The sequence below is a fragment of the Cyprinus carpio genome, chromosome B4 (genome assembly GCF_018340385.1).
Source record: "Cyprinus carpio isolate SPL01 chromosome B4, ASM1834038v1, whole genome shotgun sequence".
Taxonomy (NCBI): domain Eukaryota; kingdom Metazoa; phylum Chordata; class Actinopteri; order Cypriniformes; family Cyprinidae; genus Cyprinus; species Cyprinus carpio.
In genome coordinates this window covers 37,090,604-37,162,692 of record NC_056600.1, presented here as the reverse complement: position 1 = coordinate 37,162,692, position 72,089 = coordinate 37,090,604, and the positions used below count along the sequence as shown (strand labels likewise).

General features: G+C 38.2%; 1 protein-coding gene across 1 annotated transcript; it reads left to right on the top strand.

The window, feature by feature from the left end:
- The first annotated feature begins 30,322 nt into the window (after positions 1 to 30,322).
- On the top strand, positions 30,323 to 59,671 carry LOC109053054 (membrane-spanning 4-domains subfamily A member 4A-like). Its single transcript, XM_042722584.1, has 8 exons — positions 30,323 to 30,390; positions 47,345 to 47,522; positions 49,007 to 49,117; positions 49,231 to 49,299; positions 52,568 to 52,705; positions 53,560 to 53,676; positions 57,498 to 57,554; positions 59,247 to 59,671. The coding sequence occupies exons 2-8, from the start codon at positions 47,370 to 47,372 to the stop codon at positions 59,319 to 59,321; spliced, it is 720 nt and encodes a 239-aa protein (XP_042578518.1). The 5' UTR covers positions 30,323 to 30,390; positions 47,345 to 47,369; the 3' UTR covers positions 59,322 to 59,671.
- The last annotated feature ends 12,418 nt before the right edge of the window (positions 59,672 to 72,089 follow it).

The following is a 72,089-nucleotide window of genomic DNA, read 5'->3' as shown; positions in this document are numbered from 1 at the left end:
GTGAGTGCAGTTTAAACAGTTTATTAGGAAAAATCAAAGCTGTCTTTCAAACTTAATTTTTTGCATCATTACTCCAGTCACACAATCCTTCAGAAATCCTTTTAACAATCTTATTTTCTACAAAAAAACATTTATTGTTATTATTATCATCATCATCATTATTATTATTATTATTATTATTAATGTTGAAAAGAGCTGAGAATATATTTTTTTTTAGGTTTTTTAGGGGGGATAAATTGAAAGAACAGCAATGATTGTTACATTTATATTATTTACATCAAGCTTTTGAATGGTATAGTAGTGTATATTGTTATTGAAACTTCATCATATTTCACTTGATTATACATTTAGTCAGGAATTATAGTTTGGAAAAAGTCTTTGGAAAAAGTCTAACTAGTAAAATGTTTACACGTTATGTGAAAACTAGTACAAGTATATAAATAAATAAAAAGAGACTTACTCATGTTTATGAACTCTGCTGAATAAAGTGCTTTGTTCTTTTTTTCTGAGGAAATCCAAATCTCAAATCCTCAACCACATCACATCTTTTTGGGGTGAATTATGTCTTATTCCTCTCATCGCGAAGCAAACAGTAATAATAATAAAACTTGAAGAACAGTCTCGCTGCGTTGTCTTCTGTTGTGTGGGCGTATTCAAAAGCCGCGCGCTTCAATGAAACATTTGAATCTCAAAAGCGCGCTCGGCGCGGGGGCGTGGTCGCATTAGAAGATAATGAAGGGAGACGTGAAAAACGGACATCGCGTTGTTTTCATATGGATTACTTTATCACAGAATATTTGTTTTCTGCAGCACTTGTTTAGTTTAAAAGAAGACATGTCAGGCTTTCTATAGATATCTCTCTCACGTCTCTGTGTTGAGTATTCACGGAGTTACAGTTCATTTTAATGACGCATTTGTATCTGAAGATCAGCGCAGACAAAGGCTGCAGACAGCACTCCCTTGTTTGTTATCTTTATTTTATAAGTGCACAAAGTTTTGTTGTTATTATGTCTGTATACAAAAAAAAGAAGCCCCTTTACAGATTCGATTGATGTATTGCACTTATCTGTACGATCAAAACTGAAAGTGTAATTTAAGTTCTTTTCGGGGTTATCAGGAGAAAATACCCCAAAACGCGTATACGCGTTAATCGACTCCAGAGGGTTAACATCAATTTCAAGTGACAGTATTGAATCTTGATTATGATTTCGGCAATGAGTAGGTAGTGAGACGTGTTGTCTAACCCCAATAGAGTAAAGGAGGGATGAAGACCATCTATTTTTCAACATGTCAGGTCTGCCCCAATAACGCATCCAATTGTCTATGAAACCTATGTTATTCTGTGGGCACCTATGTATCTCATCACCACGGTAAGCAGGGAGGGGACCAGAGCATATTACAGTTTCTGACATCGTGCATGGAAGTTCACACACCTCTTTAATGTTATTTTTAGTGATCTCCGACTGGCAAAGTCGAACATCATTAGAGCAAGCGTGAATAACAATCTTACTGTATTTACATTTAGCATTAGCCAGCACTTTTAAGTTTGCCAGGCGCTGTCAGGCGCTCTGGCTCCCGGTAAACATTGGACTATGGTGGCTGGTGTCTCTATTTTCACTCTATAATCACCAATAACTAGAGCACTTTCATCAGGTTTCTCAGTGGCTGTGTCACTGAGTGGGGAGAACCCTGTTTAATGTTTTGATCGGAACGTAAGGGCGGTGTTTTGACCCGCGACTATGCTGCCTCACAGTCACCCAGTTGCCCTGCTGCAGTGGCTCTGTTACTCGGAACCGAACAATGTACAGGACTCCCTGAGATAGCCGCATCCAAAGCCGTATCTAGAGCCCTAACTTTCTTACTGTCCTCAATTAAAGTTTGGATTCGTGTCTCTAATTCTAAAATTTTCACTGTCAGCCTAACTATTTCCCTGCATTTATCACATGCGAATCCCTCACTGATGACAGAGAATGAACATGTGGCAAGCAGTGCAGGTGACGATGCAAGAAGCCATTACTCACCGTGATTGTAGAGTAATTCCGACTTACCACAGTTGTTTGATGGACTCGTAAAAAAAGGATGAATGGAGATGCGATAGACAAGCTAGTAGGCTAAAGGAATGCTAACGCACTGCTACACACAGCGCTCACAGTTTAGATAAAGAGATGTTGTCTAATTAGTATTAAATTAGAAACATGGTGAGAATTAAATTATTCTTTAGCAATTTGAACAACAGATAGAGTAAGGTAGAGATTTCTACAGATAAACAAAGCTACACGGATCTACAAACAGCAGCACAGCAGGCAGGAACAGGAAGCGATCTCAACAGGAAGCCAAATAAACAGGAAGTAGTACTTTGTAGTAGTAGTACTTCAAACAGGAACTAGTACTTGAAAATACTGTTTAAAATGTGTACCTAATGCAGCACGAATTCTGGCAAATGCATGAATGTAAATATGGTTTAAAATCAAATGTATTTTGGGTTAACTAATTTCAATAAAATGGGACAGCTGGCAATGTGATGATCTTCCCCTCATAGTCAGCATCCATGTTTTCGTTTGGAGAAATCTCCTGTAACACAACTCTAGTAAAAAAGTAATATAGTTAAAATACATTTATTTCATACTAAGTACAGTTCAAATCTATTAACATATAACATATTAACAGATAACTCGAGACCTACTGTTATAAAAATTTTAATGAAACTTAATTTGGAGTATTACTTGTGCACAATGCACATTTCTTTATAATAAGCCTAAAATTTGTTTTAATGTCACTTTTAATGAGAACTGTATAATATCGCCCTTTAAATGCAAAATACGTGTATAAAGTGTACCCAAAGTATACTTGCAATTGTTCCACTTCAGCACAATCAGATATACTAAGTATGTCTTTAATTGGACTTCAGCAACACTTCTGCACAATTGAAGTACATGAAGTACTAAATTAGTTGTTCCAATTTAGCAGACTTGAAGTATACCAGTTTAGTATACTAAAAGTACAATTGCAGTACATTTTAATAAGTACATAAATATGGAAATATATTAGTAGTATACTTGGCATGAAATAAATGTATTTAAAATACATTTATATATATATTTTTCACTGGTGAAATATCCTGAGGATCTCATAACATCCTGTTAGTGTGATTATACTTTATGGTCAGAAAAAAATACTGTACAATAATAGAACTTAAAATGAACACCATTCATAATATTTGTTAGCCAAACTTACTATACACATGTGGTCAGAATTGTTGGTACCTTTGGTAAATATGATCAAAGAAGGCTCTGAAAATAAATGTGCATTATAAATACTTTAGATCTTTTATTTTTTTTAAAAATCGCAAAAATCTAACCTTTCATTGAATTAAAACAATTGAAAATGGAGGAAAATCTCATTATTAAATAAATATTTTTCTCATATACACATTGGACACAGTTATTGGTATCCCGAGAAGTTCTTTTTGAGGGGGATTATGAACATGAAATTATCCAGCCATGGCTTCCTGTTTCATAAAAAGAAGGGAAAACAAAGTCCAAATTTCCTTAATCATCCATCATAAAAGATAATTGAGTTTCACAAATTAGTGAAGTGGCTGTAAGAAAAGTGCTAGAGCAGTGAAAATTCCCATTTCCACCACAAAGGCAGTAATTAATGGGGTCATATGATGCTGCTAAAAAGAACATTTATTGTATATTGGGTGAAATGCAATGTGTTTATGTGGTTTAAGGTAAAAGAAACAAACATTATTTTCCACATAATTTACATTATTGTTGCTTCTCTATGCTCGACCTTAATGAAATGTGTCAATTTTTACAAAACTCATCGTTCTGAGAAGCGAGATGTGCTCTAATTTGCCAGCTATCCAGTGCGTTGTGATTGGCCGAATGTATCAAGCGTGTAACAGAAAAGTTACGCCCCTTACCGTATTGTGATGCCGTGTCCCAGCATGACGAGACAAAAACAATAAAACCCATTATGCTCAAAAAATCGAATTGCCCAACTTTATTCACCTTATTCCGCCCCGCCCACTTTTAATACTTTGCTTTTCCGCATTTTGTCATCCGACTTCCGCTAAACTGATACGGCACATCCGGTAACTAGTTCAGTAGTTGTAAGATTGTTTATAGCTAGCTTTAACTGTGACGAAATGACAAAGAACGTTAATACCGTAAATGTTATAAACTGGGAGCACAATGAAAACTAATTACGACGATCAGATGGTCTCAAATTGTCCCATCCATCGTCACTGTTAACATGGGTAGACGATATAAAGAAGTGGCTCGAGGTAACCTATGGGGACATATTTAACTACTTCGAACTGTCAGAAGGAGTTGATGGAGCAGCAATGAAAAATTATAAAAGTACAGAGGCCTACCAATTTTTACATAGTGGGAAAGTGGGTCATGTACTTTTACACAGTGAGGGTGATTTCGTCTTTTTAAAAACAAATGTGCACCCAGCAGTCGAGCAGTCCAAACCACTCGGCGTGGGTGCTGGTTAGTAAGCAGGGATCGGTGAAGACTACTGGATGTTCATGCATCGATGGTTTGGAAAGGTCATGTAGCCACGCAGCCTCGATATTATGAACGTAAAGACTATCACACACATCATTATTATTTATTATTCATGATAATATCTTGCAACAATTGTGTTGTTAACATACAGTCAGTTTGTTATAAACGTATAAAAGTATATTAACGTGTTTGTGACATACACAGCTGCTGACCTGATGACCATCACCAGACTAAGTATCTTGTCTAATCTCTTAATTGTACAATGGAGTAAGGTAAGTGAACATTTATAAATTACATATTATAAAAGGAGGAGGCTGTAACTTGGAAGTGAAAAACACCTTATATTCAGGTGTGCATAATTATTAGGCAGATTTTCTTTTACAGATAAAATGAGTCAAAAAAGATTATATATCACTTATAAAGTCGTGGGGGAAGTCGTGGCCTAGTGGTACGAGAGTTTGACTCCTAACCCTAAGCTTGTGGGTTTGAGTCTCGGGCTGGCCATACCATGACTGAGGTGCCTTTGAGCAAGGCACCTAACCCGCAACTGCTCCCCGGGCGCCGCAGCATAAAGGATACCCACTACTCCATGTGTGTGTGTGTAATTTGGATGGGTTAAATGCAGAGCACAATATTCTGAGTATGGGTCACCATACTTGGCTGTATGTCACGTCACTTTCACTAGATACTTGCAGCTTTGTAAAAAAGCAGGAATGAGAATAATTAGGGTTAAGGATAGGACGTTAGGTAACTGGGGTGGGATGTAGAGGGTGTAGGTGAAGACTGGAACTATTTTAAATAAGTTGTTTTAAATCAGTTGTGTTAAACAAGAGAGACTGTGATTTGTGTTTTAGAAGTTGTATAAAATCATTTGTGATTTGTCGATCAGTGTTTGTTGTTTTCAGGAAGCAAGAGACATCTACTGACCATCCTGTAAAATTTCACCATTTAATTTCCATACAAAAAAAAAAAATATAAAAAAAACTCAAAAACTACACAACACCAAAAAACAGATAAAAAATAAAAAAAAAAAAAAACAAATTAAATTAAAAAAAAAAAAAAAAACTTCACGGCAGAATGTCTGATGACATTGTAAAGGTTTATCAAAATAACTATTACAGCAGGTAATGTCTGGTGACTTTCAGGAGGATCATCCTGCAATAAATTAAGACGCAGCTTCATCAGAGTCATCAGGAGCTGATCCCAAGTGTGTAGCTGGAAGCTGTTGGTGTATGTACTGGACCTGGTAAGGTGCTCGGCAACTGAATTAAATGAACCCAGTGTCAACCCTGTGTAGAGCTGACAAAGGTTGTTTTTCTCAGGAGAGTTATGTACAATGGCACCGGCTCAATGCATTGTGTTCCCATATCAGATGTAGGTGGCTTCAGGTCGAGTTGTGATTTTGAACTGTAGTTGTGGTCAAAGACCAATGGATCCTCCCATTGTGTTTCTGCATCACAGTTCAGGGGCATGTGGATGTGATCACCCTCACAGTTGTCCACTGCATCACTGGCGGTCATCGATACATCTTTGGAAATAATTAAACATTTTTACATTAGTACTTAAAATACATCATGAGAATCAATATATGATGGGACCCATACTTTGAACAGTGTGTGTGTGAGAGAGAGAGATGCATTAAAAACAAAACCGTATACACACTCCAACTGTAGTATTAAAACATAGGTCAATATCTGAATGAGAAATGTAGCTAGCTGGCCTGCTATCAACTGCAATCTCTGTAATTTACAGGAATAATGTGAGCTATTGTAATGTACCATAATATCTTGTACTACCCTAAATATGAAATAAATAGGTGGACAATGGTAATCATGCAAAATTCGTTGTACTTTCTTAACTGCTTGTTACTGATCTTAAATGTATTCATAGAATGGACTTCATTAATCTAACGTTAGGCGAACAAGCACATAGCTAGCTAAGTTAAGGTTAGTTTACCCAAATCAGACAACCTTTTCAGCACCCGGCGTGACTTCTTTACTTGAACATCGTAGCTGAGCAATTTCTCGGGGTAAGTGTTCGTCAGTTGGCTTCCCGTCCATGAAATGGTATGAACACACATAAGGGCGCTTTGGTGGGTGCTTGAAATTTAGCCCCTTCAGCCACTGCCTCAGGTGCTCCTCTTCTTTAGGTGATGGGTGTCAATTGCCAAGTGCACCACGACACTGACCACTTCACATTGTGTTCGTAACATCGTTGGTACAATTGTTCTCTTAATACAATTGTTATGCAGCCCCTAACTGAGCATATAATACTTGATATATTTGCATTCTGTTATCTAGCCACTAGCTTAGATACGTCAGGTCCCTCAGCCGGAAGTAAGATGCAAAACGAACGCAATGGTTGCACCATTGTTGCCATGGAAATTAAGGTGACTAGAAACAGTATGTGGACAGCTGGCATTGTAGGATTCTTTCCCAGGTTCATGAAATAGTCCTCTGTAAAATGCGCTGCACACATCTGAATATTTGGGTTGAACTGTTCTGGAACAGTGTTGTAAATACAACTTAACTACTGATTTCTAGATATGTCCTCTTTTGGAAAAACAAATAAAGTAGTTTCGCTTTCACAACGCAACACGCGTCTCCAGGACATGGCGCCGGCAACAGTAACAATACTACAGTGAGAATAAAATCACGCCCTCTTTCTTTGCGTGTACATTTGAGTGGTGTTATACAAATCTTCCCACACAGTGACGTATACGTGTGGCGTGGACAAGTCTTAACTTTTATAAAGAATATCGCTTTGGATTTGAGACTTAAGCCTTTCCAACTTTAAGTATCTTATCTATGCATGAACAGCTTGTAACCCTCCAAAGAGAAAGGAAAACTTGAAATCACATCATGACCCCTTTAAGAATTTCCAATCAACATAAAATGTTACGAAACTGCCTGGAAGAGGATGTGTCTATATCGTCCTAATGCAGGGTGAGAATGAGAGTTTGAGTGGACAAAGACTCTTCAAAGAACCGGTGTTTTTCTTGGTGCCACAAAGAACCCTTTTTAAAGGTTCGTCAAAGAACCACTGATGAATAGGTTCTTTATGGCCCCATTTCTTTCAGATCAATATCCTTACATTTATCATACTATACATTTTCTTTAATAGGATTGCTCATAAAGTAAAAAAAAAAAAAAAATCCAGAAGTAACAAGACGTGACAAGATGTATGATTAAAATGTTTATTGCATTTACAGTATACATCATACCTCAATACTATGTATATGCGTTTAAGATGTTATGAAGAGGAAAGTTGGAGTCTTTAGAGTTTCTCAATTATTTCAATCATCTATTTTTCATATAATTCTACAAATTTAATCTACACTTCAGTTACATATTACATATTGAGTACCAATACATGACATGAATATCAGAATGCATCCTTTCATCTCTCTCTCTCTCCGTGTGTGTGTGTGTGTGTGTGTACAAATTAGAGCATTTTTTTTTTAGTCTCACAAATGTATTCCCGTGTGTGAGCATGATCATTTTGCATTGTGGATGTTTTTTTGGATTGTTGGAAGTGGTACACACAGACAGAGAGAGAGAGAGAGAGATGAAGGGATGCATTCTGATGTTCATGTCGTGTATTGATACTCAATATGTAATATATAACTTCATTTCTGTAAATTTTTCCTCTCTTACAGTTAGTAACTGAAATGTAGATTAAATTTGTATAATTATATGAAAAATAGATTGAAATAAATGCTAAACTCTAAAGACTCCAACTTTTCTCTTCGTAACATCTTGTTCAGGTTTGATTCTATAATCATACTGTAACATTGAATTGTTTTTTTTCAGTACAAAAATTGCTAAACTTTGACAAAAAGTAATTTTTATTGTTAGAATTGTGATTTCAGAATATGTAGATAAGAATCCAACTGAAAAAAAAAAACTTCAGAAAAGACATTTTAGTCAAAAAGCAAATATCTGCAGCCATCTAGTGGTAAAAGTGATCTTTTTTTATTTTCAAAACTCCATTTTCCAAAAGATATGCAAAAATCTTACACTAAACCATGTCAAATTATCCATGTCATCCCCATGAATGAAAGTTAGAAATGTGGGTCTTTTATAAAGTGAATTTTACATAAAAACCTGTTTTTGTACAAAAACCTATTTGAAAATTATTTATATACATTTAAAAATACATCATAAATCCTCCAAAAACTGTTTATTAATGTTTTTGCTCCACATTTGTACAGAGTAAAATGACATTTGTTCTTTAAATAATTATTTTGTCACAAAATTCCATTTTGAGTGTAAAGACCATGAGTATAACGTTACACCTCAAACGAAGACCGCATAAGGGTTACAGAGCTTTCTCAGTTTCCTGCATTTCTGTCAGCAGCTCCCTTCCGAAACTTTGACATTTTGGAGCTTCTCTTTTGTTGTAGAGATTATATTATCACTCCTGAAACCACAGAACAAATTTTATCAATATTTTTTAACCATGAAAGATAAAGACATATTTGACCTAACGTTAGATTCAGTTCATTCAGGCTCCTTGTAGGGGACATCACAGATTAACAGTACAGCGCATATTTTAGGCTAAATAAGTTAGGCAACTTTCAATAAACCATTGACAAACTGACAGCAAACCCTTCACAAAGCTATCAAAAACCTCTCATCTACACAAAGATATATAAGCCCAAACTCTCATTAAAAAGAGCTCAAGCTATCCACCTTATTTTGCAACGCGGAAGTAGGTACGATGACGTATTTCCTTATAATGTGTTAAACTTCCATTTTGCTAGCCGGTAGGTAAGAAGCTTAGGAGCGATATGGTGGGTGCACACACAGAACACTATTAAATGTCGTGATGGTAAATATTTACCACACCTGCGGTGTATGACACAGTGGAAAGATGAAATGAAGAAGTGGCCTGCAATAACTTCTTAACCCTCTGGGGCCTGAAGGTGTTTTGGGGGCCTGGAGAAGTTTTGACATGCCCTGATGTGTTTTTTTTTTTTTTTAAGGTTGCTTATAAAAATATAAATGGCTGAAGTCTAATAACACTGTAATCAGCACAAACTGGGCTTCAATAATATGTGAGCAGCATGTACGTACATTAATGTGTTTTTGAGAAAGCGACGTTTATGCGTGGTTAGTGAAAAACTAAAATTTTGAAGTCACTGAAATAAGACAATAAAACACCTAGAGAACATTTGTTCACAATACTTTTGAGAATAGATTTTGAAGCCTAAGAGTTTTTGCTTCTAAATGATGTGAAAATCATCTTGATTACTCGCTCACAGAAAACAATATTGATTTTCCTTTTTTAAGACACATTTTGTGTAGGAAAGGTATATGCGAGCAGGCGTCAACTATCATGCATAATGCTGTGATTCACACCTGAGAAGACAAAGACCCGCATAATGAGCCTTTCAGTCAGGTGTGTGACAGAGAGAAGAGTTACAAGAAAGACTCTGAGGACAAAATACATACTTTTAAACAACACTAACATTATTGTGATGGTCACTGATACTAGTACTAATTTATAGAAAAAAAAGAACACAATTACCACATAGCACACATATTATCAGTGATATTTACAGCTTACTTGATACATTTACACCTCAGAGGATCCCGGGTATAACACATTCAAAATACTTACACCAGAGTAGATATTTATGAACAGAAGCTTAGTTACATTCATAAACACAAGCATGCTTTGTATGTAGGCCTATACAATATATATAGTTATAAACATTTGCATGGCTCTCAAGTTTTGAAGACAGGCAAGAGTGACATCCCACCCCACCCCCCACCGTCAGGGGGTCAAAGGGAATGGGGGTGTTCCATTAATAATATTATTATTAGTGTTTTTGTTGTTAATATTAATAATTGCTCAGACTTGCAGAAGAAAATATTTGACGACAATTTAACCAAATACAAAGCGTTTACTCAATTTCCATTTATTAAATTTTTAAAAAAATTGTGTATGCGAGTGTGTGAGTGAGAGAGAGAGAGATTATGACTGGTGTTGTTCATTTTAAGTGTTTGTTGCCATTTTGGACTCCTTTATCATTTGTGGTGTTGGCTCCCATTTGAAACAGTTCAGCTCAAGCCCAGCCATTTTCAGGGTCATGATTGAGGACAATGTCCCGTCCAGAGACAAGCTGTTTCGTGTTGAGGTTTTGTTCAAACCAATTATCGAAAATACCCTCTCGGCATCTGCATTAGAATGTGGAAGGACTAAAACCAAGGCTGCGATCTTTGATAGCCAAATTGGTTCAAGCCAGTCACCTTTGAAAAAAGGGACCAGGGGCCTCGGTTTCTCAAATGTTTTCCCTTCATCGTAATTACTAATGAGCAAGTCATGTGTGCAAAATATTTCTTACCTTGTTCTTTTTTGTGGACATTCTTCCCCAAAACTCCTCAACATCAAAGACTGTTGGGTCCTGGGGCAAGGCAGTGTCCATGAGTTGGTACTTCATAATCTCCTCACTTACTTGGTCTTGTTCCTTTGGGTCATGAAAAGGAAGGAGTTCCTGAAATCTTAAAAAGAGCACATGTGTACAAGACTGATTAGAATACAGTGAGAGACAGATTTATTTTGTGATCATGACCATTGAATTTAAGAATATATAATCAGTATGTGAAAACCCTTGCCCGTCTACAAAGTATAGGGCATCTTCAACCCCACACTCAGCTGCACATCAATAAATCTTGCATGCTTCGAGAGCATCTTTCAACAGGAGTTTATCCATGGGATACTCCACAGCGCCGATCAAAAAGGCCAGTGCTGCCTGCTGGAATTGTTGATCCTTCTGTGATGTGACCTCTCCAGCCTCAAGGAGCCTGTTGAGCGTAGCTCAGGTGGTGAAACCCACATTGAGTTTTTCTCCTATCAGTGAGACAGAAGACAGAGAAAGCTAGTCAAATACAGGCATCTTATAGGATATCTCTGGGTTATACAAGTTTAAAAAAGGATTAATTTAAGTTGAAGGATTAATTCTAAAAAGTGACAAGTGTGCCATTTAGGAGAGTGAAGACTGTTGAGTATAGTTCAGCATTCTGATGGCTTGAGGATAGAAGCTGTCTCTGAATCTACTAGTGCTGTTTCTGATGCTCTTATATCTTCTACCAAATGGCAGAGGGGTGAGTATATTGTTACTGGGAAACCATACTTTTTAAAAATTTTGTATCCATATTCCATCATCAGAAAGACCACTCAATCCATAGAAAAGGTGTATTTGCTGTGAATAAGCAGACAGGTTTATCTCCCTATGTGACTTCAAAGCATTACCTGGCAGTTGGTGCAGTGGGTCCTTAAAGGGGATGTCATGGACTTCTCCTCCTCGTAGTGCTGCTGGTGTCATGAACCTCGAACAGAGTTTCTTGATGAATTTTGTCATCTGCAAAATGTAATGTCAAAAAAGATTCAATTGATTATTAATGCAATTGCTACTCAGTTCAATGACTATGAGTAGATTTAAGTTTAGATAATAAAATTATTTTTTCACTCTGTACAAGTAATTTATCAAGGGACACATGTAGTGCGCAGAATCAAAAAATATGTCAGCTGTTTTGAAATTAGATAGCTTAATTGTCTTTCTTGACAAAGTAACACAACCTATATTTCACAGGGGTTTTGCACTTAAGAAAGGAGCCAAAAATAGCCTAACCCTCCCATTTACCTCTTCATACAGCTGGAATATGGATGCCTTTTCTCTCTGGAGAAGGAGGTTCAGTGTAGAAAACACTGGGAATGTGGCCTGAAGGAACAGGAGGTAGACTTCCGTCAGGGGATTGGAAAACGCCTCCACCAGCCTTCTGAACCTTGGTTGTTTCTCATCTGCAAATAGACAGGTTGTTGGTATTGGGTGTCTCACATAACTGTTAGGATTTGACCGGGGAGTAGGAGGCAAAAGTGACACAGAAGCTGCTTGGAGTCAGGTGAAGGGTGCTTTATTGGCACACACACGTGGTAACATACCCCAATACTCAGTGGAAAAGTAACAAAACAATCAAAAAGAAAATAAAACTATACAAAAGAGATATATATATATATATATATATAAAGTATTTACAAGCTAGTTCAGCTAAATCAATTGATCTGAACCCTATACGCAAGGAAACACAATTTACTCTGTATACCAACTACCAACGCAAACTCCTACAACAACCCACACGGACTTCTTCTTTGGGTTTTAAAGGCAGCTTGCATCCTTGACGTTGCATTACTGCCATCTTCTGGTTCTAGTTATTTCCCATATACTTTAGTCATCATACTCTTGTCATTAGTCCTGTTTTAGTCAGAAAACGAATCAAGTATTTCACTCCTTGTTCACTCCTACTGCAGTCCATTATACTCTTTACTCCACGTCCTGTTAGTCCTATTTTTCCCATGTCTTTTATCATATATCTACCCTCTGTAATCCATATTTTTAACAATTAATAAGCACATGTTCTACAGTCTCAGGTATTTGGCACTGATCACAAAACCCAGTAGGATGTTTCCCCATTATATGAAGAGTGCTATTTAATTTATTATGCCCTATTCTTAATCTGGTTACAATAGTCTCTTCTCTTCTGTTTCCTGCCTTATTTTTCACAGTACCAACTCTATTTTTAATTGAGTATAAATGTCTTCCTTTTTGTTCTTGATCCCACCTTTTTTGCCATTCTTTGATAATTTTTTCCCACACTATACCCTTTCCTTCTGATCTTGAAAGGCTGATAACTGCTTCTATACTCTCTTTTTGAAATGCTTTCTTAGCTATTTTGTCTACCTTTTCATTTTCTATAATACCCATATGTGCTGGGACCCACATAAATATAACATCATCTCCCTTATTTTTAATTCTTAAATAGGCAGACATAATATCATAAAAAACCTCCTGATGATTCTTTGCCATACCGGTCTTGAGGCTCTGCAGTACAGAGAGAGAGTCGCTGCAAATTAAAGTTCTGTTTGACTTAGTGTATTCTATCCATTCTAATGCCATCAAAATGGCAAACATCTCAACAGCATATACACTTAAGTGATCTGATGTTCTCTTGCTTATCTCACTCTTCTGGCCGGGAATTACAATTGCAGCACCTGTAACTCCTGTTATCGGGTCTTTAGATCCATCTGTAAAAACTTGCTTAAAATTAACGTATTTTTGGTTCACATGTCTATAAAATTCACTCACCAAATCAACTTGATTATTTACTATTTTGGATTGTAATACCTCCAAATCCACTTTTGGAGTATCATACTTCCACACAGGGATACTGGGCCATACCACAGTTTTACAAAACTCCTTTCCATATACTCCCAGATCACGTGCAGCATCATCTCCTGTCCAACCAAAACTAAATTTGTTCCCCTTTCCCCTTTCCCAATTGTCTTGCAACACTCTTTTGGTTGGGTGGCTATCTATTTGTCCCCTCAAACAAATCCAGTAATTTACAATCAGCTGCTTCCGTCTTAAGCTCAAAGGCATTTCACCTGCATCTACCTGCAATGAGCACACTGGTGACGTTCTCATGGCTCCGAGACATAATCTCAATGCCTGTGCCTGAATATGGTCCAGCCTCGTTAATACTGACTTTGCTGCTGATCCAAATGCCTGACTCCCATAATCCAACCTAGATCTTATTAATGAAATATATATATATATTTTAATGACTTAAAATCTGCTCCCCACTCCACTCCTGTAAGACACCTCATAATGTTTATTACTTTTTTATTACATTTATTACATTACATTTATCTTCTACTTGTTTAATGTGTGATCTCCATGTTATTCGTGAATCAAACCACACCCCCAAAAAACGAAAACTCTCAACTCTTTCCAGATTATTCCTATATAATTTCAGTTCAATATCTTTATTTTTCTTTCCAGAGAAAACCATCACTTTTGATTTTTCAGCAGAAAATTTAAAACCCCATTCCATTCCCCACATTTCAACCTGATGTATTCCTTCCTGTATTTTCTTAACTACATATTCCACATTTTTCCCACGTTTCCAAAGCGCCCCATCATCTGCAAACAATGATCTATTCATGCCATTAGATACATTATTAAATATATCATTTATCATAACAGAAAAAAAGTGTAGGACTTATAACACTCCCTTGTGGTGTTCCAATTTCTACTTTATGCTTATTTGAAATATCTGTTCCTATTTTAACTTGAATTGATCTTCCTTTTAAAAAGTCTAAAATCCAATTAAAAACTTTACCTGCTACCACAGATTCTTTATTTATTTGAGCTTTTCTTACATCGTCCTCTAAACACAACACTGCATCCATTGCGCCCCTTCCTCTCCTAAACCCACTTTGAAATTCCGTTATCAATCCCTTTCTTTCTAAAAAATACATTGATCTCTCATTTACCATTCTTTCCATTAAATTGCAAATATGCGATGTTAATGCTATAGGTCTATAGTTTGATGGCTTACTAGCATCTTTTCCTGGCTTCCTTATTGGGATAATTACTGCTTCTTTCCAACTTTCAGGAATTCTCCCTTCTTCCCATATTTTATTAAATAACATTAGCAATTTTTCTTTACTTTTTGTACTTAAATATTTTAACATGATATAGCTTATTTCATCTTTTCCTGGCGCAGTCCTGACACGCGTGTCCGCCCCGGAAGTCGACCAACCTCCGCCCTCGCCGCCCACTCCATACATCCAGCCACCCAAAACCAACCCACACTGACTGACTGTGTGGGAGCCATTTTATACTCTTAGCTCCACTCCAGGATGGAACCATTCTGAAATTGGTAGGGGGGTTTCTCTTCTGAGTATAGAAAAATATATACAAATCACTGGGCAACAAAATATACATTAATGAAAATAAAATACAAACACACAGTTCAACACACATAGCAAACAACCATTAAGACTTAAACAAGAAACAACACCAGAAACAATACATTTTTAAACAAGCATGAACTGGTGACCCATATGATGTCACAGGAAAATGGCCGCTCAGCATGGTAAGTGTATAAAACTCCCAGGTTGTATATTGCACAGGTTTGGGTTCTACTGTATTTAATATGTACATATTTATATCATAAGTATGCGCATAGGTGAATAATTCCCTCTGACTATTCTCGACGACCACACTCCTGTCTGGTAGATGGCGGTAAATGCACCTTAATTTGGTTTGCCAACCGCCAGTTAAACTCTAAAAGAAGAAGAAGAAGATGCACAGGTTTGGTTCTGGAAAATGGAAACTGGTGAGTGTTTGTAATCTTTGTGTGTTTATTGCCCAATAAATGATGGAAGATAAATGACTTGTGTCTGTGGTTATTTCAGTGTTTTATGGCAGATTATATGAAATGGTGCTTGGATCCGTATGGTTGGAAAGCAACAACAGTGATTACAATATCTTAAACATAAAACATACTCAAACACAGATACACAATACACTGATCCATTTATACATTTATATGCCGGCTATGAGGCTAGTCACAGTGCCTTAACTTAATCTTACACTGTGACGATAACCATCTTGAACTAGTGCCAATATAATGTGTGACTTATTTAAAGATTTGAAGTAGCTTGTGAGTGGGCCATACCGCTGCAGAATGCGGGTGATGCACATCTCCAAACTCAACAACATCACATAAATATAAACAATCATTTCCATATAATCACAAAAAATGAGTTCACAAAATTCTGGTAAAATATGTAAGAAAAACAAACAAAGTTAACCCAATTTTTCCTCAGTTTCAGTGTATAAAACTGGAGCTAATTGAATTACAAACCTTTCAAGTAACCCTTATGGTTTGTGCTGCCCTTAAACCAGTATCCAACATCAACCACAAGGTCCTCAGTGTCAAATCCAGATATCTGCAGAACATGACATGAGCGCAAACATATATTATGTAATTATACAGCAAATTATTTACTTCACCTTAGCTTAACAGATATTTAATGGAAAGCAAACTTGTTGAAACTTACTTCCAAAAACCTCTTCCCAGCGTGTTTGGCAGTGTTATGGATTATATGGCTGGGGCATCCATGAATGTAAATGCTGGGATTTTCCTTAAGCATTTTTGCCGCAATTGAATTTTTGGCTCCAGTATTAACTGGGGCATTGTCAACTGACAGGCCAACACAATTTTTCCATGGTATGTTATGCTCTATCAGGACATCATTGATTTTTTTTATATATGATGTCAGCTGTTCCACAGTTTCTTCCACTTGTGGTGCACATGGCGAGAAATCTGTGCACAGCTTACAGTTAGGGGGTTAGGGGGTTCATTTTCCCTAGTCCTGTAACAATATGGTACATAACTAACTCTGCATGCATGTATTATTTCAGTGTGTGTGACATGAACATGAGGAAATGGAAACAGGCAATTTAGCTGTCAAAGGTATACCTGTGTCATTTGAGCCATCCGTGACCAGTGTAAAGGGATTTTCCCTCATCTTCATCACCAGCTCGTTTCTATAATGTGGTGCAACTGCTTGATTAATGATGCACATAGTTTTTGTGCTGGCACTCTTGAAATTTTGAGCTGTGGGAGAGTCTTTGAAGCATTCCCTGTACAAGGGGCTGAAATGGTCTGCCACAGCAAATGAAACATTGTGTTGAACCATTGCTACGGCAACTTTCACCTCAGCTCTCCTTGTCTGAACAGGAACAAATGAAAACAAATATAGCTATGCTGAATACAAATTTGAATGTTAACTCTGATTTAACCCATGTCTGCATGTCCATTAAAATTATGAATTTCAGTAACAATAAAAATACATTACAGAGCAGTATTCTGTCCATGTCATGGATGAATGTCTCATATATGCCATAAACATAAAATTGGTCGTATTATTTAGGAAAAATGGTATTCATGAACAATCAATGTAATCAACCTTTTAGATTTAATGTGCTATGTACCTTGACCTCTTGCACACTCATTTCTGCAGTCAATGGCAAGTAAAAGTTTTTGACTGTGCTGGTTGACTTTAGTGCCTGCTGTTTGGCCTGATGCCCCTTACTTTCTATGTGCCTTGTCACATCCCGCACACCTTGATGGGCACAGGAGTTCTCCTGGTGGCAGATAGATCACCAGTAATAGGAGCTGGTGCTTCCTACAGTAATAAATGGCCATTTAGCAGTCCATTCATTATTAAAAGAGCTCTTGTAAGTGGCTGCTCCTGGTACTTTTCTCCCTTTTGTTTTGATGGCCTCTTCTGACACCCTAGCCATCTCCTCCACTGTCTCTTCCTCTTCCACCTGCACCGTCTCTTCCTCTTCCACCTGCACCGTCTCTTCCTCTTCCACCTGCACCGTCTCTTCCTCTTCCACCTGCACCGTCTCTTCCTCTTCCACCTACTCCGTCTCTTCCTCTTCCACCTACTCCGTCTCTTCCTCTTCCACCTGCACCGTCTCTTCCTCTTCCACCTACTCCGTCTCTTCCTCTTCCACCTACTCCGTCTCTTCCTCTTCCATCTGCACCGTCTCCTCCTCTTCCACCTACTCCGTCTCTTCCTCTCCTCCTCGCACCGTCTCTTCCTCTTCCACCTACTCCGTCTCTTCCTCTTCCATCTGCACCGTCTCTTCCTCTTCCATCTGCACCGTCTCCTCCTCTTCCACCTACTCCGTCTCTTCCTCTTCCACCTGCACCGTCTCTTCCTCTTCCACCTGCACCGTCTCTTCCTCTTCCACCTACTCCGTCTCTTCCTCTTCCACCTGCACCGTCTCTTCCTCTTCCACCTGCACCGTCTCTTCCTCTTCCACCTACTCCGTCTCTTCCTCTTTCACCTACTCCGTCTCCTCCTCTTCCACCTACTCCGTCTCTTCCTCTTCCACCTTCCTCCTCTCCTCCTCTAATGTGCCTACCATTTTCGCCACCTTCTCTGGGCCAGCACCCTGTAACCTGGCGTTTTTGGCGGGCTTTCCTCTCAGGGTGAATGAAAGGATGCTAAGTTGCCTTTTACCTGACATCTTTGAAAGACAGATGCAATGATTAATGCATCTATGGCCAGGATATAATTATAAAATCTGACATGATTTTAAAAGTGACCTATGCAATACACTTGACTTTAATTTATTTAGTGCTAATAAAATTATCAAGCCTATTGGAGAGAGATATATTTATAATGTGACAATATGTCAGTCATTGTGTGACAACGAAAATATGACTAGGCCTAGACTACTTGTTCTGAGCAGATGTTTCCACAGTTCCATAGTGAGAGTGCCGTGGCCAGAAAAATGTTGGGCGCTGCGGCATATTAAATATATTATAAATAGTTTTTCTGCAGGAGAAATACAATGTGTGGCGGGAGTGCTTGACAAAAGACTGAAATGAGTGACTGTCACGCTCAATGCGTGACACTTGAGAGCCCTGCTTGTGGATAATGTAGTTTAAAACTTTTTATTAATGAAATGAAATAAATAATATCTTTAATGGAAAACTGGATATCTAAATATCTTCATTGGGCAAACGTCTATGATATATTTGAGAGGCAGGCTGAAATTTGGTATTTTACAGTGAGCAATATTTGAAGTGCCTTTATGCCACCTTTCCATTTATTTCTGAAAACTGTGCCCAACATTATTTTATCAACATAGCATAAGTAGTAATCCTGACAATTTTCTCTTTGATATGTTAATTGGACTCTGATTTACAGCCATTTGAAATGTGCAGTTTTTGGCTCTTCCAGGGGGGTGCTACTGGGCCCCTGGGGGTAGAAGGGCTGTAAAACCTAGATATATGTATTCTCTTCATCATGGACAACAAACTGAGTTGAGTCACATTATATCTGACAGTTTTCACAGTCCATCCTTTTCTATTCTTACATTGTGGCTAGTATAGCTTTTGACAGGACATTGTGAGGCCATCTGATGAAACATGGACAAATTAGAAAGAAATGCTTTCATAATACTAATAATAATAGATTATTTCTTTGATTTTTGAAGTAAACGCCAATAAATATAATAGATTAACCTGCAACAACTTGCCATTCCCAACAAACAACAAACTCCCTTTATTTAACCAAAAATTGGCATATTTATCACTAAATATATACAATAATAACTTTTTGGTGTATTGTTGTCCCAGATGTCATTAATTTGATCAAAAATGTTTATGTCTTAAGTAAAAAATAATCATGGCAAGTATAAAATAAGCACATATGCAGCTACCTAGTAAAATTATGTATTTACCAAGAATTTTCAATACACAATATTCACCATATTCATTTTATTGAAGCATAGACTATAAAGTTGAAGTAGCATCAAGACAAATAAGATTCAACAAAAATAATAATGGATCATTAAAAAAAACATTGACATAATATATGAATTAGTACACACAGATGAGTGATGAAATGGTCCTTAAAAGTCACACAATTCCATCCAGTCAACTGTGATACAGATCATGTGATACATATAAGACATTTCATACTGTTTCCAAAAATAATGATTCCTTGTCATCATATCTAAACTGGTTTCATTTCCCCATCATGATCTTCTTCTCTTGTGTCTGTAAACAGTTTGTGGTTGATATCCAGCACCAATGTGGTGTAGCTTTTCCTCAGAAAGAGGATCTCTCAGTCCTAACATACCATTTTCAGACAGTTCCCAGACCTAGTCAAAGTAAAAAACAAACAATTCAGATGAAGTTGTTTAATGGACAGACAGCTCAGCTTATGTTCTGCATGATTTTAATCCATTAGCATGTGTAGTTCTCAGAGACTCTAGAATTCATCTATTGTTGCAGTAAATGTGTCTTTTTCCTCTAGAATCTTTCTCCAAAGTTCATGACTTCTCTCACAAATGTGTTTTAGTCTGTGCAGTGTAAGGCCTTGCTTCAAACTAATCAACTATCAATCCACAATTTATAACACAACATTTACAAAACAATGAAATAATGTAAATTGGTGTTTATATCAATTAAACAACTTTTATAACACTTGTATGCTTTTATTTAAGAAAAACAGGTGGTGTGGTTTTTTAAAACTTAAGATAAAAAATATTCCAGTCACACTTTGCTAACATGCTATAATTGTGTATTAGTTGTATCAAAAAAAAAGAAAAAAAAAACATATTTGAAAGAATAAACATGGCTGACATGAACAGTCCTGTGAGAGATCATCATGAAGTGTTGTAACACATAACACAGCATTGCTTCAATACACACTTACCAGTGGACTTTCTGTCTATGTTTGGGTGCAAGATGGTCGTCTTCATTCCTCATCCTGAGCAAATAATTTCCTTGGTCTTCCTTCTCTTCTGTAAAACAAGATAATCTCTACTTACTCTGTGTGAAATTAATATTGCTCCATAAACATATAATTAAATCCATTTAAAATAAGATTCAGACCAGAAAATTTGATGAGTAAATGTTGATTCAGAAAAATTCTAAACAAATGTACCAGTGAAGGGCTGATCATGGCAAGATTCGCTGAGATTCAGTAATAGCTCCTATTTGAATAATTTATTAAGGAGCCAATGGACAATATAAACTTTCTGACTGTGTGGGGCATCTGACTGCTTTCCATGAAGAGTGCAACTGATTTACCAATATTGTGATAGTGTCAAATGAGACCATCCAGGGGCTTGTACAATATCATACAAGTGTTAAACTGAATTACTGAATTATTCAGACTTTGATGTGAGACTGTGTTTAGGGTTAATTTTTAAGACTTTGACGTTTGCCCTTAACCCACACTAAACCCACACTATCTCCAATACTGCTCCGGAGCGCTATTCAACGCTTAGTGTATCCCATCATGCATCATGTTTTGGAATAAATGGTGGGACTTTTTGCTGAGATCTCGCGAAAGGTCACAGAAACCTTTCCAATGTAAGTTAAATATTAATAATAATAATCAGATAAGAATAATTTGGTAGTAAAACAAAGTGTTGCACGTTTTATTGGTGCACAGAAAAGTATATTTAATTTGTACATCATTTGCAACTGCTTTTTGTCACTTAATTAGAAGCACCACAAATTAAATTGTCATCTGTTATAGGGGCTACTGAACAGATACTTGATTTTAAAATGTAAAGTTGAAACTAAAAATAAAAACTTGTAAACACTTGCATTTTTACAACACTATAAGTGTGTCCCATCAGGTAATGAAAAGTTTGACACACACTTGTGGTCTTCATGCTCACTTGAACACTTGGGCCAAATACAGGAAATATATCAAATAAGTAATCAAGTGGTCAAGTGCAAAGACGTGGGTATTTGGACAGTGCAAATGTTTGAGAAACAACAAATGCTGTGCAAATGATAACAGCAGGAATGTTTGATAAAAGGGTCAAACTAACACAAGACCTACCGCTGCAAATGTCTGCCTCTGCAGCTTTCTGTCTTCTCCATTTCTAAAGGAATACCTCTCCACAAACACGACTGGGCTGTCTTCTTTTCAGCTAAAAAAATAATAATAATAAAAAAGGGGAGAGAAAATAAAATAGAATTATATACAGAATGTTAATAATGATCTGTGAGAAAATATTTCAGATATAAACTGATATGAACTACAAGATGGAATTGTTTTTTTTTTCTTTCATTTTTTGGATTTTACATTGAAAGGTATTACAAGCATGGCACAGTAAATGTGATTGCTGTGATATGTCATATAAAAATACATCAAAACACTATACCATAATACAAAATACATAATAAATAAAAATACATCAAAACACAAAACCATATTTTGGTGATTATTGTGCTATTACTATACCATAGTAAAACTACAGTTACTGTGGTAAAACACATAGTAAATGTCCCGTTTACTGGGTTTTAACTTCAAATGTTCAAACTAGTTACTATTGTAAGTGTTGTGATTACCATGATTTTACTACAAATACAACTAACATCTTTGAACCTGAAATGAATATAAAACTGATCCAAGGTCTATGGCACGTCACGTGACAGAGTTTAATAGTTAGCAGGTGTGTTCATTTAGTTAAACACAATGAAACTCAAAGACAGCCTCGGATGACCAATATAAATACAGTGAGTAAACATACAGCGCTAATCTGATTAATAAAGAAGACAGAATACATTTTATAACAGACATTAAAAGAGCGTATTTATGACTACTCTTCCACCTCGCAAACTGGAAAATATCGCGATGTGTGCTGAATGAGACTTTTTGAACGTCATTTCATAGCGATAAACATCTCATGCCCTTAACGTCTGAGTATTGATGCCAAAAGTTCCCGATGTAGGTCCTAATTCATTGATATAGTGACGCCGAGGGGCACCTTTGATGTCTTCATAGTGACGCTAAAGGTACTTGATCATGCTTCAGTTTTTGACACCTTGGGAGATGGATTGGATGAAAAAGCCCAGAATATTCAAAGTGATAGGCTTCCAAATTAGAAAATGACGTCAATTGAGGCAGCGCTGGTGTTGAACCAGTGGATCCATGTGTAAAAAGAGTGACTCTGATGCAGTTATATTTGAATCTGGTTATCCGTGCATGGACCATGGCTGATTCCTGTCACTGCTTACATTGGTATCACTTTTGTGATCCCATCATGGAATTTTTGGAAATTCCGTGACACCACCACAGATTCAGAGTTAAGGGTCCGTGGTCATTACACAGAATTCTGTGAGACCAGGTTGCTCTAAACACCCGCAAAGGTTCCCTGAGTCTTCAAAATGGTCTCTCAGTTTGGTTCACTAGGCTACACAATCATGGGGAAGACTGCTGATCTGACAGTTTTCCAGAAGACAATCATTGACACCCTTCACAAGGAGTGTAAACCACAAACATTCATTGCCAAAGAAGCTGGCTGTTCACAGAGTGCTGTATCTAAGCATGTTAACAGAAAGTTGAGTGGAAGGAAAAAGTGTGGAAGAAAAAGATGCACAACCAACTGAGAGAATCGCAGCCTTATGAGGATTGTCAAGCAAAATCGATTCAAGAATTTTAGAGAACTTCACAAGGAATGAACTGAGGCTGGGGTCAAGGCATCAAGAGCCACCACACACAGACGTGTCAAGGAATTTGGCTACAGTTGTCGTATTCCTCTTGTTAAGCTACTCCTGAACCACAGACAACGTCAGAGGCGTCTTACCTGAGCTAAGGAGAAGAAGAACTGGACTGTTGCCCAGTGGTCCAAAGTCCTCTCTTCAGATGAGAGCAAGTTTTGTATTTCATTTGGAAACCAAGGTCCTAGAATCTGGAGGAAGGGTGGAGAAGCTCATAGCCCAAGTTGAAGTCCAGTGTTAAGTTTCCACAGTCTGTGATGATTTGGGGTGCAATGTCATCTGCTGGGGTCGGTCCATTGTGTTTTTTGAAAACCTAAGTCACTGCACCCGTTTACCAAGAAATTTTGGAGCACTTCATGCTTCCTTCTGCTGACCAGCTTTTTGAAGATGCTGATTTCATTTTCCAGCAGGATTTGGCACCTGCCCACACTGCCAAAAGCCCCAAAAGTTGGTTAAATGACCATGGTGTTGGTGTGCTTGACTGGCCAGCAAAACTCACCAGACCTGAAGCCCAGAGAGAATCTATGAGTATTGTCAAGAGGAAATGAGAAACAAGTAGACCAAAAAATGCAGATGAGCTGAAGGCCACTGTCAAAGAAACCTGGGCTTCCATACCACCTCAGCAGTGCCACAAACTGATTACCTCCATGCCACGCTGAATTGAGGCAGTATTTAAAGCAAAAGGAGCCCCTACCAAGTATTGAGTACATGTACAGTAAATGACCATACTTTTCCAGAATGCCAACAATTCACAAAAAAATTTTTTTTTTCATTTTTTATTAGTCTTATGAAGTATTCTAATTTGTTGAGATAGTGAATTGGTGTTTTTTGTTAAATGTGAGCCAAAATCATTACAATTAAAAGAACCAAAGAATTAAACTACTTCAGTCAGTGTGCATTGAATTTATTTAATACACAAGTTTCACAATTTGAGTTGAATTACTGAAGTAAATTAACTTTTCTATGACATTCTAATTTATTGAGATGCACCTGTACATAGTGCAGGTGTGTGGACATACAGTGAATCATGCAGTATCATTTACTAAGGAATACAGAATCACCCTGATCTTCTAGCAGTTTTCACTTAAATACCTCAGACCAAGACAGAACTAACAATTGGAATTTGCATTGATCAAGGCCTAGATATGTCAACACCATTTAGGGGTAGATGGTAATTTGCATGAAAAGCTCTGGGAAATGACACAACATCAGCAGTAAGCAAAATATATCTATAAAATCTTATAGGATCTGTATTAACTAGACAATTCAAATGATACCAAACATGACTGTAAATATTACTTGCATTCATGTAGACCATTATTTTATACTATTGACCATTCTGAGTGAAACAAGTGGAGGGAGGATGGGTGAGGGGAAGGAAGGGGATGAAAAAAGGAACTGATGCATGTGACAGAGGCGTTTTCCAGCATTTTCTCTCAGGGGTATGTAGAAACAAATGTCTGTATGTTCATGCACTGTGTGTGTATTGTCCGTCTCAGGAGATCAAAGTGTCTGAAGAACTGTAATAAAACTTTAATTAACTTTCATGCCACATGGTTTTTACATGCATAGATTCAACCCATTAACACAAATTCATAATATAAGACAAGTGTTGCAGACAAAATGTTACAATGGTGTTTTTAGGTGCCACATAAAAAAATTAACAGATCTAAGATTACGAGAGATTAAAGTTGTAATATTTCGAGAATAAAGTCAAGAATATGATATTTGTTAAGTCTGAACAGAAACAACTTATGTTATCATCAGTCATAGAAGTTTCCTCTTCTCCTCATTTTAGAAGACTTTTAATAGTTTAATAGTGTAAAATATGTCCACCCTGTTGGTTCAAGTCATACTGACATTATTTGTTTATATATATATATATATATATAAAAATAAAAGATACATCTCTTAAAATCGGGACTAAATTTTTTTTTTTTTTTTTTTTTTATATCCAGTCACTATTAGCAAAACAAACGGTATTTTAAACATTTCTGTTCCTGCATTCCTCTGTATTATTACCATTCCAAAACCGGGTTTTGGTAGAAAAAAAAAAACACTGTTTTTATTCTGTTATCTCCGTTCACAGAAGGTCTGCAGGTGCATATGAATCTATATTCTACACTAAAATATTGGCCTAATGCTTGGCAGTTCATGACATTTCCTCTGAAAAAACTCTAACGTGGCGGGCCATTATCATTGTGACTTACCTAAGATGAATTTTGACAGCTGAGTGCAGGGCATTTCACTCATTGGATGCATCAATGTCACATTTGAACAGGCTGTCCCTACTTAAATTCGTGTTTGGTTGACTGGAAAATTTAAACATTAAATGGAACGATAAAATAAGGTTATTAACCAGTTAATAGCCATTTCAAATTTTCGATTCTGTTTGGAACTATTAAATTTGATTTTGTTTCTGTTTCTGGTTACATTCCTGCCAAAATTTAGTTTGTTTCCATTTTTTGTTCCTTGAACCGGTTCAGAGCCCTGCTTTTAATTCTTCTGAAATGTTAATCTTCTGCTACAGTGAGGTTTATAAACCTGTAATACTGAAACTGTCTGCCAGTGTTATTGCGTATATGGCATCTCACAGTAAGAAGGCATTAAAGGGATAGTTCACCCAAATATCAAAATTATGTCATTAATGACTCACCCTCATGTTGTTCCAAACCCCGTGAGACCTCCGTTCATCTTCGGAACACAGTATAAGATATTTTAGATTTAGTCCGAGAGCTTTCTTGTCCCTCCATTGAGAATGTATGTACGGTATACTGTCCACGTCCAGAAAGGGAAATAAAAACATCTTCAAAGTAGTCCATGTGACATCAGAGGGGTCCGTTAGAATTTTTTGAAGCATCGAAAAATACATTTTTGGTCCAAAAAATTCAAAAACTACGACTTTATTCAGCATTGACTTCTCTCCCGGGTCTGTTATTAGCGCGTTCACAGCACATCCGTTCGCGAACGAAATCACTCGATGTAACCGGATCTTCTTGAACCAGTTCACCAAATCGAACTGAATCGTTTGAAACGGTTCGCGTCAACAATAAGCATTAATCCACAAATGACTTAAGCTGTTAACTTTTTTAACATGGCTGACCACTCCCTCTGAGTTCAAATAAATCAATATCCCGGAGTAATTCATTTCCTCAAACAGTACACTGACTGAACTGATGACCGAGCCAGATAAACCGAACGAAACATTGACTCGTTCTCGAGTCAAGAACGGTTTGCATCGGTTTTTCAGATCACCGGTAGTGATGGTGAAGTTTCTGTTCTTTTCCGCGAAACCGGTTCTTTCGGAGAGTTTTGATTCAATAAACCCGGTTGCCGAAAACGGTTCACCCAACATTCTTTTTGCGCTCGACGTAATGACTTCATTGGGCGATGATTGCCCTTGGCTTCATTCAAGGCCCTTTCGGTTTACCCCGCGCTCATACCATTAAGCACAGAATCAGTTCAGAATCATCACCAAAAGCCCCAGTCGGTTCAGACGCGCTGTGTGTCGGTCTGCTTCACGCAATTCACGCATGCGCAGTATCATCAGCTCCTCGGTTCTCGAACCGGACGCGTTCCGCCAGAAACGGTTCTTTGACCCCGCGAACGATTCAATGTTTCGTTCGTTAATCTGGCTCGGTTCAGTCAGTGTACTGTTTGAGTAAATGAATTCCTCTCCCGGGATATTGGTTTCTTGAACTCAGAGGGAGTGGTCCAGCCATGTTAAAAAAGAAAAGTTAACGGGCTAAGTCATTGTGTGGATTATGCAGTTAGTGTTGACGCGAACCTTAATTTCCCCCCACCCAAACGATTCAGTTCGAGGTTGGTGAAACTGGTTTGCAAGAAGATCCGGTTAACACCTATCGATCCTGATTAGTTCGCCGAACCCGCTGATATCACTCAACGACAACTGCACCAAGTGTTGTGAGACGCGCTTCGTCTAACAGACCCTGTGCGCACGAGAGAGTCAACCTGCGCATAAGTCGTCCATCCAAGACGATTTTGGACGTAATGTATTTTCCTGGTGATTCGCGCGAATTTTTAACGGACCCAAACTGATGGTCACATGTGACGGCTTCTAACCGCCGGGAGGAGAGTCACCACCCCCCACCACGTGGCAAAACCCCGTGATACAATACCACAATGGACAACACCCTAACCCCTCGGGAAGATGTCGTCGTTAAAATATCTTTGCACTGTGTTCGAGAATGGTATTTTCGGACGGGCTTCAAAAAAAATTATTAACTGAACACTACATTCAGGGTCAATGGACTTAATGACATGTTTTTTGCTTATTCGGCTGGGAACTATCCTTTAAAACTATAACATTATCTCCATTTTTTGGAAAGGTTGCACTTCTAAGGTTTATCGGCGGACACTTAGCCACTATGATTTCACGTGCCCGAAGATGAACGGAGGTCATCAAGGGTTTGAACAACATGAGACGGGATGCATTATGACATCAATTTATGATTAATGATTTGGGTGAACTATCCCTTTTAAACATTGACAGTCTATTTTGTTGAAGAAAAGGTGCAGTTTTTCTAAGGTTTTATTGTTAGCCAAAGCCGCCCTATGATTTGTCTGGAGGCCCAGTCATTTTCCAGGATGCTTAACAGCTCATGGGAAGAGATGCTTGGCAACAGACCATGTTTGCATGAGCTAATTTAAATGGCCTACATCAAAAATGCATTAGATCGTTAAAAACAGTAAAACCTAAAAAAAACCTAGAGCACAAAAAAAAAAACAACTTATGCATTCAAGGTGAGCACACTGGAGAATACCGGCTAGACTAACGAATGTAGCAATAAGTGATGCACAGGTCGTATTGCGGCACCCAGCAAAAGCTCTTACATTGTAGGGGTCAAAATAATATATTTTGTCTTAGGCCAAAAACCATATAGGATATTCAAGTAAAGATCATGTGTTCATGGGAAGATCTTTTGTAAAATTTTCCTACCATTGTAGTCCTGCGCTAGATCGTAGACTTTTGTAAAGACTTAGGGCCCCTAGATGGCACCTAGGTCCAACCATTAGGTGCAAGCCCCATTTAAGGGTGAGAAGACTGGAGGATACCGGCTCCCCTACACTAAGGCTATAGAAAACCTAATGAACGTGTTAGGGGTCCACCCAGCCCGCATGCCTTACACATATCTGTCAGCGAGCGGCGCCACAAGCCAGTGCCCGGGAGGATTAGCAACACTTCTAGTTGAGTGAGCTCGCAACCTGAACAGGCAGGGCACACCCTTTTGCCTGAATAAGCCAGGGGTAGGGCATTCACAATCCAGTGGGCTATCACTGCTTGGATACGGCATTCCCCTTCTGCCAGCCTCTGTAACAGACAGAGAGCTGGTCGGAGGTCCTGAAGCTTTGTGTCCAGTCTAACGTAGGCATCTCAATGCTCAGACAGGACCAGAGCAAAGCTAGGGCTGGGTCTGCCTTCTCAAGGGGGCCAGCACTTGAAGGCTTCACCACTTAGTCTTTACAGGGTGTGTGGGAACCTTGTGCACGTAAAGCGGGCCGGGGGGCCCCAGGATTACCCTGGGGAGGTCAGATGGCCCAAACTACTAGGCATGAATCGTTGATGGAAAATGCGCGTTGCAGGTCCACCTATCCTCTTGATGGAGGCCAGTTGCAACCAGGAGCAGAGATTTCAATGAAAAGAAACTTAGCCCTCAAACTAAATGCAAAGGCTCGAATGGGCCCTGCTGTAGTGATTTTAGCACTAGACTATGAGTCAGGTCCCAAGAGGGTATGGGGGGGCAGAGAAGGATTTGGTAACCTCCTGGCCCCTCTAAGGAGCCTGATGACGAGGGTCTTGCTACCTAAAGACTTCCAATTCACGGGGTAATGGTACGCAGCAACAGTGGCAAGTTGGGACTTTGAGGGTGAAGGGAGACAGCCTTCGCTCCAGCCCTTGCTGCAAGAAAGGAAAGCACGACTGCAATCAGGCATCTTTGGGGGGTCTTGGAAGAATGGGGACTGAGGTCAATCACTGGCACTTTTTTTTATTTTATTTTAAATGGTACACTTTATGTTGAACTATGTATTATTTTGTTGGTGCAACTGGCACTTTATGTTGAACCCTTTATTGTTTTGGCCAAGGTCATTGAGAGTTGGAATTAGTATGTTATGGCCTCTGAAGCAACAGAGAGATGTTTTCTAATAGTCAGGGTTTCCAATGTTCTGAATGTACTTGACAGTATTGTGTTTTACTTAAAAAACAGTTTACAGAAAAAAAGGTTCCAGCACCTATAAGCTACCTGAATTTTCTGAAATGTACTATTTCTAAATTGTTTTTTAAAATATGCTATTTGCTACACTTAATGGCAAAAATTGCACTGGTTGCCTTGCTAGACTTGGTTGAACAAAAAATAAACAATATTTAGTTGCTTAAGCTTATGTATCAGTCATTATTCAATGGTATACTATAAATCCATGTGAAAAAAAACATACTTCTGTCACTGTTCTCAGGTCAAATAGTTATATGCGATTAAAAGTGCCGATTAATTCGATTAATTAATTACAAAGGCCTCTAATTAATTAGATTAATTTTTTTAATCGAGTCCCGGCCCATAATAATAACCAATCTCAGTCTTGTAAACTCGAAACTAAACTTTTAAGTTTGTCCGGGTGATAAGAATCATGTCGTAATTAACGGATGTCCCACTCCTCAGCACGTTACGGCCAAAGCCGTGGGTCTGTCAAGCAAGCGCTTTTACACACGAGACTTTTGGGGGGACACGAATGTTTTATGGCTTTATCTATGTATTTATTCACGGCATTAATAATCTCGCAAACTAATAATACATGTTAGTAATAGTACGCACACACACTCACACAACACTCCTATCCTGTCCACCCCACTTCTTCAAAGTTATCTAGGCTACGGCCACTGAAAAAGACCCTATTTCTGAACCACTGTGAACCAAAGCTTACAACTTCTCTCTTATATATCGGTGAGTCCCAGAATGTCCTTCTCATAATATGATGCTGTCATATTAGTAACTATATTACATGTGTGTTTGCTATTTAAATCGAGTTTATTGTGAGGTTTTACTAATGAATGGCTAACGTTTATCATAAAATGTATTTATTATACATTTCTGTGAATTCGAATCCATGATTCACATTGAAGTCAATATAGTAGACAGTAAATGAAGTAATAGAGAGAGATTTCGCTATTCACCTTCTTTTACCCGTTAGATTGCGTGGGTCGTTTGTAAATCTAATGTGTTTTTCTGCTATTTTTAACTTTACAGAAACAGCTCGTTTTGGTCCTTAATATTGCAAACTGGTGTTTCTTATCATATTAATAACATGTATTGTCTTAATTACACTTGTTGGCAGCACAAACAGTTGTACAGTTTCCAGTTATCTCTCTACAGCGTATAGAAGTCTTGCTCAATCTCGGGTTTTCCTCTGAACAATGTTCCTCACAGGAAAGTTGCGCCATGACACGCAAAAATGAGTTGGGAAAGCCATCTGATGATGAAATAATGAACTGCTCAGGAGTTGGTGTTGATAAAGAGTTAGAGACGGTGAATGTGGTTAACAGTTGAGTCGCATCGCAAACACAATGACACGTGAAATAAATCACCATCGTGTTTTAAATCAGAGAGGCTTGATTAAGTGCTGGAAATAACGGATGGTGTAACAAAACAATTACAGTCACACACAGCTGTAGTGGTGTGAAAACTCTACTACATCCAGATGTTTTAGATAACTGTAAAAGTATTCACATGTTCATGTTTTTCTTTCCCTAAATATTCAACTTACAGATCTCAGTTTAAACGATTCAATTTGTTTTATTCTATTCTATTCTGTTCTATTTAATCAGTTTAAATGCTTCAGTTTGTTTTTATATTATATTATAACAATATTATATTATAAACCTAATAAATATTTGACCCTTTAAAAGGGAATTTAAGAGCAATATCTTCTTCATTTTTTTATATTATATTAAATTATTTAATATTATTATAATGTATTAGTTATAAGCTCTTTCTGATTCTTATAAATAATTGAACTCTTCTGTGTCATATGATGCGATTTCATGTTTTCCTTTCTCTTTGGAGTGTTACAAGCTCTTTGTGAATAAAGAAGATCTGTGAAGTTGCAAAGGCTAAAGTCTCAAATCCAAAGAGATATTCTTTATAAAAGTTGAGACTCGTCCACATCCCCCTAAAATGGCTCGATCTAACACGACCCCACATCTCTACGTCAAGATGTGGGAAGATTTGCATAACTCCTCCCAGATGTTCATGCAAAGAAAGAAGGCGTACTTTTTATTCTCGTTGTAGTATTGTTGTTGCCACCGCAATGTTGTATAACCGCTGTGTGTTTCACTGTGAAAGCGAAACTACTTTGTTTGGCCTTCCAAAAGAGGATGATATCTGCTTCGTCATGCCTGGAGCTGATCCGTGCTGGTCGCTGAGGAAATACGTCAACTTTGCACTGTGGATCGCTGAATTGGCTTTCACCGTGGAAGAAGTCGGGGGTCGTCACATGTGTTTGCCACAAACCTAATGGACGCTTCTTCATAGAATCTGCCTGCCACACCATTCTCAAGCTGGCCCACCTCTGCTCACTCAAGGCCTCCGGCCTCCACTCACTCAAGCCGCCCAGTCACACGATTGAGGCATTCGGCCAATCACAACGCACTGGATAGTTGGCCAATCACAGCACACCTCGCTTTTCAGAGCAATGAGGTTTGTAAAAACTCAAGGCGTTTCAGAAAGGCAGGCATAGAGGAAAACAATAATGTACAGTATGTAGAAAATAATGTGTTTTTTTTAACCTTAAACCACATAAACACCAAAATACACATCAAGGATCAAATATAAATAGGACATTAACATATACTTACAATACAGCTAACTATATATATATACGGCGGTCACACGCTGCTCTCTGCGGGCAAAGGGAAAGACAAGTTTAGCCGAGTCTTGTGGAGACATCTCTCACCTCTGTGCTGGGTTGCAGGGTTTATGAGAGCAGCGTCTGATGGGGCGCAGGTGTGGCCGCTCAGCCCATGATGAGCAGGTGCAGGTGTGCCTGCTCTGTTTCCAGGGCGACGCTGACGAGAGCTCGGGACACGTGTCACAATATATATATATATATATATATATATATGCATCTGTTTGTGTGTGTGTGTATATCCACCTCTTTCTACCATCATAATGATACCACAGCTATAGGAACCATAAACATTTTACAGAAAGGCAGTATAACAGGGCATTGCATAACAGACAGTTATTTCATGTAGTGAGAATGAATGCCAAAACTAAAGCAAGAAATCAAATTAACACAACAGTGGCCACACCTGCGCAATGCACATCATCCTGATGTTCTTCCAGATCTTTATTAACTCAAATGTATTTATAACTTTCAAATAACATTGGTATAAAAAAATAAGGTGACTTCATGTGTTTTAAAGTTGACCTAACAATTTAACATAAAGGCCCCTATATACTTCAAATGAAATCGAGGAACGAACTGATATGAAGTAATTTTGAACAAAATCAGGCTGAAACAAAGTTAGTTTTGAGTTCGTTTCGGCAGTTCGAAACAGCTTACCAAAGCCAACTCTCTGGGGGAGTGCGGTTCGGCTCCTAAACACTTTTGAGTTTCTATTGGTCTGTGACGGTTACGCAGTCGGTGGGGGTGTGTTCTGAAACTCCACCTTCTTTGACGTGCAATTTTTTTCCCCAGTTCATTTCTCATTCAACGATCAGGCAAGAGAGAACAACATCTCCAAGTCACTAGCAACAATGAATACACTGGAGTGTCGAATAGCTGAGCTGCACAGATATATCCGCACCTTTAAGATCGCTTTAAGATTCTAAAGATTCAGAGAAAGCAAGGGTATACAATAAATGAAATGCCAAACGAACATATAATAATACACCTTTGTTTTTATCAAAAGTAAATCATAACACCACATAAAATATAAAAAGGTGTAACAATTTATCCAGTTTAATATAATAAATGAACACTAATAAAATAAAGTAACAAACTGTCAAAAAACTTTTCGTCTTCATGAGTCTCACTGGTCTCTGGTCCTTGCTGTGGGAGGAAAAATGCTATAGTAGTTAGCACAGCTTTACTGGGAAAGTAAGCAAGTAACATTAAAATAATTCATACAAGATGACAAAGAAAAGTGTATAAATGTTTTAACGTATACCTGCCAATGTAACCTTCTCCTAGGACTCTCATCTTTACAAAGAGTCTCCCGCCGGTCTGCCGCAAGGAAAAGGCCAGTTTATAGCTACAGCTTGACTCGGAAACTGAGCACTCCTTATATGTTTTTACACAAACTTAAACGTAGCTTTAAATCTTGCAGATAACATCAGAATACAACGCATAAAGCAATAAAATAAAGACACAAACTAAATTTACCATACCATACTCTAATGGTTTTCATCTTTACGAGTCTTTCACAGAGCCGGTACCGAGGAGGTGTGTGATTATTTTTCTCTGTCATTTAGAACTATTGTATTTAGATGTACAGTAGGCAAATATTTTTCCAGAATTAACTTTAGCTTTCACAGAAAATATACAATAACATACTGTACAGTACAGAGTTTATACAGTAAGAAACCTGATAAAACAGTAATAATTACTGAAATTAAAAATGGTTTACAGTGATGCAGTTTGCTTGCCCTGAATATTACACACTCTGACCATCCAATCAAAGAACATGAAAATGCTGACATTATTGACACCTGCTAGATGGCCTCTGGTGCTGCCAACTCGAAATCTGATTGGTTAAAGCAATGGTTTCATTGCCATTGATTTTAAACTACAGACGGCTGTACTGTTGATTCAGAAGGCCTTATGCAGAATTATTTGACCCTGGCAACACGATTGCTGAAATATGATTGGATGAAAGCTCTAATATAATCATACACTACTGGAAGCAGTACAACCAAGAGAAAAGCTGTAAAGTGAAGAGAATAGACTATTGGAAATAATTTATTACACAGTCATGGTAAAATATATTACAACTAAATCAGTGATTCAGATAGTGTGTGGCCAGCAAAAGAGGCTTTGCTGTCTCTGATCGCCCACCACTGATACATACATATATATATATATATATATATATATATATATATATATATATATATATATATTATATATATATATATACACAAACCCGATTCCAAAAAAGTTGGGGCACTGTACAAATTGTGAATAAAAACAGAATGCAATGATGTGGAAGTTTCAAATTTAAATATTTTATTTAGAATACAACATAGATGACATATCAAATGTTTAAACTGAGAAAATGTATCATTTTAAGGGAAAAATAAGTTGATTTTAAATTTCATGGCATCAACAAGTTCAAAAGGCATCAAAAGTTGGGACAAGGCCATGTTTACCACTATGTGGCATCCCCTCTTTCAGTCTGCAAACGTCTGGGGACTGAGGAGACAAGTTGCTCAAGTTTAGGAATAGGATTGTTGTCCCATTCTTGTCTAATACAGGCTTCTAGTTGCTCAGCTGTCTTAGGTCCTCTTTGTCACATCTTCCTCTTTATGATGCGCCAAATGTTTTCTATGGGTAAAAGATCTGGACTGCAGGCTGGCCATTTCAGTACCCGGATCCTTCTTCTACGCAGCCATGATGTTGTAATTGATGCAGGATGTGGTCTGGCATTGTCATGTTGGAAAATGCAAGGTCTTCCCTGAAAGAGACGACGTCTGGATGGGAGCATATGTTGTTCTAGAACTTGGATATACCTTTCAGCATTGATGGTGCCTTTCCAGATGTGTAAGCTGCCCATGCCACACGCACTCATGCAACTCCATACCATCAGAGATGCAGGCTTCTGAACTGAGCGCTGATAACAACTTGGGTTGTCCTTGTCCTCTTTAGTCCGGATGACATGGCGTCCCAGTTTTCCAAAAGGAACTTCAAATTTTGATTCGTCTGACCACAGAACAGTTTTCCACTTTGCCACAGTCCATTTTAAATGAGCCTTGGCCCAGAGAAAACGCCTGCGCTTCTGGATCATGTTTAGATTTGGCTTCTTTTTTGACCTATAGAGTTTTTCTCTGAAAAACTCCTTTCTGATATTGATCAACCTTTTTTCTCTGCAGCATTGGGGGAATTGGTGATCCTCTGCCCATCTTGACTACTGAGAGACACTGCCACTCTGAGAGGCTCTTTTTATACCCAATCATGTTGCCAATTGACCTAATAAGTTGCAAATTGGTCCTCCAGCTGTTCCTTATATGTACATTTAACTTTTCCAGCCTCTTATTGCTACCTGTCCCAACTTTTTTGGAATGTGTAGCTCCCATGAAATCCAAAATCAGCCAATATTTGGCATGACATTTCAAAATGTCTCACTTTCAACATTTGATATATTTTATTCACAATAGAATAGAGATAACATAAGTTTATGAGATTTGTAAATTATCCCATTCATTTTTTACTCAATTTGTACAGTGTCCCAACTTTTTTGGAATTGGGTTTGTATATATTTCCCTATCTGTCTGTCACTACAAGTTTTGTCGAATGACATATGGGGTATCACTTGGGAGGCCAATCATCTCTGAGTTTAAGAGAAAACGTCAATGAAAATTGGCTAGTGGATTTTACATACCTGAGCCACTCCCCGTGCCTACGGGTATAAATAGGCAACAGGTGCATCGACTCATTCATATTTTTGCTTCGGAGCTGAGTGGTTGCATGAAAAGGTGTTATACTCCACAAAGCCATTCATCTGCTGTGTGTCGGAAAGCTGTTCTGGTTGGTGGTACGGCGCGAACAGCGGTGTCACTTTCAGCGATTCCCCTGGGCGCTTCAACTAAAAGAGCAGATTTCCTAAAAGAGCAAATCATGCACGATTCACATCTTTTAAAAAGTGGCCGTTTCGTCCATGTCCTTCTGGAAGCGGTCGTTTCCTGTCCTCTGACAACAGCCACAAGCGTTGTCTTCCATGTCTGGGCATTCAGCACGCTGAAGACGCATTCGTGGATGGTTCATGCCCGCACTGCGTGTCTGACCATGGCAATGTTGCGATCGCATCTCTCATTTCTTAAATGGAAAGGAGCAGACCCCCTGTCACTACCAGTCCTGGTTTCTCTGCCACGAGCAGAGAACCGCCGGCTAGTGCTCTAGTAGATTTGAGGGTGACAGTGAGAGCTTCTCCGCTGGGCCACACCCCACGGACCTCTCACCCCTTCCGCAGTACGTGTCCTGTGTGGCTGCTGGGTGATTCTGCTGAGTTGTCTTACGGCAGTCCCAGCATGTCATTCGGTTTGCTGCCAGGGGATCAGATGTCAATTGCAGCATCGGGAGATGAGCTGTTGACATCTGTGGATGAAGATTCGGCGGGGCTGCCCCCCTCGGTTGTTGTCGCCACTGCCGAATCAGACCTAGAGTTGACAGCTGTGCTTGCCTGGCCAGCTGTGAGCATCAGGTTGGAGGTGAATACACCGCCCAGACCTGGAACCGCGTTTTGCTCTGGTTCCTTTCTTCACAGATGTGAATGGGGAAGTGACGTAGTCGTTGATGGCCCCTTTTTACGGCCAGAAGCTGCTCGTTTCCTTCCTCTGTCCTCACTAGCCTTAATGGTGGGGCAGCAAGGGGGTGCGTCAACATTCCCCAGCAGTAGAGTGCGACTGCGGTGCACCTGTGCCCGCAAAACACCACCACTTGGAGGAATAGTCCGTGCCTCCTGTCCAAAGCCTGTAGGCTGTCGGCGGCTATCGCTGCCAAAGCTTACAGTGCTGTAGGCCAAGCTGCCTCTGCCCTGCATGCCATGGCAATCCTGCAAATTCACCAAGCCAAGACTTTAACAAATGCACAAGGGTAGAACCAACCCAAGGTTGATGCAGGAGCTGCGCTCAGTGACTGACCTCACCCTTCCAATGCAGTCCCTCGGGAAGGCGATGTCCACTCTGGTGGTCCAGTAGTGCCATCTGTGGTTCAGCCTGGTCGAGATGAGAGACGTTGACAAAGTGGCCAGGCTGGCCTGTGCGGCTACACCGTCGAGGGCTGTGCCCAGCAGTTCCCTGCAGTACAAAAGCAGACTGAGGGCATACAGTGCATCTTGCCCCGATGTGATCTTCTGGCTGCAACCATTCCCTCGTGGGCTGTGCCTCATCCTTCTCATCGCCATGGGCACCCTCCTGCGTCCTCCACATCGGCTCCGCCCCATGCTGAGAGTTCTTCGAGGCCGCCACGTCGAGCCCTGCGCAGGAGAGTGGCGCCAGCGAAAGGGGGCGTCATGGGTGAGAATGAGGAGGCAGTGCGTCGCTCATTATCAACACATGAGCTTTGCAACTCGGAGGAAAGTGAAATTGCTCTTTTATTGAAAATGTGGGTACCGTTGGACCAGCGGTGGAACAAAAAGAAAAGACTGAAGATTCGCCACCCGGCCCTCCTCCGGGGGAATGAGTGTCACTGTCTCTGCCACCTCCTGAAGAGCAGTCTCCCATCTCCATGTCACATCCAGCTGCGAAATCGTACAATAACATGACAAAGCGGCCCTGACACAAGCAACTCGGAGATGAATATGACGGCGCGTCTCACCAGCGAACATGCCCAGTCAGTGCTGAACTGCCTGAGTTCCTTCAGAGGCAGGACAGTGGTACCACTGAAACACTTTCAGAGGCTCCTGGGGCATATGGCATCCGCAGTCACGCCGCTCGGATTGCTTCATATGAGGCCACTTTAGCACTGGTTGCACTCCCGAGTCCTGAGATGGGCATGGCTCAAGTATGCATTTCCCCCAGTGAGCCTGCTCGCACAGACACTGTGCAAGGTCAAGGAGGACGAGGAACAGGTCCTGTTGTTTGCACCTTACTGGCCCACCCGGACCTGGTTTTTCGGAACTCACACTCTTCGTGACAGCCCCTCCCTGGTGCATGCCCCTGAGGAGGGACCTCCTCTCTCAGGGGCTGGGCACCATATGGCACCTGCGTCCAGATCTTTGGAACCTCCATGTGTGGCTTCTGGATGGGACGTGGCAGAACTAAGTGACCTGCCACCTGCGGTGGTAGACACTATCACTCAGGCTAGAGCCCCCTCCATGAGGCAGGCCTATGCTTTGAAGTGGTGTCTGTTCACGAATTGGTGTTCTTATCACCGAGAAGACCCTCGGAGATGCTCAGTCAGAGCCTTGCTTTTTTTCCTGCAAGAAAGGTTGGAGCGTAGGCTGTCAGCCTCCACCTTGAAAGTGTATGTGGCTGCCATTGCAGCCCATCACGATGCAGTGGACGGGCGGTCCCTGGGGAGGCATGACTTGATCGTTAGGTTCCTGAGATGTGGCAGAAGGTTAAATCCTCCTAGGACACCCCTGATATCGTGTGGCGCTGTCGGCCAGAGAGGATTATACTCTTCGTTTGGCTCTGATAAATGCTAGATCACTAGTTAACAAGACTTTTTTGCTGAATGATTTTTTCAGTTCACGTGAGCTGGATTTTATTTTTTTGACAGAAACCTGGCTTAATGCTGGTTATTTTCTTTCTCCGAACTTCTTCCTCCCCGCTGTGACTTTCTAAGCTCCCCTTGGACCACCAGTAAAGGTGGAGGACTGGCTACTGTATTTAAATCAGTTTTTCACTGTCGGGAGATAGCAGTGGACGCCTGCAACAGTTTTGAATTGCAGCTTTTTGAGATCAGTTTTCCCACGACTGTGTTATGTGCGCAAATAAAAATAACACCAAAATACAATAATAATTTTATCCATTATTTCGCAGAATTCATTGAAGTAATATCACTTAAAAAATATCGTTTATTAAAAAATAGTGAAAACACATCTGTGCTGTGAATCCAAACCTCTGGTTAAAGATTTTCTCCGTCTAATTGATTCATTTAATCTAACGCAGTCAGTCACTGGTCCAACCCATGAAAAAGGACATACTTTGGACCTTGTGTTATCATATGGTTTATGTATTACTATCAGTGAAATATGTGACACATGTATTTCAGACCACCTGCCTGTTTTATTTACTCTGGTTGTTTCCAATTCTGAGATTTCAACCTGTGCTTCTGTGCAACCCAGTGTGCGAGCAATTAACCCTTTAACTCCATCACACATATAAACTCAATAAATCCCTCTGGAGTCGATTAACGCGTATACGCGTTTTGGGGTATTTTCTCCTGATAACCCCGAAAAGAACTTAAATTACACTTTCAGTTTTGATCGTACAGATAAGTGCAATACATCAATCGAATCTGTAAAGGGTCTACTTTTTTTTGTATACAGACATAATAACAACAAAACTTTATGCACTTATAAAATAAAGATAACAAACAAGGAGTGCTGTCTGCAGCCTTTGTCTGCGCTGATCTTCAGATACAAATGCGTCATTAAAATGAACTGTAACTCAGTGAATACTCAACGAAGAGACATGAGAGAGATATCTATAGAAAGCCTGACATGTCTACTTTTAAACTAAACAAGTGCTGCTGAAAACAAATATTCTGTGATAAAGTAATCCATATGAAAACAACGCGATGTCCGTTTTTCACGTCTCTCTTCATTATCTTCTAATGCGACCACGCCCCCGCGCCGAGCGCGCTTTTGAGATTCAAATGTTTCACTGAAGCGCGCGCCGCTTTTGAATACGCCCACACAACAGAAGACAACGCAGCGAGACTGTTCTTCAAGTTTTTATTATTTTACTGTTTGCTTCGCGATGAGAGGAATAAGACATAATTCACCCCAAAAAGATGTGATGTGGTTGAGGATTTGAGATTTGGATTTCCTCAGAAAAAAGAATGAAGCACTTTATTCAGCAGAGTTCATAAACATGAGTAAGTCTCTTTTTATTTATTTATATACTTGTACTAGTTTTCACATAACGTGTAAACATTTTACTGGTTAGACTTTTTCCAAAGACTTTTTCCAAACTATAATTCCTGACTAAATGTATAATCAAGTGAAATATTATGAAGTTTCAATAACAATATACACTACTATACCATTCAAAAGCTTGATGTAAATAATATAAATGTACCAATAAATGTAACTGTAACAAATGTAACAATCATTGCTGTTCTTTCAATTTATCCCCCCTAAAAAACCTAAAAAAAAATATTCTCAGCTCTTTTCAACATTAATAATAATAATAATAATAATAATAATAATAATAATAATAATAATAATAACAATAAATGTTTTTTTGTAGAAAATAAGATTGTTAAAAGGATTTCTGAAGGACTGTGTGACTGGAGTAATGATGCAAAAAATTCAGTTTGAAAGTCAGCTTTGATTTTTCCTAATAAACTGTTTAACTGCACTCACAAGTGAATATTAAATTATGTTGTGGGATAATTAAATATATTCTAAATAAACTACAAACATAAAATTATATAGATTTTTTTGTCCTCACATTCTTTCTTGTAACTCATCCCTCTCAGTGACACACCTGGCTGAATGGGCTCATTATGCAGCTCATTATGCAGGCCTTTGTCTTCTCAGGTGTTGAATTCATGATAGTTGACGCCTACTCGCATATGACTTTTACTAACAAAAAGTGTCTTAGAAAATTTAAATCAATATATTGTTTTCTGTAAATGAGTAAACAAGATGATTTTCACATCATTTAGAAAAAAAAAAAATTCTAGGCTACAAGCTCCAGTTCTCAAAATTCCTGGGAACCAATTTTCTGTATGTGTTTTATTGCCTTTTTCAAGTGATTTAACATTTTTAGTTTTTCACTAACCACGCATAACATTTTTTTTCTCAAAAACACAATCATGTACAAACATGCTGCTCACATATTATTATAGCCTAGTTTGTGCTGATTACAAGTGAGATTAGACTTTAGCCATTTAGATATTTATAAGAAACTGAAAAAAGCACAAATATCAGGGCATGACAAAACTTCTCCAGGCCCCAAAAATACCCTTAGACTCCAGAGGATTAAAGACTCATTGTTGTACAATCTTAATGACTGTAATCTCAGTGCAGAAGAATACACGGTCTTATTTGACTCTGCTTGTACTGAGATTTTAGACTCTCTTGCTCCGTTGAGGAAAAAACGTCCTAAAGTTCTGTCAGAACCCTGGTTAAATGACACTACCCTCTCTCTCAGACGTGCCTGCAGAGTAGCTAAGAGAAAGTGGAAAAGAGATAAACTTAAAATCTCGTTCGAAATGATGCAGGACGCATTATGTAAATACCAGAGAGCAGTTAAATCGGCTAAAACTAAAAAAAATTCTGACCTTGTAGCCAGTAACAGCCAGCGGCCTCAGGTTCTTTTAATGTATTTAATTCTCTTGTTAACCCACGTGATTCAGATTGTATTGTGCCATCTTTAATATTATGTGAAAACTTTCTGAAGCATTTTGTGGACAAAATTGCTGGTCTCAGTTTTCCACCCTTACGGTTATCAGTAACTCCCCTGATTTTTCCTTTTGCCCAGCTGTCTTTCAGCAGTTTGAGCCGGTTACATTCTCCTATCTTTTTGACATAGTTAAACAGCTACGTCCGACAAACTGCCCCCTTGACAGTATTCCTGCACGTTTGGCTAAAGATGTCTTTGACACTGTTGGGCCAAGCATTGTATCTTTGGACAATACATCTCTCAGCTCAGGATGTGTACCATCTGTTTTTAAACATGCCATTGTACAACCACTACTAAAAAAGAATAACTTGGATCCTTCCTGTTGTGAAACATCAGCAGAGGCGGGATCCATTTGCAGCTTTATTCGGATAGTCAGACAAGACAGGGTCGATCACCAGTAGATACAATGGAGAAGGCAAGGCTGAGACAGAACCAGGTACAGGCACAAGATCAGGGTAGATAGCAAACAATCACAGGAACAGGTCAATCCGAGTCAGGGCAGGCAGAGAACAATCGATAAACGTTAAACAGTCCAGGTCAAAACAAGAAGGCAGAATCAAAGTATACAAATGCTCAGTAGTGACAGCCAGGGCAAATCAAGACTTCGCGGTGTGTAGGAGTGAGTGAGCTGCTTATATGTGTGTGTGTATATTAGCTGCAGGTGTGTGTGTAATTAGTCCCTGGGATGAGGCAGGATGGGAAATGGAGTTCAATGGGTAGAGTCAATATTCAGGTGAGAACACACTCCAACTAATTGAATTAAGCACAAATTTAAACTACAATATATTCCTTCCATTTTGTGTAATTTTAGACCTATATCTAAACTCCCCTTTTTATCGAAAGTCTTGGAGAGAGTTGTTTTTAATCAACTTCAGTCATTTATCGATGAATTTAGAATTAATGAAAATTTTCAGTCTGGTTTTAAGCCCCGTCACAGTACAGAAACTGCTCTTTTAAGAGTTTCTAATGATCTTCTTTTAACTGTGGACTCTGGTAACTCTGCTGTTTTAGTCCTTTTGGATTTGACTGCGGCCTTTGATACGGTCAACCATTCTATTCTTTTATCTAGACTTGAAAAGTGTGTTGGCATTAAGGGCATAGCCCTTAAATGGTTTCAATCAAATTTGACAGACAGAAGTTTTTCTGTTCACCTTGGTGAATTTCCGTCATCTGCTGCCCCTCTTTTTTGTGGCGTCCCTCAAGGGTCAGTATTGGGCCCTATGTTGTTTTCTTTGTATATGCTGCCCTTGGGGTATATTGCCTGAGAGATTTAAAAGTATGGTTGGATCAGAACTTTCTTTGTCTTAATGAAAATAAGATTGAGATTGTTGTGTTTGTTCGTCCTGGGGATTTAAGTGCTTGTGTAGATGCACTTGGTTATTTAGGTTTATATGTTCATCCATTTACCAAGAATCTCGGTGTGATTTTTGACAGTGCTTTTAAATTTGAAAAACAGATTAGTTCTGTTGTAAAAGCCAGTTTCTTCCAACTGAGACTGTTGGCTAAAGTCAAGCCCTACCTGCCACATAAGGAGTTTGAAAGTGTAATTCTTGATTTTATAACATCTAGACTAGACTACTGTAACTCTTTATATGTTGGTCTGGATAAGTCATCTCTTCAACGCTTACAGTTAGTCCAAAATGCAGCAGCTCGGCTTTTGACTGGGACAAAAAAGTATGAGCACATTACCCCTGTCCTAGCTTCACTACAATGGCTTCCTGTCCACTTCAGGATTGACTTCAAGATTTTATTGTTTGTTTTTAAGATTTTAAAAGGGTTGGCGCCTGCTTATTTATCAGAGCTTTTACATGTCCACGCTCCCGTTAAAGCATTGAGGTCATCCAATCAGGTGCTCCTCAATGTTCCAAGAACTAGGTTAAAAAATAAAGGTGACCGAGCTTTTTCAGTGGTGGCACCTAATTTGTGGAATAGTTTACCTGTACACATAAGAACTGCTCAGACTGTTGGAATTTTTAAGTAATTTCTTAAGACACTTGTATTCATTGGCTTTTATATCGAGCTGAGCTGTGACATTGTGATGTTTTTACTGTATTTGTCTTATTTGTGTGTGACTCTTTATTTTTATTTTCTGGACATTGTTAAGCACTTAATGTGCTATATAAATAAATTGAACTGAATTGAACTGAACTGATACCCTCCTGGGACCTCTCTATTGTTCTGGCTGGACTTCAGAGGGGTCCCTTTGAGCCGCTTGACTCAGTCAAGCTGAAGTTCCTGTCTCTCAAGGCAGCGCTCCTGGTCGCGCTCACTTCCATCAAGAGGTTCGGGGACCTCCAAGCATTTTCGGTAAGTGAAAAGTGCCTTGTGTTTGGGCCAGTCTACTCTCATGTTGTCCTGATACCCACCACTCCCTTCCGAGACCAGGTGGTGAACCTGCAAGCACTGCCCCTGGAGGAGGCAGATCCTGCCTTGACGTTGCTGTGTCCCATAAGAGAGCTTCGCATATACGAGGACTGCACCCAGAGCTTCAGAAGCTCTGAGCAGCTCCTGGTCTGCTTTGGAGGTCAGCAGAAAGGGAAGGCTGTCTCCAAGCAAAGGTTGGCCCACTGGATAGTGGATGCCATCGCCTTGGCATACCATTCCCAAGGTGAGCCGGGCTCACTCCACATGGAGTGTGGCCTCCTCCTATGCGCTGGCGCACGGCGCCTCTCTGGCAGGCATCTGTCGAGCTGCGGGCTGGGTGACACCAAACACCTTTGCGAGGTTTTACAACTTTCATGTAGAGCCAGTTTCTTTTCGTGTGTGTTTGGTAACAGGTAATTGGCGGGGAGGACTGGCTTGGTGTCATGCTTGCTGCGCCATTTCCCCTCAGATGGGGATGTGAGCACCTTTCTTCTCCCAGCAGAGTTCCCCGGTTGGCATACCCTGGTCGAGCATCCTCCAGATCCTCCTCAGACTTGGTGGAGCAGTCTGGCACCAGGCCCAGTACTGGTGTTAGCATGCCCGGAGTTCCGGTCAGCCCCTGTACTGGGCTAGGTGTCCATATGGCTTGATTCGCTATGGGTAATCCCATATTTGGTACCAAGGTCAGTGAATTTGCGCTGGGGCTTTGGGAAGGTTACGACCTTAAGCATGGCTTTTGTGAAATGCCGCGGCTTGTCGACAATTGCAGCGCCACAGGGTTGTGATGGTCTTCAGGTTGTGCCGTTTTCGATAGGACCCCATATGTCGTTCAGATAGAGATACGTATGTAACCCTCGTTCCCTGATGAAGGGAACGGAGATGTTATGTCCCCATGCCACAACCTTGAACCATTCGCTGTTGCCGGGACACATTCTCGGCCCCTCAGCGCAAAACCTGAATGAGTGGATGCACCTGTCACCTATTTATACCCGTAGGCACGGGTAGTGGCTCAGTTATGTAAAATCCACTAGCCAATTTTCATTGGCGTTTTCTCTTAAACTCAGAGATGATTGACCTCCCAAGTGAGACCCCATATGTCGTTTGACACAATGTCTCCATTCACTCCATCAGGGAATGAGGGTTACGTATGCAACCGAGACAATATATATATATATATATATATATATATATATATATATATATATATATATATACACACCCCCACACCCACACATATGTATATATATATATATATATATATATATATATATATATATATATATATATATATATATATATATATATATAAACACTAATTAATCAATTTTTTTTCTGAAATAAATCACGATTAATCTCACCTAACATTAAAGTTTTTTAAATATTATATTGCAATAATTTCACATGCAATATTCAAATTAATGTACAAACAACATAAAGACAGTATATTTTTTAATATTTGTTTAGTGGCATCTTTTTTATGACTAAAGGCGAGTATCACTGATACAGCTGATGTCTCTATTAAATTTACCATTGACTACAGTCATCAAACATTACAGTATAAATGAGAGTTATCAGTAAAAATAGTAATAGTCATAGTATGCATGGCAGAGTGCAAGTAGAACACTTCTGCTCCTTTGCAGTTTATTACAAAAAAGATTATGTGGACAAACTAGAGGGCTACATGAGAAAGGTTTAATGGTTGAATGAGATGTTTAAATAAGGTTTAAGTAAGAAGAGTTGTAGCAATGCCACATAAGGGGTGATTTAGGTATATGACTGTTGATTACCACTAATGTATTGTTGATCGTTTAATCTATTATCACCCCGTTTTCTGTATTGTGGTCTCTGTATATGTGTGTGTATTTGCCCCGGATGAGATCAATCTCACAAGATTTCACACCGCAAACTTCCACGTGATCATAACAGGGAAGTTCAGTTTACAATATAGGTAACCGGCTTACCAGCATTCTGGAGCATTGTGCTCACCTTGCTTGTTTCTATTTTTGCCTGGGTCTTCAATGGTGGTGGAGTTTACCGACTGTGTTTTGGATTATTTCGCCGCCTTTCTTGTGGAGTTTTTTTCATTTGTGTACTTTTCATGGACATTGGATTACTAGAGGAACTTTTTCATAGTCCTAGAACTATTGGTGGAAGTTCCCACTTTTTGGCGCGTTCGCACCGCAGGAACTAGGAATGGTTTTAGTAGGAATTCTATTTGGGGGAACTAATTAAGCTCCTACTTCAGAGTAGGGTCTCAATAGGAAATGAATGGAAATGAATGGCCAAACGCATGTGAAACACTGGCTACCCAGCATTTAAAAAAAAAAAAAAGCAATGTAAACATATTTACTCCATGAACATGGAAAACAGCGATAACAGCATTTACCAGTTGTCTGCAGCGTTGTGTTCTTTTTCTCAGCTTTGATTATCTGTTACACTGCAAGTCTCTTAGCCCAACTTTTTGCTTGTTTACATTTCATCCACAAAAAAAACAAAAAAATGACACACAAAAAGACACAGCTCTGATCGTAGCGTCCATGATTCACCGGTTGATGTTTGTAAATGCAGCGAATAAAGACGTTATTGACTGCTTCAGAGAGCCCTGTTGCCGTTGCGAATGCAACCAGGAAAACAGCCCGAGGGGGAAATTGGTTCTCCAGGAACCACCCTGCTGGCTGGTTACTACATGATGCGAAAGCCACTAAAGTTAATGTTTTTGAATGGCTGAGTCAAAGTCCAGATCTTAATCCAATTGAAATGTTGTAAAAAGGAGCTGAAGCAAGCCGTTTATAGGAGAAAACCCAGCAACATCACAGAGCTGAAGTGGTTTTGTACTGAGGAATGGGATAAAACTACTACAAGTCATTGTGCAGGACTGATCAGCAGTTACAAGAAACATTACCTGCAGTTATTGATACAATACTTTTGCACCGCACAGATATGTAACACCTGGGTCATTTTTTTCTCAATAAATAAACGACAAAGAAAATATTTTTGTCTTATTTGGTTTTATTGGATTCTCTCTTTCAGGACTTCTGAGAAAATCTGATGTTTTTGCTCATATTTATACAGTAATATAGAAAAAGTCAAATGGTATTTATGAATGTATCTTATAAGTGTTTTTGGAAAGAGCATCTGCTAAATGCCTTACAGTAAATGATGTAGATCAAATTTAACATGAGCTGTTTCATAGTCATATACGTTATATGTTTTGATTTACTATGATTCTGTACAGGTCAAATTGAGATAGGGAAACCAGAATGTCTCACAATGTCATACCCATGAACTCTTCAACGCTCATCATTCAGCTGCAACCAGCAACACAAACAGCACCAGTGAGGACGGACCCAAATGCTCCTGAGCCTCTTCAAGGACTTCAGGCATTTCTGAAAGGACAACCAAAAGCCCTTGGGGTGAGAAATGTCTCATAAACTCAAATATATGACCCTGGGGGCATATTACAGAAAGATCCTAACTTTAAAATCTTATCTTAACTGTTTGGTAACCATGGTAATTTCAGCTAGGACCACATTTAGAACAAAAGCTATTACAGAACAGCATTTCCGAAGTGTATTATATTAACTACAGATAAGAAAGGGGGTATTACAGAAACCTCCTAACTTTTTTAAAAAATCCTGTCTTAACTTTAGGACAACCCCACAGCTGTCCTAACTTCAAAATTATTTGAAAGCTAACGGAAAAACTGCTTACAAATGTGCTGTCCACCAATGGTATTACATTCATTAATTGAAAATGAAGAACAGAGATGTTTATTGGTAGAAGGACTCTTGGAGGACCCTGAAGATGTGTTACATTTTGATGACAAAACAATGGGAGCGTCAGCACAAGTTCTACTAGGAAGACTTAATGCCACGTCACATTACAATTAGATCTAGCCAATCGGCACTTAACACGAGGAATATAAAACCCTCTACTCACACTTCATTGTGTTTGCAGATACTGCCGCAAAGTTTTTGCTCAAACAGTTGCTTGACTTATTGCTTGGCGTTCCCTGGGTTACTTGCATATAGTTAAGTTCGTCTTCTGCAAACTATTGCGAGTTTGACATTCCTCTCAAGATGTACATTAGATAGTTGGCTTTGCTCTGGTGTCGCGGTGAATGTTTTTGGTCGTTTAGTAGTGTTGGATGATACAAGGCTTCTGAGTTTTTTCAGCAGAGGATATGAAACATTGGCGGAGTTCCGAGTGCTTTCCAGTGTTGCCAGGTTTTTTCAAAACCGCCAATTGCTACTCAAAACTAGACCAGTCGCATTTCCAGAAGGGTTCCCCGGAAAAAATGTATTCCAGGCGCTAAATATCATTATTGGGGTCGCTTCAACCCGCGGACATGTAAAGCAACCCGCAGCAGTGTTAAAATATCACAATTCCGCGGAAGAATCACGGAAGTGGCAATGGCGGTGCTTTCCGAGCTGTTGCATCGGCGCTGCTTGGGTCACTATCTACAAAATATTTAATCTGTACGCTCACGTGAACCTGCATGCATTAAGTCTCTCCGGGCCTGCAGTCGGAAACAAAGCTGACGGTCTCCTTTGGCATCTCGCCTTCATCACTTCATCAGCCTATACCTTTATAAGTATCATTTTTGTTTTATGCTCTTGGGCATAAATTTTATTCTGTGCAAGGTTATTTACTCAAACGTTTAAGATAAAGCGTTTGGTGTTGCGTGATTGTTTATCTAGCAGACTAGCACTGCATGATCAAGATGTTAATCAAACTAATACATTCAATATTTGGAACTACTCATTTTTGTGGATATTTTTCGAATACAATCATAAGTCCATAACTACAGATGCCATATTGTATATTTTATATTGTTCCACTTTATGAAAGACTCTCATGCTACTCACACTTTCTGTGTTCTTTTTGTGCCCCACAGACGGTCCAGATAATGATCGGTCTGATGACTCTCCTGTTTGGCATTGTGTCTACAGTTTATGTTGAACCCATGTTTGTCTATACTGGGGTTACTTACTGGGGATCTCTCATCGTAAGAAACCACTATACAATTAAGTTTTCTGTCTTTTATAAAACAAGCTACATATTCCAGGACAAGCTTTAATTTTGACCTTTCTCTGTCTCTGTCTTTCTCTCTCTTCTCAGTACATTACCGCAGGCTCACTCTGCATTTCTGCAGAAGACAAAATTAAGTCTCCCTCCAGTTTGTGTTTGGTATGTACACAACACTTATTATTTTTGGGGTCTAAGCTCCAGCTGGAAGTACAGAAATAGTGTTCTGTTGTGTTTGTACTGATTTTCTAGACTGGTTTATACTGATTTCTTCTCATCTTTTTTCTGCTCTAAAAGTATATGGGCATCAATGACCATAATTCATAAATTGATCTTTACGTCCTGAATGCAACATCCACACTTAATGACCCCAAACTTGTCAGGAAGGTCCCAAACATGTGTATCTATTCAGACGCGCAATAATAATAATAATACAATCTGCATTTTTGAGTAATTTCTAGAAACAATTTTTTCCTTTTAATTCTTAAATGTATGTCACGATGCTGCTGCTACTGTGACAGAGTGAGGAGCGAGGAGATGTAGGAGAATCTGCAAAGTCAATCTTTATTTACACCCAACCAAAGCAAAGCACACATAGCAGAGGGGATAGACGAACAATACCAGATGCTAGACACAGAAAAACACAGGGCTTAAGAACTTAGGACTCTGGAGGCCCCTCAGGACAGGCTTAAACAGGATGGCAGGCCTCCAGTTCTGGGACCCATGGTGGATCAGGCAGTTCAGGAAGACATGGCGGCGCAGACAGTTCAGGGGGCCATGGTGGAGTAGAGAACTCAGGGGCCCATGGCCAATATGGCTAGGAACTGTATTCTCATTCCGATGTAATAATCAAGGAACTTTGCTGCCGTACAATGGGTGCAGCAGGCGCAATGATATTATGCAGCACCTGAAAATAGTCCCTCACTAGGTAACTTCCAATAAGCCTATTTAAATGGTCTAATCGGATTCAATGATCCATGCTAAGCTGCAGCTAAAAGTGCTGCCGCCAGACCCGAAGATCGGCTGAATGGATTTGAAAATTGTAAAAACCGTTTAACTCTAGGGGAAAACTCGTGGTGAGCCGCAGAATTCCCAGGCATACTCAACGAAAGGGAGATCTCTGTGGGCAAGGGCGGAGAACCGAGCAGCTACTTCCATGATGCCAGACTCAGGAAAACACAGGGTGAATAAACACAGGGAAAGTAATCAGGGAGAACTGAAACAGGTGGAGTAATTCATCAAAAACCACGGGAACTAAATAGGGAACACCTGAAATCAAAGAACACAATCAACACGAGGGAGACACTAGGTCACAGGAGGGAACAGGGGACACGTGGGAGAGGAAATCTAACTCCAAAACTGTCCATGGGTGTGAAAGTATATCTCTCAAGTATTTAATTTCTGTCTATAAAAATATCTGCCATTTTGAATCTTCCGGGGAAAAATGCTGGCAAAAAGTTGTCAAACTAATTTTAATTCAATTAAAAGTTATATAAATGAATTAAAGAGCTGGCAACACTTTTTTTCACAAATTGATCTTTATGTCCTGAACGCAACACCCAAACTTAATAAAACTAATATATATATATATATATATATATATTAGTGGTATATACACTGGATATTGTGAGAATTCATGCCAAATTGCATCAAAGTTGCACCTGTAGGAGGCGCTTCAACTCCTCAACACTGTAACTGTAGAATTGGTAAAGCTGAAAATGAATATGAATCTTCATATGAAAATAATAATATGAAAACATGGCCGCTACCAGCCAATCAAATTTCAGCAACTAATAAATGCAATTACAGAGTCTACTTTCATATTTCAAATAACTTTGGTCAAAATGTCTAAATAGAAAAGTGAATTAACTGCTCTTAAATATTTGATAATTCCACCTTTTCATAGTTTTCATTCAGTGAAATGCCAAAAAAAAAAAAAAAACACTTTTATTGTTAGAATTTTTGTAAACTAAGTGGATTTTGTAAATAATTGATCAACTTTACTGCTCAACCTCACTGTTTGATACAGGTGGCCAGGTGATTGCCTACAATATAAGCAGAAGTAGAAGTTTTATCATTCAGTGTAATGTTTTTGTCATTCAGTGTAATGCAAGTTCTCTGTTACACCACAATATCATCCATTACACTGAATAACAGTATCACTGTAGAAATAATTTTAGCATCTTATTTATATGTATGTTGTATGTTTATGTATTGACAAATACAATGTTTAACATTGACAAAATTGAAAAATTGACAGAAGCCCACGAACAGAGAGAGCTGCTAGGCACTATAAAAACCCCCCAAAAGCTAATAAAGTAAGTGCAGACCCAGTAGCTTGGGTGGCACTCTAAAGCCTGTTCACACCAAGAACAACAACTATAAAGATAACTACAACAGTAACTATGCTAGCCTTCACACCAATAAACTTCACACCAATATCACTGTTCGTTCTAAGAATAGTTGTGCTGTGGAATTCTTTTATATTTAGATTTGTTTTTTTAACTATATCATTATAGCTACTGTACTTGGTGTGAACGTGCTTTAAGCAAGGAAAAGAGAAAGGTATAGCTTGCCGATATTTCTGGAGAGATTCCCCTCACTACAGTATGTCATGAGTTCAAGAGAGATCACTCCAAATACTCATCCTGATAATGCCATTTATGTTGGCAAACATGTCTTATGTTTAGAATAAAATTGAAGTATTAATAAATATGGCTGCAAGCAGCAATTTTTGGGGCAGAGCAAGTCAGAAACAAAGTGACAAGCTAAGCAGCATCAGAATTCAGAACAGAAAAATAAAATGTTTATTATATTTATTTATTATTAACATCTGCTTGCGGTCATTTACCCAGGAATATTATTAAAACTAATTTAATGACAAACTAATACTAAAAACATTTTAATTTTTGGAACAAATGTAACAATATATCTCTATTTTTGGCAATCCCTCATTCAGAGTAACAAACCATGGTCATCCAGCAAATGGGTAAAACCTAGTGGTTTGAAGAACATTAGCAAAGTATAAAGATTTAAAAATGAAAGTTAATTGGTATTTGAGGCATGCACTATGATGCTTAAATATAGTCTTTTATAATCTCATCAAATGATTCATGTTTAAAATATTCCTAACAAGATTTTTTGGTTCAAAATATTGTTACACTGAATGACATTTTAGTGGGTGTCTTCTGTAAATTATACTAAAAAATGCATGATAGTCATTATTTTTTGTTCAGCAAAATATAAAGTTAAAGAGAACACATACTAATGTATGGGGAAAAAACAAAATTTAAAGCTGTATTACAATTTTATGTTTTTAGTGCTTGAAACACATTTCATCTTTGATCTATGTACATGAACATGTTAACACAATGTTTTAAAGTTCTTGCTAATTTATTAATCTCCTTTGTGTTTTGTTTTCTGCCTATAGGTGAATGCTTCACTGGGAATGAACATTTTCAGTACGATAACCGCAGGCATTTCAATTATTATACTTACAGTAGATTGTGTTATACGGCCATACCCTTACTGCAGAGATTATTCTTGTTATTCAGTGGTAAAGTATGAGGTATGTCATCAACTTTTATATTCACAATTAACATCAAATTGTGTCAAAATGGAAATTTAATTAATATTTACTGTAAGATCACTGTGTGGTCAGTACACAAGCCTTAATCTGCACTCTTCTGTTCACTGTTTTTATCTGGCATTTCAGAAGTAGTTTATAGATCATTTATAATACAAGAAGTCATTGACATTATATGTTAATTGCTAAAATATTCAGTTAAAAGAACAGACAAACTCCTTGAGGGAACTAGCCTATAACTTCCCGCTCAGTTATTGCCATCATTATAACCTTCTGATCTGAGAGATCCATCTGTATCAAGCTATAGATAAATATGTTAACGTGAATTCTTGCTAAATATGCAGTTTTATTATGGGCCGTTTGCATGAATTGTACTCGTGGTGCAGCGGTGGTGGAGCACTCTCGATCCAGTCAAAATCACACCACTCCGCTCCACTCACATAGTCCAGTTTGACATATCAGGGCCAGGTTTACTAACAGCTTGTGCCAGTGCAAACCCTCATTTGGCATTAAAAAACTTCTGTCAGCATTTACTAAAGACACAGTGAAATACCAACAATATAAAAGACAGTTTATTTCTGCGGCTAATGTTACTGCATGCATGTATTTGTAAGAGTTTCCCTTTCAGGCACAAAATTATTAAAATGAATCATGCAACATGATTTACTAAGGTTTGTGCTGTCATGCTAATTTGCATTCTTTAGTAAATTTGGCCCTAAAAATTTAATATTACTATATAAGCTTCACGGATGGTAGATTCTGAACTGCTGATCTTTGATTGTACCACTGTGCAAATGATCATGGATTATTTGTGTTAATGTTGATTTTTCTCTCAGTCTCTCTTCAGGGGAATTAGCGGTGTATTGCTGTTTTTTGCCGTGTTTGAGTTTATAATCTCCATCTGTCTGTCAGCATTTGCCTGTAAAGCCAGCGCCTACAGTTCTCCTTCTCTGGTGAGTAATGAGCCAAATCAGGACTTTACAAACTTTTTGTGTTTGTGTGCATCAATGCAAATATTTATTATAGTTCTTTAATCTCAAATGTTAAAACCCTTGAGTTCTTAACCTGGACACAGGCACACTGAACTGTCCTTGTTTGCACATGTCAATGTTTACGAATAGATTAAATGAAACGGGACAAAATTGAGTTTTAATCTCCTGTCCACAGAAATGTTTGATATTATGTAAATGTAAATGAAGTGAACTCAGCACACATCGTGTTCCCAAATATTAAACCCGCAGCACTTGCAGGGATGGAGTTCGTGGGAAGCAGTGTTGCCATAAAAACACACTGCATAAAACTTTTATTAAATTTCATGCCACATGGTTTTACATGCATAGATTTAACCTATTATTAACACAAATTCAAAATGAAAATAAAATATTCTATAATGTTGTTGCAGATGGTATATAACACATTAAATATTTTTTCATCTGTGATGATTAACTATTCTGTCACTCCCACATTTCTGCCATGTTTGTAGATTTTAACACTTTGTATGCATGTTTGTAGTTCCAATCAAATCCTTGTCCAACACACAATGTGTTGTGGGCAATTTTAGCTGTTAGAGTGTGCACAGATCTGCAGTTTGAATTTTCACCGTATAGTAAGTTGAACCAACGTCACAAAAAAAAGTGACGTATATGCGTAATCTGGAGCAGTGATTAGCGGCCGTGGCTGGAGAGTACACGTCTACGTCATCAGTTTTTCCTCAGTATTATTCATGAGAATGAACTCTTATGATACAATCACTGTGCTGTGATATGTTACAGCGTAGAATTCAAATCTCATGAAAGAGCTTAAACGCTGTCAGTTCAGCTCTGTAAACATGACCGTAACAATATTTAATACGTATAAAGACTGCTGATTTAACTAAAACCATTTGGGGTTGCCAGTGGGGGAACTGAGTTCCAAACAAAGACATGAAGATGCAGCTTAAAGTTCTTTGATGCTTTTTATTTACTCCACAACAATTCCATTAATGTTCAATAAATGTTGAGCATGTTAAGCGCAGACAAGTACATTGGTATTTCCGTGTGTGTGTGTGTGTGTGTGTGGTCATAATCAAGCATATAATAACAAATTTAGAATAAACACAATTCATTAAACTCAATTCCCATGACAGATTTATTCAAACAAACATTAAAAATGAAGGCAGATCAGTGGGCTTGCTCTGGTTGAATATCTAAATAGGAGATGTTCTCGGCCCCAGACAAAACCTAAAATACTATGTGAAGGATGCAAAATAATTCAGTAATTATAATATGACCATGTGGTGAACCTATGAGCCAAACTCATATTTAAACATGCTATCTGTCTATTCTTACAAGTACAATTTTGACTGTATTATTTGTCCCCTTGAAATATTGCTCTTGAGAAATTATGTTTATTGTTAGATGAAATTTACGCCCTTGCTCCCTGGGTCCCGTTCTTCATACGTCGCTAACTCAGTTAGCTGGATTTGATTGTTGATGATTTGGCATGATCTTGGATTGGTTGGTTATTCGAAGCTCATCCTGGAGTGGTTGTCATAGCAACAGGTCCGTAAGATTAAACCTGCTCGGGAGCAGTTTATTTCATGTAAACGGGATTAGATAGCATCTTTTTAAGCAGAATTGATACTTAAAATCTGTCCGCTACCACCGCTACTTTATTACAAGAGGATTCTACTGATACAGGTACAATAATTTTAAATAATAATCAGTTAAAAATTAATTTAAAGATAACATAATGTTGTGTATTATTTGCTACTATAAACACAGCCAGTTTTACTCAATGAAAGATTTATTCATCATGAAATTATTCATAATTGTATCTGAGTCTTACACACATGCTATACAGATTATGTAGAGTCGTGCATTAATTTGAGTGATGACAGATATATTGTGGCTTGATGGAGCGCAGGAGATGCAGATAACATCATCTTGACCTTTAAGAAACTTAAATTAATGCTGCCACGTAACAAATCTGTTCAAATATAAAATAACATGAATTGCTAATTACAACATTGAAATAAAAATGTAAAGCCTGTACAAATATTTGATATAATTGGGAATCAAGTAAAACATTTCAATAAAATGAAAACAGTGCACACTTCATTTATCTATTATAACATTTTTGTAGTTTTGTTCTCTTGGCTGTGTTCTTAAAAAGTACAGAAATTTGTCAAGATTTTTGGCAGGTGTTTTTTTTTTTTTTTTTATTATTATTATATGATGTCATTACGTTGCTGTCTTGCTGCCAGCCAATCGCTGCACTGCTGATCATGCTTTTGAGTATCAATACATAGCCCCTTTTAAACCAACCCATCAACACACAATTATCTCAGGTAACTCAATCCAGCCATACTAATCATCAACAAGATGTGTGTTCAAAGAACTGAATTAGCCAGATCCTGATTAGCGCGATGATATCATCTTGAGCCCTATTTGGACGGTAATTGTTTCTCATGTTGACATCTGTAAAAATAAATTTACATATCATCTCAGTGATAACACTTATGGATTTGGATAGCGATCTATTCACAGAGGAGTGAGTTCTGTGATCCTACGAACCCGAGAATGAGCTGCTCACGTGACCAGTCACATCCCAGACAGCACACATACATTGGGCTGATGTCGACCCGACGTACAAAGTTCCATTGGCACGATGTCGCTCATATTGTCTGCTGTAAATAAAATGAATTTTATTATTTATTTAATTATTTATGTGCTATAGTTGTGTATATTTTTACACGATATAGTTATTTTATAACAAAAGTGTTGCGTTTATAATTTTGTTTAGTGTAGTTATGTAGCCTACATATCCATTTATAATACACATTTTAAAACATCTCGGTTACGTATGGTGACCCTTGTTTCCTGAAGGATGGAACGGAGACATCACGTCGGTGACCGACGAATTGGGATATCGCTTCGATAGACCAATCTACTTCGAGTGTAAACTAAAAAATATACAGCCCAAAGTGTCTTCTTTCCAAAGACACCAAAATTATGTGTGTAACACACTGAAGTAAGGAACTGTTACAATTTTAAGTTAGGTAGGGCACTTCCAGCTGTGAGTCCCATAATGGGGGTGCTGGCTAACAGGTTAAAATAAACAATTACATTACCACGCAACCTCAGTGTTTGTCAAAAACAGTAGGTAAATTGGCTGGGGATTTTTACAGTGGTGAGAGAAAAACACTGACATCCTGGATTCGGATGGCAATTAAATATCCGACTACCCCCCTGTAAATGGTGAAAATCACTTACGGCCCCCTGAGAAACAATTACCGCCTGAAAAGGGCTTTGGATGTGACATTTGATCTCAGATGTAATAAGCGATGTACGAAGAACAGGACCCAGGTCATCTGCTCCACCTGCACCTTCCTGGATTTAGTTTGTTGTCCTCCTCCCGGTTGTCCATCTGTCTACCTCCAGGAGGGGCATACTGTCACACTCCTTCACAGTTTGGGCTCTGTTTGCATTCCTGCACTAGTTAGTTCGGTTTCATGTTTACTGATTTGATTTCATCATTATGTTTAGGTGTGTGTGTCTCATTATCTCCTGGACTTTGGTTCAGTTCTTTTGTGTGTTTGATTGTCCAGACTCATCAGGATTACTTCTAAACTGTAATACTGAAACTGTCTTTTGGAACATTTATCTTCTTCCTCCTGCATTTGTATTCAGCTACTGAAACTGTAATACTGAAACTGTCTGCTGGTGTTATTAAATTTATGGCATCTCACAGTAAGAAGAAATTAAACACTATGTGTTTTTTTTTTTAACCATAGGTGCAGTTTGTGCAGTCCTCTGATTTCACGCGTTTCCATGATCTTGACAGCTCAGAGGTAAGAAAAGCTTGATCCCCAGTTTGAGTAAAATGGTAGTCAAAAGAATTTATATATATATATATAAATATATATATATATATATATATATTATATATATATTTATATATATATATATATATATATATATATACACAAACCTGATTCCCAAAAAGTTGGGACACAAATTGTGAATAAAAACAGAATGCAATGATGTGGAAGATTCAAATTTCAATATTGTATTTAGAATACAAGATAGATGACACATCAAATGTTTAAACTGAGAAAATGTATCATTTTAAGGGAAAAATAAGTTGATTTGCAATTTCATGGCATCAACACATCTCAAAAAAGTTGGGACAAGGCCATGTTTACCACTGTGTGGCATCCCCTCTTCTTTTTACAACAGTCTGCAAACGTCTGGGGACTGAGGAGACAAGTTGCTCAAGTTTAGGAATAGGAATGTTGTCCAATTCTTGTCTAATACAGGCTTCTAGTTGCTCAACTGTCTTAGGTCCTCTTTGTCACATCTTCCTCTTTATGATGCACCAAATGTTTTCTATGGGTGAAAGATCTGGACTGCAGTACCCGGATCCTTCTTCTACACAGCCATGATGTTGTAACTGATGCAGTATGTGGTCTGGCATTGTCATGTTGGAAAATGCAAGGTCTTCCCTGAAAGAGAAGACGTCTGGATGGGAACATATGTTGTTCTAGAACTTGGACATACCTTTCAGCATTGATGGTGCCTTTCCAGATGTGTAAGCTGCCCATGCCACACGCACTCTTGCAACCCCATACCATCAGAGATGCAGGCTTCTGAACTGAGCACTGATAACAACTTGGTTTGTCCTTGTCCCTTTAGAGTCCGGATGACATGGCGTCCCAGTATTCCAAAATAACTTTTAATTTTGATTCGTCTGACCACAGAACAGTTTTTCCACTTTGCCACAGTCCATTTTAAATGAGCCTTGGCCCAGAGAAAACGCCTGCGCTTCTGGATCATGTTTAGATATGGCTTCTTTTTTGACCTTATAGAGTTTTAGCCGGCAACGGCGAATGGCACGGTGGATTGTGTTCACCGACAATGTTTTCCGGAAGTATTCCTGAGCCCATGTTGTGATTTCCATTACAGTAGCATTCCTGTATGTGATGCAGTGCCGTCTAAGGGCCTGAAGATAACGGGCATCCAGTATGGTTTTCCGGCCTTGACCCTTACACACATTGCTCCACAATTTTTCGCTGCAGCATTGGGGGAATTGGTGATCCTCTGACCATCTTGACTTCTGGGAGACACTGCCACTCTGAGAGGCTCTTTTTTATACCCAATCATGTTGTCAATTGACCAACTAAGTTGCAAATTGGTCCTCCAGCTGTTCTTTATAAGTACATTTAACTTTTCTGGCCTCTTATTGCTACCTGTCCCAACTTTTTTGGAATGTGAATGAAATCCAAAATGAACCAATATTTGGCATGACATTTCAAAATGTCTCACTTTCAACATTTGATATGTTATCTATATTCTATTGTGAATAAAATAAGTTTATGAAATTTGTAAATTATTCTATTCCTTTTTACTCACAATTTGTACAATGTCCCAACTTTTTTGGAATCGGGTTTGTATGTATGTATGTATGTATATATATATATATATATATATATATATATATATATATAGAAAATATAAAAATGGTCCAAATAAATTTTTTGCAGATACCTGTGGCCAGCAGCTCTTCCATTCATCACCAGCCTGCAGACACTCCTCCACAATACAGTGAATCCAAATAAATATGAATAAGTGGGCTGTTACCTTATGAAACAAAAAAAAATATGTGGGAATGTATTAGAAAATATAATGCAATATATTAAATAATATATTTATATATATTGTTATTGTTATCTTATATTTTTCTGCATACTGCAATATATACTGCACCACAATTTTACATGTAATAGCTTTATTAAAACACTCAATTTCGATTTCAAAAGTTAATGCTTAGGTTCACATATAGCGGAACACAAACTTTTTTCTCACTTTATTGTTTGTATAGTTACACATTCAGTATATGAAAATATTTGTGACGTATAAAAGAAAACTGTACTGAAAAGATAAATAAAAGTTTTGGACTTTTAGACGATCAGATGTCTGGTTAAATTCATGGCAACATTATGTGTGTGCACATACACAGAGTATAATTTTTTCACATATATATCTAGATATTGCAAAGAATGTTATTGAGTACATACATAACAATGTATTAAGTAATCAACAATATATTATTCAGTGTATTTTAATATACATTAAACAATTTAATACAATAATTTTTCTTATTGTGACGAGCACTCCCAGAGGAATCAGCGTCGCCCTGGAAACCAAAGTAAAACACCTGCACGTCCTCGTCACCGGCTGATCGGTCACAGCTGCTCCCCATCAGCCAGCACGTTTAAAAGGAGCACATGTTTCACACAGAAAGGGTTCTCGAACCGAATGCACCACTGGACTAATCCCACTCTCATTCTTCCACAGAAAGCAGCGAGTGACCGACAGCCCACACCCTTGGGAGCACGTCAGGACACCCACTTTCACCTTGAGTGGCACCGAAGAGCACGGAGAGCACACGGGACGCACCAACCAGCGGGAAAACGGATCAGGACACTTCACCAGGCACCCTTCACTGGTCAATAAACCCACCCTCCGGGGCAGTTAATACACGCATCCCCAACCTACATTATACCTAACACAAAAAAAATATATAAGACAATATGTTTTCGTTGCGTAAGGGTTGTGGTTCTACCATTGTGTGTTTTCACAAGACACATTTGTTTTCCCAACGTCCATTATATCTAATTTTAAAGTTTTTTTTTTTTTTAAGAGAACATGACAGCTAAGAAAGAAACCATTTGATCAGATAATTATTGCTGTATTTTGTAAGTCACATACAGTATGAGTATTTTATTACAGTTCATTTTTAAATGGAACATTAAATGGCAATCTAAATTACAGTTACATCTGAAAAGTATTTTAGATTACCAAAGCAATTACTTTGAATTGTAAGCATCCTAAGTTCAAGTGAGAGCAGCTGAGAAGATCATTGGTGTCTCTCTCCCCTCCCTCCAGGAAATTTATGGAATCCGTCTCACTCGCAAAGCCCTCTGCACCCACCCATCCGTCACACAGCTTCTTCAGTCTGCTGCTATCAGGGAGGAGACTGAGGAGTCTCCAGGCCTGGACCAGCAGACTGAAGGACAGCTTCATCCATCAGGCTGTCAGGAAGCTGAACTCGCTCCCGAACTGGCCCCCCCTTCCCTCTTTCTGCCCCAGGCACCACTGAACTATGAACCCCCCCCCCCCCCCCCCCAGGTCCCACATCCCCAGGTCCTTCCACCCCCCTCCCTCTAACATATGACCACATGCACCAGTCACTTTGTCCAGCATTGGTCTGCTCACTACCTCATTCACCATGGAACTGACGTCATTCTACCACCTCATCAGTCAGTTTAAATAAAATAACTGCTCTTGAGCCCTTTTGTAACTTTAATCAGACTGAATAAGCTTCTTTTGTTTTGTTTTTTTGCACTAAAAATCTTTTTATCTGCACTGTTTGTTCACTGGTTTGCACTCTATCTGCCATGTGCCTTGCGCTGCTTTATTTAACTTTATTTTTATTTTTTATTATGTCTTTTTTACATTCCCTTATTGTATAGTTGTATCTTATATTTTATATTTGATCTAGATTTTTAGGCTCTACTGTTAGTGTTATCTGTATGCACCGGGGGTCTGAGAGTAACGCAAATTCGATTCTCTGTATGTATGTACTGTACATGTGGAAGAATTGACAATAAAGCAGACTTGACTTGACTTGAATTAAGTTCTGCTCACACATTTCATACCATTTGCAGAATATGCAAAATTGTAATAATTTTAACAAAATAAGAGGGATCATAAAAATTGCATGGTATGTTTATTTAGTACTATCCTGAATAAGCCATTTCACATAACAGATGTTTACATAAACTCAACAGGACAAAATAAATGAATTTACAGAAACTGCCCCCAGACAAAGTTTACATACCCTTAACTACAAATCACAGGAAACAAACAAAACAAGGTAAAATGCAAACTAAAAGGGCACATGTGACAATAGCACAGGCTTTCGGATGAATAACAAAATATAAACACGACAGTTTCACACATCGCTAAAGAAATGCAACATTTTTAAGAAATGCTCCAATATTTTTGACAAGCAGTATAAATTACATGGAAAACCATATTGCTGATACACTTGCAGAAACTCTTTAGTAAGTGCATTATCATAATAAACATCATAAGATGAGAAAAAAAAATCCTGCATAACCACTGATAATGGTGCTAATGTTGTGGCTGCAGTGGGCAAACTGGCCTGGCCGTGGTTAAATTGCTTTGGCCATAATCTCACAAAGGCCATAGCAAGTAAAAAGGATCACACAGCACATGTCCTAGGACTGTCGTAAACACATTCAGTATGAGCTGGATAAAGAGAAGAGACATGAAAAACAGAGGCCAACATTACTAATTTAGTTCTAGTGAGTGAATTATTTTACTAAAATATTTTTTTTTACTATGCATATATGGTCAATTTATTTTCATGCCCCTGCCATTTAGGAGACAAGGTCTTTACAGGGGATCTGTATCTGGGGCTCATCTAGTTGTCCTGGTCTCCGCTGACATTGAGGTCTGTTGAGGTCCTCTCTAGGTGCTGATCCACCATCTGGGCTGGATAAGGATTGGATCCTGTTGTATCTTCTGTTATGTTGGCCACGTATCCCGATGTGTCCTTTATAGTTTCAGATGCTAAATCCACTATTTATTTTCTTATCTATGAGGATTTACAGTATTTTGATTGAATTATTGTTCTTAATGTAATGTCTTGGAACATCAGTTGTTTAAATGGCGGCACTTAGAGAACCAAATGTTTTGATTATTTAAGATCTAAACAGGTTTCTGTTGGATTAATATAAGAATCTAATTTAAAAGCTTGTGATGTAATGAATATTAATGTGTGTTCTACCAACAGCTCATCCGCATGATATTAAGTTTTAATGACTACCACTTTGTCATAGGAGGTGACTTCAATGCTGTGCATAATCCCCCACTTGATAATCATATCAAATATCTCACTCTGACCACACCTCTTCTAAGTTATGTAATGACTTTATAAAACAGGTCAGTGTGTGTGAAATTTGGCAGTTGAGGAATGAGGCTGTCAAAGACTGCACGTTCTTCTCAGCTTGCCATGAATCTGATTCTCACATCGCTTAATTGCTTATACTAGATCACCGGCTATCAATCCATTTATTGATAAGGCTGATATATTAACTTTATTTCTTTCATATCACTCCCCAGTTACTTTGTGTCTTCTCCCACTTTCTGTTCCCTCTGGAAGCATATGTTTTATGTAGCGTATGAGGCCTGAACCAGACAAATTAAAGATTCGATCGTGAGCATGGTTGAAACAAGAGAGCCAAATTCCTCGGAAAGGCAACAGGATGCTGTAAATCAACTCCTAGCACCACAGTCTGATAACCAACCAACTCTTTCAGAGAACAGCTTTCAACATTAACACCATTTGAACAATTATTGACAATTTCAATTCGAAGAAGAGATTGTCTAATTTGGGGCAAGTAAATCGAAGAGATGGACAGTCTGACCCTCACATGTAAAGCCGTGAGAGTAAACAAGATCTTTGGATTGACTTCCCCCCACCTAGCAGAACCAGACTGAAATTCCTAAGGAGACCTGTTAACCCTTCTGGTCTTCACAGGACATATCCTTACTCCCCAAGAATGGCACAGAGAATGCCTTCCAATGCATATATGCACCAAAATGAACCCAAAAAAGACTAAATGGATATCAGTCCATTGCTTAACGCCATATCATTTATGTAACCCACACATTTGACTTTAATGTTTTTCTAATCACTTATTGTGTATGTCTTTTTAAATAACTCTTGAATAGCTTAAGGGATCATATTCATGTTTAGTATGTGTGTGTTCGAATCTTCTTGCTTGAAAGGTTTCTGACCATCAGTTATTTGTCAAATGTATCATATTCTTGTTATAGGAATCATGTCCAAATTATACCCTGCAAGAGCGGGAAAATTCGGGACCATGTGCTTGATAAGATAACATATGATTTATGAATGGGTGGGACAAACAATGCAACACCCCGAGAAAAGACAATATCTAATTGGTCAAGACAACATTTGAGGTGTGGCCAAAAGGCCAGTTTAAATACTCAGGACACCATCAAATTTTGCTTTTAGCTTTTAGCTTTGAGCTTGCGTTTAGCTTTTGCTATCAGTCATGCCGGCTTTTAGGTTTTGCTTTTAGCTTTAGCTTTTAGTCATGCTTTGTCATCACTTTTAGCGTTCTTCGAGCGCCGTTCCAGCGTGCTTCGGCCTGCACGCCTGCTGCTATTTAGCCACGATGAAAAGAAACACCACCTAGTCTCGTCAAACTTTACTTCTTTTCTTTTCCGTTTGAGAGTTTCGTGTTCTGAGTTAAAGTTTTGTAACGCCGTTGTCTCCGAGTCTGACCTCGAGTGCCCGTCTGAAACTTCAGCCAGCCCACAACTCCGCATCTTCAGCCTACGCCCAACCACGGGCTTCCCAAGACGTCACTTCAACGACTACTGAACTTCCAGCCAATCAGCAAACTCGGGAAACCCCCTTTTCAGCTACAACAAAGGGAACCCCGTTACCACAGGCAACGCAAGTAACGTACCTCCAGACTCTGATCTGTACTGGTGTTATCTAATATAATTTTAACCTAATTGATGAACTCAGTGCGAGGGTTAATTAAGTGACTGATGGTTGTTCATGTCTATGCAATTTCACGTATTGCTGTAAACTTGGGATTTCACATTTTCATTCTCTTAAACTCACTCTTTCCTAACGCTCTATCCTCCTGCAACTTGTGTGAATGTGTGAGTGCGTGTGCTTATGTGTTAGATTAGTTTTATATGTCTTAGATTTATCTGATAAAGCCTTATTCATATTGAAAAAAGAAGTATCTTGTGTTTTGTGCTTACAAGTTAATGTCTTAAACTGCCAATCTTGTTACTGTGCTAATTAACAGTGTTTTCACTATACTTTGGATATTAATATCCAGCGCAGATTTGATGTTAAACGGCTCATTCAGTGAATCGCTGGGCCGTTTCAGTGATCAGCCGTGAAACAGTGATTCTGTTTCAAATTCCCTTTAAAATCTTAAATGATTCCCTTTGAGCTAAATTAAACCACATCCCCTACATTTATTAACAAGGTTCGGGAGGAGCACGTCAGATACTTAGCATAATTAACACTGGTGGAGTGCACTCAAGTTAATCAACACCATAGCTATGTCCCAAAGTTGAGTGTGCACACTTTGAAGGCCACGGACTTCGAAGACCAGGCCTCCGAAGTGTGTGATATGCTCCCCCTTTGCAGGATTTCCTAATTCCTAACACCCCTCGTTGCAGACTGTAGTGTGTTGATGTCACGTACCTACGTCAGGTATGTGATTACCGCGCATGCACAAAGTGACATATGGTATGTCTATAACACTCATGCACATTAACGTGGTGACAGTGCATACGTGTGTAATTTGCATTGTGTGATGACATTAGGTGTTTTTGCGTCGTGCATGACATAACACGTCATTAAAATGCATGGGCATACTTAAAAGAATACTCTAAGATAACTAATAATTAAAAAATAATTAATTAAAAAAAAAAAAGAAAAAAAAAACAACAATAAAATATAATACAGCAAACAGCTCATATCCATTATTTTAAACCCATGTTTCATCTGAGGTAAAATTATATGGAATTACAGAGTTCATTCTGTAATATCTGTGTACTATTTTATTTACAATATATCATCATTCTGTTGCACTTCACTGTTATTGTAATATTACACTTTAATGGCACCTTATATATTTCTTAATAAGCTAGTCCAACATTATTCACAATTTGATGCTATCGACTCGTGTTCTAATCCACATTTTAAAACTTTTTTCTCCCACAACAAAATTCGTTTGACTCAGGATTGAATCTACCTTTTGACTTGAGTTTTTTTTCTCCCTTTTCAAATTTCAAATCACATCAGAAAAGCATTTATTTTCAATAAAAAGTGCCCTACCTAACTTAAAATTGTAACAGTTCCTTACTTCAGTGTGTTACTGTCCCAATTACGTTCAGTTTAAAAGTTCTTGTCTTGTCTGTTATGAGCTCTCATTAGTTTCCATGGTTTCTGATTAATTAATCTTCATCCAGCTGTTCCTCTTTAGTTCTCTCATTTACCATGTGTGTTCTTAAAGTCCTGTTTCTGTTTTAACGTTTGTCGGTTATTAGTTGTGATATGTGCTGTATGAAGTCTCTAGTCTAAGTAAAGGCTATTTTGAATATAAATCTTCGTCTGCTGTTCTCTTTCCTCGACAGCGTGTTACAGTTACACACATAATTTTGGTGTCTTTGGAAAGAAGACTCATTGGGCTGTACTTTTTTTTCCAACCAGAGTTGATAATGCTCAAAAATATTAAAAGTTATAGACACTGAAGTGCCTTGAATTTTTTTTTCACCACACTGATTTTTTTTATTTGATATAAAAATACATGAAATCAGTCCTGGAACGATCTAGAAAAGTAATGGGTTGAAAGTCTCATGAGTTTCTATTTCAAATCTGAAGGAGATACCATAAAAAAATGAGATTCCTGCAACCATTTTTCTGAGACTATGTCTAATCCCCCCACCCCCCCAAATATATAAAAAAATATTTACCAACTGTATTGAAGGGTCTACAAACTATTTTAGTCATTAAACATACCACTGCATTTTTTTTAATTATAAAACAATAGACAGAAACTTAGACATCATATAAGTGATTTATTTGCACACTAGAAAGATACAATAAGAATAATTTGAGTAAGAAAAATAAATAAGAAAAATAAAAAGATTTAACTTTGTATGCTGATTACAGAACATCCTGAGATTGCTAGAAATGCAGCATTTACAATGAATTACAATGAAAATACGTGCTGATGTGCTGATGGGCATTTATAGAGATGGTAATCATATGAATGCACCATAAAGTCCATAAATCGCACTCTATTTATATAGATGGCGTTCACATTGATAGCCGTGATTACACAGTAATAGCGAGCTGATTTGCGCTCAAACAGATGGTAATCATGCAGATACAGGCACATTCAACATAAAACACACTCACACATATATAAAAAATGTTGAAAAAATAAAAAAATTAAGAAAAAGGCGATCGCTAAGTTCCGCCTCCATCAGATGATAGGTGCGTCAGAGCGCGCGTCACAAGCCGTCACGAGAGAGCGCCAGAATTCAAATAAACAATCAAATAAACAATTCTGCCTATCTTTCACTTTTTTATTGGTGGATCATCTTATTCTGTTTGTGACACTGTACGCTACAAAACCATGCCATTTTTTTACTACCAAGACGCAGTTTCTGAGTGTGAGTTATACCATAACGGACACAAACAATTCCCATGCAGGACTCCCCTCCTGCCATTGCCCACTGTTGAGAAGGAATGACCAGTCAGATCACAGGTTACTGTGTACATCAGTAACTTTCAGTTCCGGTTGAGCCTACTGCATGATGCATATAGGGTTCTCCAGAGTACGGACTGAATTTAACTTTGCTTGGTTGAAGATGATATGTGTCTAAGTTGTGCGTTAATGACAACATGTACCTTCATTTATGATTGTCCTTTATTGAGTGCGTCGTATGATGCATAATTAATAAGATATTGTGAGTTTGTTTGGAAACATAAGTGACGACACTAAACCCATGATGCTAAACATGTGAAAGCAGCTTCATTGAGAACAGGCAGAGAAAGTGAAAGTGACGTGACATTCAGCCCAAGTATGGTGACCCCATACTCAGAATTAGTGCTCTGCATTTAACCCATCCGAAGTGCACACACACAGAGCAGTGAAACACACCACACACACGTGGTGAACACACACCCCCGGAGCAGTGGGCAGCCATTTTATGCTGCGGCGCCCGGGGAGCAGTTGGGGGTTCGATGCCTTGCTCAAGGGCACCTAAGTCGTGGTATTGAAGGTGGAGAGAGAACTGTACATGCACTCCCCCCCACCCACAATTCCTGCCGGCCCGAGACTCGAACTCACAACCCTTCGTTGGGGAGTTGCAATATTATAAAATATTGCATTGTTTACTTCAAAATCGGTAGTTTAGCAACATTAGCCATACAGAGAGCCAAGAAGCTCTTTCAGAAATGCAATTTTGTAAAACAAAATGTGACTTCTATATTCGTTGGTGCATTCCAAACACAACATTTGTAATGCCTCTTTAGCACTGACATTGTATATATCCACACAAAAATAATACAACATATTATTTCCTCAAAAAATCTAATAAATAATATTCTTATGCCTACTTTTTGTTTGATTGGATCCTTAGATTCATCTGTACGAAAAATATAATAATTTTCTCTCATGAAAGCATTGATTTCATAACTATTACTATGTCTTCTGCTTTTTCCCGGTCCTTCAATAATCTCATTTAAACAAGGATAAACATCTTTTTCTTAACTTTGTGGTTTATTATTTTGAGTCGTTTGGGATACGGTAACACAACGCCCTCTCACAATATATTGCTTTACAGATCTATCACTCTTGCCACTCAGAAATGTACACACAATCATGCTGAACATATAAGTTCTGCGCTCCGGCGCGGTTAGCGCTCACACTCACTGATCTATATATAACTGAACCGCGCTCTGGGTCACCTCTTCCAACCGAGCCAGGGACTGCTAAATGAACTGGGAAGACTCGGAAGATGCCTGTTATAATGTTATGATCAAGCCTGTGGACTGTTATTATAACAAACTATAAAATATTTTCTATGAAAACGTTAATGCCCTGGCAGTGGCAGATAACTTTGGTTTTATATTTAATTTGATTACATTAATGTTATAAGTTGAGGTTTCCAAGGAATATTTTAACTGCTACTATGTAAAGGAATACTGCTGTAAAAAAAAAAAAATCCATATTTAAGTGTTTCCAAACCAAATGTTATTGCACGTTTGTTCATATAGCAGTACTTTTAAATGAAAAAGTGCACAATATACTACTTTTGAATGCATTATTGAATTTTGTGCATAATTCAATTAATCGCAATTAATGAAAGACAACAAATAAAATAAATAGCTATTTAAAAAAAAAAAAAATAATTGTATGGTTGCCCAGCATTAGTTTTTTTGTTAGAAATAAATGATTACTCTGTCTCCTACTTTGTCTTTTCCTTACATGGTCAGATATGTCTGTAAGCATATTTTGGCATCTTTGTATATTTTATAGTATATTTTATGTATAGGTTTATAGATGTTAGCCTATATGCAGCCATTGAGTACTACAGGCATGCAGTGGCTATTTATATTTTTATACCATCATACGTCACCAAACTCATCAAAATTTTAGCTTTTGGCTGAAGTACAAGAAATATGAAATATAACAAAAATAAACATAGGTATAAGAAAAAAAATCACAAAAACTAAATAAACTAGTAGTTTTTATTTTATCGAAGACAAATAAAATGGGATCACAGGTGAGAGAAATTAGTTCATCAGTAAAAAGTTTGTTCTCTTTTGTGGATTTCCGTCCCTTCGATGACAGATCATTTCCCCAAAACTTTCATGCTTCAAAATGTTACTTTACCAACTATTAATAAGCAGCAGATTAGGAGTGTATATTGAGGGACAACTCATAGTTAATAAAGAATTTGTCAATCAAATCTTTAAAATTCTACTGATATTCAGAACAGAACAAGATAAAAAGGTGGTAACTATAAAATTATAGTACAAAGTTATAAAATGAAACCCATTGTAATGCCATGTTATAAACATATAAATGTGTAGCCACAACTATCAGAAAATAGAAGTAGCTTAAAAATTATAATAGAAAATTACATATTTACAATTTTAAAATAAAACACATTCTAATGAAATCCATTAAAACATAAAGGACAAGTGTCACGTAGAAATTATATTAAAGGGGTCATATGATGTTGCTAAAAAGAACATTATTTTGTGTATTTGGTGTAATGCAATGTGTTCATGCAGTTTAAGGTTCAAAAAACATTATTTTCCACGGACTGTACATTATTGTTGCTCCTCTAAAACCTGCCTTTCTGAAACATGTCGATTTTAGTAAAGCTGATCGTTCTGAAAAGAGAGGTGTGCTCTGATTGGCCAGCTATCCAGTGTGTTGTGATTGGCCGAATACCTCAACCGTGTGATGGAAATGTTACACCCCTTAACATACTGTGATGCCGTGTGTCCCAGCACGATGAGACAAACCAATAAAACCAATTACAAATTATTATTTGTCAGGGTTGGGCTGTAGGGATGAGGTGAGGACTTTGCAGGATGACTAGGATGACTTTTATTAATAATAAAAAAATACAAAACCCAACAAAAACTAGCCTACCTCTTGGGGGAAACAGACTGGTCTGGCAAGACAGGACACAAGGTGTACAGATCACAACAAACTGGCACAGGACTGCAAACACACAGAGAATAAATAGGGAGCAAACAAGGAGGGTAACAAGGGAAACTGGGTGCAAATAAACCAATAATCAAATAGCAAGAAGGGCGGGGTCAAGACACTAGACAGGAGGGCACATGACACAAACAAACACAAGGACAAGCCTGTGCTAAAACAAAAGACTGTGTCCTCTGATGGCCATCCAGGGAACACCAGCTGAAGACTGTGACAATAGTTCTATCTATCTTTTGCATTGCTCTTAGAAATAAAAACAATTATATTATATAAAATACTTTATTCAAAACAATAAAAAAAGGTAAATAACAAAAAATATCAAAATAAAAAAAATAAAAATAAAAAAACTGTTGCTTGACTGGGTCTTTTTAAAACAGCAACAACTTGTCATAAGCTGGCTGTGAAATATGATACAATTTTTGATTACTTAATTTGATTTTTAATACAGTTTCTCTTACCAGGTTTATTATTTCACAATATTACTATTTTCACTTTATGAAGAGCAGAAGAGACTTTTTGTCTTTTCTGCTCTTCTTCCAAGCTTCTGACAAGTACTGTATAAAATACTGTATAAAACAGGATAATAACAAGGGGCTGTGATAGATTTTTCTACTTTCTTTCTTCTCAGTAAAAGTTTATTTTAACCATGCAGTCATGGCCTGTAAGTTTCTCAAGATGATACAGGTATTTTATAAAAGTTTTCAGAAGAGGGCTGATTAGTTATGTTTGTCCTTATTCAAAACATTGTGTACAGGATGTCAAAAAAAAAAAAAAATTAAAAAATTTTTTTTTTTTTAATGATAAAAAAAAAAAAAAAAAAAAAACAATGTATAAATATACCATTGAAACAACTTCTATTATTACAGACAGTAAAAAGTAATCATACAAATGCACGTAACTACTCACTAAATAATGTTGGGTTTAACCAAACTATGGGTTAACATAGCACCTTCCCAGCTGTGGGTTATTTTTAACCCAATGATTGGGTTAAAAGCCAGTTGGGTTAACTAATTACTTTTATTCATTAGATTATTTTATCAGATAAAATACACTGTTTTCAAATACAGATTGTTTATTTAAGTAGAAAAACAAATCTTTTTTTTTTTAAATGACAAATGTACTCAATATTGGCAAGCCTAGTATTTAATATAAATTATTTACATATATTGAATTCAAAATACACGAGTAAACGTGTAGAACACATGGCAAATAAATGTTAAAGTACATACATTCAAAATACACATTAAATTCAAAACAAATGTACACATACAATATTCATAAATTAAAATACATGTTAAATTCAAAACACAAATATGCACATACAGTACAAATATTCATAACAACTGTGCATAAATATACAACCTAAACATCTGTGCACATACAGTATTCAAATTCATATCCTACACCGGTGCAAATATAGTACGCATTTAAAACAAACATGTACATACAGTACAGAAATTACAACCTAAACATCTATGCACATACAGAATACAAAGAGGATGTCCTTGAGCTTGCCAACCGGGTGGGCTATCACGACTCGTTCCTGGGTGCTTGTTTTTTGCTGGGGCTGGACGAGGACACAATCCGCTTCACTCTTCCTGGTGGTGATTTCCCCTTGATTGAGCTTATTAAACTAGTCCTCTGGTTGAACAATTTGGACTTCGAAGTGGAAGAAGTTCATGATTAGCCAAAATTTCCTAGTCTAGTCCCCTCAGGAGCAAGCCGTGTTGCGCCTGCTCACCCCATGCTGGAAACCTCTGCATACCGCACCAACAGCTCCTCCCGCCTGCCCAAACCCAACCATCCCAGTATCCACCCAAGCTCAGACGTTTTCCTCAGCCCATCCGTGAGGCCGCCACAGGAAGCAAAGCCAGTACCAAGTACCACCGTCCACGATCCACACTTCCGCCTCCCCGAAGACCCGAGCACCAGCGAGTCATATGGCAAGCCATATTTATATTAAATCGCCCTCTCCTCCTGAGC

Bases quoted from the DNA above. Each gene is read 5' to 3' on its own strand.
- LOC109053054 (XM_042722584.1), top strand. From the start codon at position 47,370: ATGTCTCACAATGTCATACCCATGAACTCTTCAACGCTCATCATTCAG. The intron at 47,523-49,006 runs GTGAGAAATGTC...TGTGCCCCACAG, and splicing joins GACAACCAAAAGCCCTTGGG to ACGGTCCAGATAATGATCGG. The intron at 49,300-52,567 runs GTATGTACACAA...TTCTGCCTATAG, and splicing joins CTCCCTCCAGTTTGTGTTTG to GTGAATGCTTCACTGGGAAT.